Source organism: Barbus barbus (genome assembly GCF_936440315.1).
Source record: "Barbus barbus genome assembly, chromosome: 11".
NCBI lineage: Eukaryota > Metazoa > Chordata > Actinopteri > Cypriniformes > Cyprinidae > Barbus > Barbus barbus.
The window spans coordinates 8,472,301-8,544,389 of NC_136739.1; the positions used below are offsets into that span (position 1 = coordinate 8,472,301).

General features: G+C 36.8%; 6 protein-coding genes and 1 pseudogene across 7 annotated transcripts; all 7 read right to left on the minus strand.

The window, feature by feature from the left end:
• Positions 1-4,979: 4,979 nt before the first annotated feature.
• Positions 4,980-6,331, minus strand: LOC306876717 (homeobox protein Hox-D3a-like; the record flags this gene model as incomplete). Its single annotated transcript, XM_079428080.1, has 2 exons — positions 4,980-5,728; positions 5,890-6,331. The coding sequence occupies 2 exons, from the start codon at positions 6,329-6,331 to the stop codon at positions 4,980-4,982; spliced, it is 1,191 nt and encodes a 396-aa protein (XP_079284206.1).
• Positions 6,332-16,488: 10,157 nt separating this feature from the next.
• LOC306877105 (homeobox protein Hox-D4a) lies at positions 16,489-17,678 on the minus strand (the record flags this gene model as incomplete). Its single annotated transcript, XM_079428642.1, has 2 exons — positions 16,489-16,790; positions 17,210-17,678. The coding sequence occupies 2 exons, from the start codon at positions 17,676-17,678 to the stop codon at positions 16,489-16,491; spliced, it is 771 nt and encodes a 256-aa protein (XP_079284768.1).
• Positions 17,679-28,069: 10,391 nt separating this feature from the next.
• Positions 28,070-29,834, minus strand: LOC306876724 (homeobox protein Hox-D9a-like). Its single transcript, XM_079428090.1, has 2 exons — positions 29,244-29,834; positions 28,070-28,956 (listed from the first exon to the last, which is right to left on the minus strand). The coding sequence occupies exons 1-2, from the start codon at positions 29,782-29,784 to the stop codon at positions 28,715-28,717; spliced, it is 783 nt and encodes a 260-aa protein (XP_079284216.1). The 5' UTR covers positions 29,785-29,834; the 3' UTR covers positions 28,070-28,714.
• A 1,878-nt stretch (positions 29,835-31,712) lies between these two features.
• LOC306876721 (homeobox protein Hox-D10a) lies at positions 31,713-33,990 on the minus strand. The gene is made up of 2 exons (XM_079428088.1): positions 33,194-33,990; positions 31,713-32,466 (listed from the first exon to the last, which is right to left on the minus strand). The coding sequence occupies exons 1-2, from the start codon at positions 33,912-33,914 to the stop codon at positions 32,192-32,194; spliced, it is 996 nt and encodes a 331-aa protein (XP_079284214.1). The 5' UTR covers positions 33,915-33,990; the 3' UTR covers positions 31,713-32,191.
• Positions 33,991-37,897: 3,907 nt separating this feature from the next.
• LOC306876729 (homeobox protein Hox-D11a) lies at positions 37,898-40,110 on the minus strand. The gene is made up of 2 exons (XM_079428097.1): positions 39,333-40,110; positions 37,898-38,601 (listed from the first exon to the last, which is right to left on the minus strand). Exons 1-2 carry the CDS (start codon positions 39,925-39,927, stop codon positions 38,369-38,371), a joined length of 828 nt encoding a protein of 275 aa, XP_079284223.1. The 5' UTR covers positions 39,928-40,110; the 3' UTR covers positions 37,898-38,368.
• A 3,945-nt stretch (positions 40,111-44,055) lies between these two features.
• Positions 44,056-45,282, minus strand: LOC306876723 (homeobox protein Hox-D12a-like; annotated as a pseudogene). The gene is made up of 2 exons: positions 44,668-45,282; positions 44,056-44,294 (listed from the first exon to the last, which is right to left on the minus strand). The product of its transcript is annotated as a homeobox protein Hox-D12a-like (transcript).
• Positions 45,283-48,607: 3,325 nt separating this feature from the next.
• Positions 48,608-49,397, minus strand: LOC306877106 (homeobox protein Hox-D13a-like; the record flags this gene model as incomplete). The annotated part of the gene is made up of 2 exons (XM_079428643.1): positions 48,608-48,846; positions 49,259-49,397. 2 exons carry the CDS (start codon positions 49,395-49,397, stop codon positions 48,608-48,610), a joined length of 378 nt encoding a protein of 125 aa, XP_079284769.1.
• Positions 49,398-72,089: the final 22,692 nt, after the last annotated feature.

The following is a 72,089-nucleotide window of genomic DNA, read 5'->3' on the forward strand; positions in this document are numbered from 1 at the left end:
CTTGAACTTGCACGCAACTGAATGGTTTCAGCTCTCTGCCTTGTAAACGACTCATAATTGATGTCATTATTAACATATAAAAGATCACCAATCATCATAATTTAGAACAGTGAGCTGCAAGAACAGCTTACATTTTCAAAAACCTGCAGTAGCTACTCCGACAAGAAAAAGTGCGTACGTCTGCTCAGACACTGACGTGACGCTAAGCACTTTTCCACGTCAAAGACGGTTTTTACAAATAAATGGACGTGGATTTAAGCGTACGTACACTCTACGATCAAATATGTGCGTACGCACGCTTTATGAATGAGGCCCCAGGGTCCTGCTCAGGTGCACATCGCGATCTGTTTAGGTTCTTCTTGATTTGCACAGGTACTTGTTCGGTTCTTCGTAATTTGTTTATGCTTGTTGAAGTGAAACTCCTTCTCCAGTTCAGTGAGTTGTTTGGTGAAATTAGTGCAGGCAGCAGTGTTGGTCGATCAGTTTGCACGTTGCCTGCAAAAAGTATAGACAATGTTATAAAAACACATATCAGAACATTGTTTGTTGTAGGTAGGCAATGCCACATTTTAAAACGAACAAACGTCATCACAACATACTGTTTTGGCATATTCATCCAATTGAACCGGGTCTCCTGTTTGCTCTGTCGACTAAACTGCTATTATATCGCAGCCTACCTCAGAAAAACTTTGGGAGCTTCCACCCTACAAAGCATGCGTTGTTAGATCTCATTGCCTAAACTTGTATTTCTCCAGAGTTACTGTTGGAGCAATGCTCGTTGAGATGAGCATTGCTCGTTGAGATGTGTATAGGTTTCCGTGCAGCATGCATAAACTACATTTGAACCAAGTTCGGGACCCGTGTGAGCCAACTCACTAGCGTTTCTATCATAATGCACTTCAAAAGAACCTTGAAGCATGTCCGAGGTTAATCGGGTGTTGACATGATGATCCAGAATGCCTCTCGTCAGTCTCTCTCGGGTGCCTCCGGCCCCGGGGTAAGACGGGGGCGCAGTCTTCCTCTGATCCTGACAGTACTTTGCCGTGAAAGTCATAAAGTTCCCACCTGGGTAACAGCTGAAGAACGAGGTCATTATGTCTCTTAAAGCACCACTTTAAACGGTGAATGATAGCTCGCGTTTCTTGTCTTCATTACTTAGGCTACTGTACTTTCTGGCTCAACATGTAAATATTGCCTGCAACTACGAGGGGAGGGGCCTCACCTTACTCTGACCAATCGAGAGCGACCCATGTGTCGGCTGGCCTGGGGGCTTGAGTAGTGCTCTGTCTATATCTTTGTTTCTCAGAGCGCTTCAGCCCGTAGTAATAATAACTGGATCTGATTTATTTTATGAATTTATATAGACATACCAACCACAGAACCCCCCCACCCCCCCCACCCCCCACCCAATAAAAAAAAGGTTTTGCTTTGCTCGCAAAATGAAATTCTATTGCAGGATTGTCATGGGCCTCAATGTCAAATTCACAGGCCATTAACAGTAAGGCACATTATTCAGTCGAAACGCATGAAGTACTCTCCACACAAGGGTTAATGCCATATTTTCTACCTATTAGTTAATCTAAATTCAACTAATATGAAGTGAAGTGAAGTGACATACTGCCAAGTATGGTGATATGTGTTTGTCTCTGGCTATACTGTGTACTTTGTTAGAGAATCAAAGATAAGAATAATATAAAATATTCTAAATGAGAGCGTGTGATGAATTGAGTGCTTGGTTCTGCGGTTTTTGTTCCTTTTGAGCTGAAGATAGACGCAGCGCATCTGGCTTCTCCCCTCGGAAGACTCGGAACTGCTGTCGAGGAAAATTGTGCACAATCAGTGATTGATGACTTCAAGCTACCAAATACCCATGACAACTGCAGCACTCAAACTAAGACTTGCACTATTTTTCTTTAACGTGTTATCGAGCGCTTTTATTTTCAGCCGATACAACATAGTGCGATAAAGCGTAATGGCTCACATTACGCGACGTAAAAAAGTGAATTGGTTGCTTCTTTCAAAGCTCTTTAAAAATATGAGCAACCCGCACTGTTCAGCTTGCTCAAAAACAGACCCGTGAGAAATTGAGGGAAAGCATAGTTTTCTGAATCCATAAAACAAATGCAAATCGGATTAAATCCCGATTTTCACATACGCAAACGATGGCTGGTGTGTTGGTGTTTTAGAGCTCAATAGACAATGATTTGACTGCTAGTCAAATCTAACCGGGCTTTTTTGGGGTTTGATTGTTGTTGTGATGAGACAAGATGACCTATACATCTGGATCACTTTGATATTTTAAATATATATATATATAGGTATATATTAAATTAGAATATGCTCATTAGCAGCATCAAAACAATCTGGCTTCAAACTGATGTGGCCCAATTCATCGTAAAAATAAAATCGTTTTTGGACTGTTTTTGTCATATGGCTATTTTTTTTTTTTGGTTTTTATCGGGATGTACATGTTATTATGGATTATTGTCCCTTATTGCAGAAGCAGAAGGATGCGTGTAATGGGACTCGCTTTTTGATTCGCCTAACTTATTTTTTTGTCAAATAATTTATTTCCTGAGTGGCAGTGCAATAAAACCTTACCAGAATTTTTTACATTCTCATTGATACCTGCCTATGTAAACGCACATTTTAAAATATAATTAAAACCTAAAAATATAAATAAAATGATGATGATCAAAGAAAACGCTTGCTGAAGGATGTATCATTTCACTAGTCAACCAAAATAAATTTTCAAGATGGAAGAAAATTGCTTCCTTTACGATGAACAAAACAGCATATAAATGTTACATTTGATAACAAGAGGTCTTTATTTTCCGTTTTAACATACTTTTCTCCAGTGCACTAATCTTAAGAAACTTTGTGTTTAGTCCCCCCACCCCCACCCCAGTCAATGTTTTGTTTTTGCTTATCTAATCATTATTAAATAGACCGATATTTTATTCACAACCGAGACTATGAAAAAAAACAATTTTTTTTACAGTAATTTTTGTATTTTTTTTTAAATGTTTGTTACTATTAATAATTTTTGTCACTATGTCATTCCAGCTTTGAGTTCTCTCTCATCCATGCCATGATTGCAGGCAGAGTGTGTTCTCTCTCTCTCTCTCTCTCTCTCTCTCTCAGGACAAAGTTTGGCCTCTTGCAGTTTGAAATGTGTTTCCACAGTTGAGAAAGCAAAAAGCTTTGTTCATAAGGAGCTGGAATCAGTAGCGAGACTGAAAGCGACGAGTTTTTGATTAATGAGCTTTGAAACGCCTCGCTAGGGGGAAGCCGGGAAAGAGCCTATTCTGTTAGAGACGGCTTGCCAGTGCTTACAAAGGCAGTGACGCTTTAGGGTATTCATTACTACATTATAAGGTGCATTTTAAAATACATAGACCTATATGTATTAATGCTTGCGCAATGGTGCAGGTTAATGTTATATCAAAACACTTGCTCTGGGCCTTATGATGTATCACAATTTCTACTGCGCTCCCAGTCTATAAAAACATTAAAAAGTATTAGCAATACTTCAATCTTGGGATGCAGGTTACAACACTTGGGCACACCAACGAGAAAAGACTATAACTTTATCTAGATTTGCCCATTGCACCAGTTTAACATAGAAAGGCATCAAATTTACATTAAGTTGTGTAATAAGTACCCTAATCAGCGGGAAATTTGAAATCTATATTTGAAATCTCAATTTCCTAAACCCTCCGCTAATCTCTCTCATGTAATATGGTTATGCAGTTCTCTTCAATTATAAATGACCAAATTTAAAATAAATGCAATGGTGAGGTTTGCTATTGTGTTTTGTGAACAGCCGTGATACGGGTGCGCGCAAATTCACGCGCATCTGGATGGGGGTGAGAGCGAAGGTGCCTCCTTTGTTTACTATCCTTATGTTTCCAAAATGGCGTCTCTGCCTTGTGAATTGAGCAAAATCCAAGTTTGAAATCTATTATAGCCTATCCACACACAATATGAAAATGTTAAAATATAAGTATGAAAATGAAAATACATTATTGATGTAGAATTTGCAATTTCGTTTATCTTAAGCACTTTATTTACAAAATGTTTAACACAATAAAATATAACATTTCCGTATTGTTACCATTTCATCATTTTATGCATGGACAGTGCAACTTACAAAATAACATTTTATAATGAACGTGAGGATGTGTCGTTACGTGCTGGTGTTTTAAACAGCATGATGATATTAACCATGGCGATAATCAGAGATTGCCAAATTTCCAATTATTGGGTGTAATAGCCTAATAATAATTACAATTTTGAGATTCTTGTTAATTCTTCACTTCATAATATTTTATTAACGAATGAAGAAATAAATACACCAGTCCTACATCATCACCTTGTTTGCACCAGTTCAACGAAATGTCAATGGCTTCTGCTCAATATAAATTCTACAATTGTTATATAAATAAAATACATGAGAAGATAAATAATGTGCATTAAAAACGATAAATAATAAATACAATACTCAGTCAAGATAAATGTTTGTCGTACAATCTTGGATGAAAATAATAAATAATGGTATTTTAATGGATAAAATATGAAGAACCCATGAGGAACAGACGATTTAACAAAGACGCAATGGTTTTTTTTCTTCTCGCTACAAATCCCATCTCTATAAAGACGGATGCCTATACTGTCAAATCTACATTACTTACCTTCAAGTAATAGTACGTTATGGAAAATGCCTTCATTTTGCCAATACAGTCCTTCCGAGAACAAAACAACTGACAACAAACAACCGCGTATCTTCAACAGTCAAGAGAAATGGACCACAGCTATTTTTTAAAAAACATAATTACAATCGTAGCAGTAATAGTAATATCAATCATAATAATACAGGATAATACGTTATGTTTCTCTCGGAGTGTAATTTTATAAATTAGTTTAACTAGTGAGGTAATAAAAAAGCGACGTTTCGCTTAAGCACACTGATGAGATCCTTACAGATGCGTGAGTTTGGGTGCATCCTGCAGCCTTCCCTGAGACGCGTGGTGAGAGCTGAGGTCTGTGTATGTGGGATGGGGGTCACACGGTCCGTGGTGGTGGTTACCCGGAATCTGAGCGGCACAGCTGTAGTCCACACTAGCGGATGAGGGATGGGGAAGATGACCGAGGTTGAACATTGGGCCCGAAGCTGGCATTGAATCAACGAAGTTTCCCCCGACGTAAACAGGGCTACTTTGTAAATTGGCATTCGCAAAGCTCCCGTTGCCCTGCATGCTGTGGTGGTCGTACTCTGTTCCTGGGTATCTTTTCTGTTGCGGTAGGCAGCCGCCCAGTGGCGCCGTGTAGGCTGCCAAGCCGTACATATTCTGTTGCGGTTTGACGAATGACGGAGGAGATGGCGCATCGTAGTTTAGGCTGTTTACGTTTGGAAGCTGACCAGAATATCCAATGTGATTCGAGCCACTTAACGGCGGGCTTCTGTCCGGAGAGTGTCCTAAGGGAGAGTGCATTATGCCTTTAGATTTCTGATCTTTTTTGTACTTCATCCTCCTGTTTTGAAACCAGATCTTTATTTGGCGCTCGGTGAGGTTGAGCAGATTAGCCATTTCCACTCGTCTGGGGCGACACAGGTAGCGATTAAAATGAAACTCCTTCTCCAGTTCAACTAGCTGGGCGCTGGTGTAGGCAGTGCGCACTCGTTTCGAGGCAGGGCCAGGTGGACTCTTGTCATCGCAGGTTTCTCCTGAACACAGAGCAGCGCAATGGATTAATTGTTATACAGCCTATTACATCACTTTAAGGCCAAAGAGAGACGGCCTACTGTAAACAAAAGAAACTGGGTCATAATCATATAGGAGCTCTCTCCAGTCTTAGAAAAAAGCATTGCACACACACTATCCATACCTGCAGCTGGGCAGTTGGTGCTTTTCTGCTTTGCGTTTTGGCGGGTCTCTTTCATCCAAGGGAATATTTGCTTGGTGATGACTGGGGTGGCAGTACTGGAGCCAGTGGTGCTGGGAGATTTCTTTTTTTGTGTGGAGTTGCTGTTAGGGCTGGGTGAGCTGGCCGCTAAAGGAGCAGCCTGCTGCTGCTCACTGATACTCTCTGTTTGGCTGTTGCCCTGGCTGGCACTTGTTCGCATACAACTGCCATTGATGTCTCCATTTTTATGTGCTGGTGGCCGGACTGACGTGGTTTGGATGGGGCAGATTGGATTTTGATAGTCGTTCTCTATGCTGGAGGATGAGAAGCCCTGGTGTGTAGGACCGTATGTATAAGAGTCAGATTTAGGGTACGAATATCCTCCGAAAAGTCCAGCATTGTCATAATAAGTGGCTTTCTGCATTGCGAAGGTTCAAACTAAGAGAGCCTGTGAACCCCTGTCCAATTGCATGGACTTGTCAATCACGTGATTGGAGCTTCCCACAGATTTTCTGTCCTTCGACCTGTTAAGAAAGAAAATGAATCAGTTGTAGCAAAGATTTTAGGATTAAACTTTAAACAATCATAGATGTGAGGTACTACAGTGTATATGCTGTGGTACTCACTAAAAACCTCCATATTTGCATATACAGAACCAGAGCTCATCATTCTAAACATTTAACACTGCAATTGAGAAAAGCCCATAGCATTTTCAATATTTAAATATGAGATGGAAATAGATTTTTACCCAACTCTATAATTTCTGGTGTCAGCTGAATTCCCTTTCTCCTCTTAACTTTGTGGATTTCATTAATTTTCCTTTACCTGTTGTTGTTTTCTTAATGCACTATGGTATAGATGGCAAAGTTGTGTTGTGAAAAATAGTGTTAAAAAATAGTTTTCAGTGTATGTTGCTCCCTTAACTGAACTATTCAACTGTAGTTTTCTTTTGTCATCTTGTTTAAGTGCCTTCAGTCAAAATGTCTTTTTGGTCTACAGAACATATGGTCTCCTGCCTCTCAAATCAGGTTGGAAAGGGCAGATTGTACAGTTTTGCACCATGTTTTAAATGAAATGTTTTAGAATATTTAAAACACTTAAAACATCACCATTCACCATATCCTAACAATAATAGTTCTTATGTTGTGAACTACCATTTTTCACCTATGGCCTTTCTCTCTCTTTTTTTCAGCTTCAGCTTTTCACTTTCAGAACTTTGGCATGAATGCAACAAGGCGGTTAAAGTTTAACTTGTGCTAAAAGTACCCCATTGAGTGAAACTATAAGGCAGCAGAAGGAGAATCAGCATTTATCTGCAAACAATATCCCATTCTTTCCTGACTCTTTGAGGCTTTAAGCGTAATTGAAAAAAATCCATATATTTATATACGCGTGTGTGTGAATAAATCTCCTAGTTGTAACACAACTAAAAATATATAAGATCAGCGGTTGTTTGTCTAAAACATGAAATTGTGCATCTTTCACGTAGTTTGAGATTATGTAAAGATTTGGCGTCATAGCATAGTTTGATCGGTTTACATTGAATCAATTCATCGAGTGAATTTTGATATAACTGGTGGCAGGACCCCGAGCACTCTGTTAATTGGATTTGTGAACACTGTACGAAAATGCATTCTTTAGCCTATATGAAAATAAATCAAAGTCCGAGATATAAATTATAGGGACGCAAATTAGTGTCAGTATTGTCATTCTATCGCACCTAATACATATAAACAGTGTATAATTTGTATTAGCTTGTTATGTAGCTTTTGGAACCCTCTGTAATACCGGGACTCAATCGATTCCTAAATTTCTAGTCGCTATTTAATCTGTATTATACGGCATGGTGGGTTCGGAATTTGGCTTGTTTCCCACCAAAGGCCGATGTGAGTTGTAAGAGGTGGATCACCCAAGTATGAGAATAAGTCTAGCAACAAACTGAGATCCAAATCTGCAATACACCACAAAGACACAACAGACTTCTTTCTTTCTTTCTTTCTTTCTCTTTCTTTCTTTCTTTCTTTCTTTCTTTCTTTCTTTCTTTCTTTCTTTCTTTCTTTCTTTCTTTCTTTCTTTCTTTCTGTCTGTCTGTCTGTCTGTCTGTCTGTGTAACTTGGTCGTCTTCTTCCTAGTTTTATTCTAAAGACAGGCTTTCACCCAAGTAACTGTAGCTCGTGCCCAATACAGTAGTTATTAGACGGCCTGAAGCTCTGCACGATACATATCAATGCACCTGTCATTGTGGAGCGCGACAAAATTTATGACTGGCCATACTACAGCCGTAAATGCCTCACAGAGGGGTGAGAAGAAAAGCACTCCTCAAGACTTGGTACCGTCAGAGGGGTAAAACTCTAAGCGTAGGAGGATGGCTGGGGGCAAGAATGTCTGGCTAAAGCCAGAGCCTGCAGCCCGCCAGTATAAATACGGCTACTGCAGTAATTCACACACTCTTGTCTTGAACGTTCTTTAACTGCTTGTAATGGAACACACTTTTGCCCAACTGCGCGGATAGCTGTGGATTTTAGTAAAGGTTATACTCTAAATTAAGAAGAAAGTACGGATGGGAATATTTGTTCTTTTTTTCCTTACTTGTTTGTTTTATTTCTTAAATGTATTGTATATATGTACGAGATAACAATGCTTTTGCATTTTATGCTTTGCTTTAAGTGTAAATGTTTTGTTTATTGTGTACAATACATTGTGTACCTCAAAATGCATTGGTAAAAGCACGTAAATAATTGTTGTTCTAGTTAAATTGTTAAATTGATGTCTAAGCCGAGAGCATCAAACTAAATTAGTATTTAAACAAAAAACATGTATTCCATGTATTCTGGCTTATTATTGTCTATGTTGTAAGCTGTGAAATAAGAGTCACAGAGCAAAACACCGCAGGTTATAAAGCTACTATTATTTAATTTCAGTGCAAACTAAAATATTAAGATATATCTTACCGCAGTCTGTGGCTCTCTGTCCTCTGTTTCTCCTCAAGCAATCTTCATAATTTAGACGGCGACCTGAATAAAAAAAATATATATATATTATCTCAGTTGTTGATCAGATTTTTCTTCCAGCTCCCCGTTATATTTAGGACTCTGACTACGTATATGGTCAACATCTTACGTTTTCGATTGCAAAATGACTGAATGTGAATTCACGGCCATCTGCGTTGCCAGTTCTTAAAACCACAAATGTATTACATTTTTGCATGATGTCCCATTTTTTAATGAACGAATTTATTTCGCACCTATAGAAGATTGGACTGGTTTTAGGAGCAGTCAAAGCTGTAGCTGAGAGAGGGAAAAAACTGACATAAGCGATTTTACACAAAGAGATGCTGGCCAAAATATTTAGCACTCATAAGCCTTTTGGGTGACCTTTGGCTTCCTCTCCAATAACTCACTGATTAATGAACAACGGACGGAAGGGACTCAAGTCACAATGCAATCCACACCGCACAACTTTTTCACCGGTGATTTTAAAACCGAGCAAGAGCAAGATGAGATGATCCTCATCCTACAAGACACGATGACCTGTTCTGTGCCTCTCTGAAAATCCTTTCGAAATCACGAGACGAGGACAACACCATTGAAAAAGGCTATGGGATTAATAATAGTATTAATATTATTGTTGCTGGTGATGGACCGCTAAGTTGGCAAAAGTACAGATAACGAGAATGTACGTAGCCAGTTTTTCAACTTGTGTGTCATGTTCAAAGTCTTAATAGGATAAATGTAGCGAACAGTTCAGCCGAACATGGTCTGCCTTTATTAGTCAACAGTGTTTTCGCCCACTCACTCCCACGGTAAGTTTGGTACTCATAATAGAACAATGGGCTGTAAAAAATAATGGACTCTGGAAGTCGATCTCTAAATATATACATGTATATCTGTTTCTGTTTTGCATGCTCAAGTCTTTCTCTTTTGTAGAAAAATATTTGTATATGGCTATCACATTAGGCCCTAGTATTTTAAATCCTATGCTGGAAATAATGTATACAAAATGATAGGTTCGTGAAAAAAAATCCCTTATCGTCTCAAAATCATGTAATCTGAGGAACTGAAAACAAATACGTTTGAGTTTGAGCTTCAACTTATTTACCAGATATCGCACAATGCAGAAGAATGCAATTACAGAGCTTAATGTTTTGTGAAATATTTAAGAATTCATAATTGTTTATAAATAATCAAGATACGTATAACCAAAAACCTGTTATTAATCTTAATACTATTCAGTAAACGGGTCAATTGCAAAACGGGCTTAGAACATCAAATAAAAAAAGAAAATTCCATTCTTTACGGGAATAGTTTAGAAATCATATTAGGTCTTAAAACCTAATTATAAACCACCATGTTAGTTTAGATTCCAAACATCTAGATTTTCGTTTCATAGTATGCTTTTGCTTCGTATCTAAATTTATTTTTACATATGAAATTAATTTAGACTCTTTCATTGCATGCGAAATCAGGTTTCCATTCAGAATTTGACTTTATGTAATGTTAATTTTTTTGAGTGGTTGAATCTCAGTAATTTGGACTAAATCGAAATCAGAGAGATTGAAATTATATGAATTTATGGAAACATGTATGTTTAAAAGAATAGCCTACCCTAACCCACAAATGTCATGTCCAACATCGCATTGACTATAACACAAATTAAAGTGATTAACGATCTCACAATGCATGACAGATGTTTTATACTGTGTATGGCCAACTCCAGAAAGCTATCAGAATGTGTCAAATAAAACAGCTAAAATAAGCTCTAATATTCTATGACTGAAATCACCTTACATGCTAACCATCTAAAATAGTCAAGGTTGCGCAAATCTGTAAAACTCTAAGTTTTTGTCTTCAAATCGTACTTGCTTAGTTGGTAGGCGACGACATTAATAAAGATCAGCTGCTTTGAATGGAATAAATCATATTTTTACGCCGGCCTCATGTAAACCCACGCTTAAAGGTTACGTTTTGCAATGCAATTGCTTACCTGTGATGTCAATTTATTATATAGCCGTGCTTCTTAGTCTCAATATCTCTCAGTTCGGCTGCTCGGATATATCCTTCACCCTTTGTCTATAGACAGTACTGTCTTAAAACTGATCTCGCTCTTTTCCAGGCATTTCCATATACCAATGCAGACAGTATTCCCGAAAGAATGGGAGCCACTCACTCAGCTACCAATAAAAAGCCAAGAAGGTCTTCTTATTCCAAAACGAAATATTACTAGCAATCAACTTCCCATTTGAAAAAAGTGAACGTTTTACAGAGACAGGCTCGCCGAATGAGTCGACATTAGTTTATTTCGGGAACCTTATCATGACAAATGAAGGCGCTGCCTTAAAATACAAGCATATTTGTTCACGTGATCCGGATCGCAGATTGTCCTGATTGAGACTGCTACTCCGACCAGCTTCACCTCACAAATATATTTTAAAAGCAAGAGCACTAACATTCCCTCCAACCTCACATCATTGTACAATCATTTTGCACAAGAACTCGCTCCTTTCTCAGCCACTGTATCGGAGTGTATCATTAAGACAAAAGCTGCATTGCTATTTATTATGGATTTGAAACCCAGGCATAATAAAATAATAACAAAAACAAACGTTCAAATGAAGCAAAAAAAAAAAAGTTTTAGCACTGCCTTGTCTTTATTTGAAAGACAAATAACTGGATAATCTGTGAAACATTTGATTTTGTTTTCTTCACACACCAATGTCTGGCTGACTATTCACCTTTTATTCTTTTTTTTTTTTTGTACATTTAACGCAGTGTAATGGGATTAGTCCGTTGTTGAAAGCAACATCATTATGAATTTTTAGTTTTATTTAAAATGAAGATGATCAGATATATATGTGTTCCTTTTTGCTGGCTGTTTAGAACAGAAATCATTTTATTATAGGCTACAAGAAACCACTGAAATATTGTTTGACTATAATGGTTTAGGTAATGACAGCAATGTATGACCTCCTCAACCAAAGAGATTCATCAAAATCATTCCAAATTCTATATTGTTCTTCTCAAAAAGCAAGAGTGTGCATTGATCCATATGCAAGCATGAAATGTAAAAATAGGTATTCATGCTGTTTTTACTAGTTGTGCATTAAAATACTTTGTTTTCAAATTGCTTCTAAAATACATGCAATTCTGTGACCCTACCCTTTTCTCTTTTTTTACCCATAAAACAGAATTTGAGAGGTTAAATGCAAGTCGGTTATGTTATATGTAATCTGAGTTAGAATGCTTGTTGTGCTATGGTTGTGCTGCATGGATATGTAACTGGATGGTAAGATGGAGATGAAACGGTTGGGAACGCGGCCGAGCGAAGGATTGTCCTGAGGAGAGGATGCGAGTCGTCTCCCCTTGCAGCATATGTTCACGGGCTAATAAAAGTGAAAGATTTACAGTCCACGCCCGGCCCCCAACAGCCTCTCGCCCTTTCAGGAATTACTGAGCATGATTTACAACGATGCAGATCACCGTCATCCTTCTCCAACAGTTCGCAACACGTTATGGATAGATCTACGATCATAACGCTCCATTACTAAACGAGTGGGTATTGTAGGGTTTTTGACATCAATGAAATGTATTGTTTTTGGATCGATGCCATTTTTTCTCTGTCTGTGTGTGTGTGGGAAGGCTACTTATGCTGTTGTTGTTTTTTTTGGTGTTGTTGTTTTTGTTTTAATTGTTGTAGAATTGTCAGGATCCAACATGAATTTATTCAGCCAATACTTCACGTCAATAACTATGGGATGGTTTTCCAGATAGACCTCTACAATGAATTCTAGCATGTGTCATTTTTATCTAACCAAACAAATACGTCTCCGCAAATAGTCGCCGCTAATCGGGAAAGAAAAGCATCTCTGACGGATTATAAATCACAAAGAGGCCTTCGTTAAAGCCCTGGCGGCTAAGTAATAAACACTATCGTACTGGGCTTCACATCTTTCATACACAAATGCATCAGTATAACATTATATTACATAAGAAAACAATTACCGTAAAGTCTGCCTTCAATGCTTTAAAACTAAAAGTAGTGCTACTCCACAGCTTTTATTATTATTGATACAGGTTTAGATTTGGAGAGCTTAATGTTGAGGCTCTTTAAGCAAAAACTCACAATGAACCTGAAGTTGTTTTAATCTGTCCTCGAAGAAGACCGAATCAAAGGACGCTATTTATCAAAATTCTGACAGATATGTTTATTCGCTGTCTCAGTGCAAATATTAAATGTTTACCTACCGATGCTCCATTGGCTGAAAAGCTGTACGAATGTGCAGGATGCGATGGGGTGAGATACAGGACCGTTTGGATATTATTTTCTTGGACCTCTTCAGTTTTCAAGTCTGATAGAGTCCTCGCGATTAATGACGACGCCGTGGTTCTAGGGGACGTGCTGCATTAATTATTTAGACAATCACGTGGTCAAACAAAAAAGATATAGACCGGAACCATATTCTGAATTCTATCTTGGGATGTCGACCGCGCAGTTTGATTTATCTTAACGGGTTGTCCCGATGGGCGAAGACATTTTCAACGAACAGCTGGAAATCAAAAATGGCCGTTTGAGAAGCATTGTGAGAGCGGCGGTAGTAGTCGGTGCAGTGTCATTGCAAATGGAACTGCGTATGGCTCTCATTTATTCTGTTCAGACATCCAGGTCAATACTCAGAAAGCCTTACTGAAAGCAAAGACGAGCGATCCCCTGCGTGGCGTGTTTTCACTATAGGCACAAGGCTTATTTAACAAAAATAGATATTGGAATGTTTTATTGCTGTTTGACTCTCTCTCTCTCTCTCTCTCTCTCTCTCTCTCTCTCTCTCACACACACACAAACACACACACAAACATATAAACATATAAATCAGAATATACATACACACACACATACACACACGCACACACATATTTGTATAGTCGGTACACTATTGACCATGCATATGCAATATATAAATCCCTTTTTCAGCAAAATAATTGCTGTAAAAAATGCTATCAGAGAACTACTCCACATGCATGTTTGTAAGGTAGATTTTAGATGTTTCGCCTGAAATAAACTTTACATTTTGTCCTCCCTGAAGGTGTGTATTGATTTTCTTATACTCTCTCTCTCTCTCTCTTTGATTGTGATAGAAGTGGCTTTTATTGACATAAAAAGTCTTTACATTGCCACAGCATTGGTAACATTAAATTACAGACACACATTTACAAACATTTACTTTTAATAATAATTGTATCAACTTTTTAAATTATTTATTAGTATTTTGTCTCTCACACACGTTTACTCAGCCATCTAAATGACATGTTTTTATATACAGCTAGTTATAAATACTATAACCTAACCCTAACAGAAAACTTTAGGCATTTGTACAGTTTAAAAAGCCTCTATTTACTATTTTCATCTACTACAAAGGAGAACGCCTCCAAACAGAGGTTTTGAGAGATTTTGTCATATTAACCTCACTTCAGGGTACATATTTGTCACCCCGAAATATGGTACATACACACACACATACCGCAAGCACAAATGTTTTGGAAAACGATTTTAGGCATTGAGAACAAAAGCAAGAAAAGAATCAAAACAAAGATACATTTTTGTGTAATATTTAAATGATATAAACTCTATTGCTATTTAGATAGTAACGATCGCTTACAACAATTTAAATAATACACGGATACCAAAATGGATATCTTCCGGTTTGTCAATAATGCTTTGACTTGATATTTTTCATGATGAAACAAAACACCTAGAGGTTTATTTATGGATTGTAGTTTCACAATTATCTTAATCAGTGTGCAGCTGCAGTTTTAATGTACAGGACTCGGGCAGAAACTGATAAAGTAGGGTACAAATTCTCTACAAAGTCACACGCTGTGGCAAATAATCACCGTGTAAGGCAAGCAAATATTAATAAAGACCAACATTTTGTGCAATTTTTTTTCCCCATTCTTTCTTTTAAAAAAGCACCCCCTTCTCCACACGAACATATTTTTGGTGCATTTGTGCGCAAAAACGTCTGAGAGAACCGGCTGAAGGTCCATCAGGTCAGGAGTGTAGAGGTCAGTGCTCACGGCTCAAAAGCGTCTAATGCAACAGAAACTGTGTCCTCTGGATGAACCTGCCCGCAAGGCTTTTTTTGAACTTCTGTAAAAATACCTTTTCATGCTCTCAACGTGAAGGCTTCAGTGTGAAGACTCCTTCGCAATGCATGCCTTGTGTTTTTGTTTAAGGAGACAAAGACACCACAATGATAGCAGAGCGTCTGCTGTTGGAAAACCATTTCAGATTTAACACCAATTCCTTTTTCAAAAATAACATAATGTGTATGAAAGTGCTTGATAAAACGTGTTTTCCTATCTCAAGAGTTTCTAGTTTCAACACAATATGACGCAGTTTGAGTGAAACCTCTCTGCATATTATTTAATTACTGCAAAATATGCCAGTAGAAAATATGCACAATATACAGAAATATATACATATGTTTAAGAACTTAAAAACTCAAAACTGAATTTGAAAATCATTGAACGGACACTTACGTTCACGTAGAACATAAAGATTTTAACATTTTTAATAAATAGAAGGTTCAAACATCTTGAGGGCTAAACGTGTATCTAAAATGCAAATAAAAAGCTGCTTTTCAAGAATTTCCGGCACCATCTGGAAGACTGAAAAACTGCTTCTGCAAATGTAGCTATATTGTTTACAAATATGTCGGGTGGGATAGTGGAGTATGGTATAAGGCATGGAATATTCGTGTCAAAAAGAGATATTTATTCTCGATTAAATAGGACATTTTTAAAAGCTGCAATAAACAAATGTAAAACGTCCATTACGAAATTCTTAAAAATTACATGAACATGATAAAATTATCTGACCGTAATATAGTCTTTTAGAACGTAAACCATTAATGAGGCGGGCACAATAAACGAGGTTGAAAAGGACATTTCTACAGTTTTTCAGTCTACAAATAAATAATTTCCCAGGCAACTATTTTTTTCCCCCTTATTATTAACTAATTTTTATTTAGTTTTTATTACTTGCATCCAGTCGACTTTAGTACAAAAAACACCTAAGACATTCGTAATTTATGATATGCTGGACACTTACTTAAGATCTCTTTAATGATTAAATTAGGATAAATTGACTCGGCATAGGCGTAATCTTGCCATAATGCTTTTAAAAAGAGAAAACGGCTGATATACAGATATTAAAAAAAAAGAAAAATGGTGTAAATAGGGTCACTGAAACGATCCATGCTCTGAAACAAATTTGGCAAGTTTGTGTAAAATAGCGTGAGCTTTATAACGTTTTACTGTACCTCGTGGTGGCATGTGAATCATCATTCGATGCCTCATATCCTCTTTGCCTCAGTTACAAAGGGTTACAATACTGGAAATATCGAAATTTGGGATTTTAATGCATAGCAGCTTTTACGCTGCATTTAGTCATGGTGTGTGCTTCTGGTTCTCAGTTTTTGGCACTTGTACCCAACATGTCATGATTTGCTACCATGCAATGTCAAATTAAGCATTGTCTATTACATACAGTTCATCTGTACATCTGGCGGGAGGGAGAGATATCCACTTAGAAAGTTGTAATCTCTGTCTGGCTGTCCTTCTGAGCGTGTTGTGCATTCTGATTTCCAGCTGACGCCGATCTTCCTTTCGTGTTAGGAAGTTTGTGATCCTTTTTCCATTTCATTCTCCTGTTCTGAAACCAGATTTTAATCTGTCGCTCGGAGAGACAGAGGGTATGCGCGATTTCAATGCGACGCCGTCTTGTTAGATACCTGTTAAAATGAAACTCCTTTTCTAGTTCGAGAACTTGCTGTCTTGTGTAAGCTGTCCGAGAACGTTTGGGTTCCGCTCCTGTGTAATCCGGATTCACTGAGAGAGACAAAAACACAGTTATGTTTAAAAAACAAAGAACCCAACCATTCGCTTCCTAATGCCTGAACTTTTACAAAAAAAAATAATAAATAATAATAATAAAAAATACCCAGTTGCTCGAATTTTATCCAACGCATATTATTTACTGGAATAATTTCAGTTTCAGTGAATTTATTTCAAAGTTTACCACTGCTAAATTATTCAGTTCAAAGCTTTGGGCCAAGTGGACTCTCAGTACTGCAATAGTGGCCAACACAGCTAGCGGCCTATTTCCTAAGCAATAAAAATTTATGGCTGGTGTAATTGGTGGCCCCTTCAGAGGAACCCATAAATATTTCACTGAATGGGTTTAACTGTGACTAAAACAGCAGAATAGGGCTGGCCCACAAGGAGACAGCGAGTAGAATTAATCTTACCCGTAGTAACGTGCACTTTCTTCATCCATGGATAAACTACAGCAGGCTGCTTGGCTGGTATCCCGTTCTGGCTCTTTGTGTTTTGTTGTTGTCCACAAGTCCTTGGTCCGGATATTTGGACCGCAGGACACTGCTCTGTCTGTGCGGGATAAGGGCTAGGGTGGCTGGCTTGATCCTGCACATGACCCCGCGGCTGCACCGACGAGCCCTGGACAGTGTTACAACTGTAAGGCTGTTCAGAGTAGTTTGGCCGTGAATAGATTCCGGGATGCTGGAAATCAGTGTCCTGCGACGGACTGTAGTAGCCTGGGCTCTGTTCAGGTATATAGCTGTTCTGAGAATATTCCTCACAAGGAGGAAATTTTGGATCCACATACTTGGAGTTCACCATGTACGAACTCATGGCCATTAATTTCTGAAGGTAGGAAATACTAATTTTTCTCGAGTTGTCTTTTTTTCCTCCCTCCATAAAGCCCTCCTACTTGCTGTCTACTGAATAAAGTTAGGCTACCATGTGACCAGCTCGGCCAATCGAGGTGGAGGGACTTCATCAACCGAGAAGAAGCTGTGCACACCTAGTAGTTGATTTCACAAACTTCACATTATCTCTCAATTAGGACGGTAACAATATACATATGAAAAAAAAAAAAAAAGAATTTAATTGGTTTAATTCCCGATCTGTGTTTAAAAAAAAAGACAAATTCTGATTGTGTATTGAGACCCAGTTGGCAATGCCCAGCATCATATGGGAGGATCCCTCCTTACTACACAATTAATGATATCATATAAAACATGTATGTGCATCACATGTATGTGTATGTGGCCCATTTGGTAAATTAATATTCAACCAAGCTAAATCAAACTAAACCCAGGGATTTTGACTGGTAAAAACAAAACAAGACAAAAGATAAAAAACGGCCCAAGGCACAAAAAGAGTAACATAAAGCCAGCAGACAATTGATGGAGACCGTCTTTGTCATGTAGAGGTCACGCAGAAGTTACTGGAGTCTCATCGTTCCAGCGCTTCTCATCCTTTCAGCTCGCTGTATAGAGCGCCCTGGTTCGCCATCAATGCGCCGCGCCAATCAATAATCAAACGCCACATAAAAGAGAATAGCCACTTGGCAGTTCATAAGGTACTATCAGGGAGCAATGTATATGCAAAGTTTGTTAACATTTTTACAAAATACCGTTCTCGTTAATTTGTGCTCTCTGTCCTGTCTCTCACTCAGATTTCAACGCTATAAAAAAAAAAAAATGTTAAGGTTTTAGTGAAAACAGGAAGAAACGCAATACAAAGCACCACCAAGTGACCAGAGGCAATGTTGACACAACTGATCAAAGCATTTCATGACAGTTCCCTAATCAGAATCATATAATCATATTATGCAATTATGCTTATAATTTCATATTCTCCAGAAAGTGGTTCTTCGTTGCCAGATGCCGTTTTCCAAAGCACTTATTAGAAATGTACATGTATTGCCCGTACATTAGATGGCAAGAAAACATTCAGAACACACAAAGTTTTATTCGAAGTTTTTGCATCGACCATATACTCCCTTAGGATCGAATCTGTGACTGTCATGTTTTTCACACAAATTCGGTTCTACAGGGTATATATAGACGACGGCATGTATTCGCTCAACAGACAAAACGCCTTCGAAAAAACAAACAAATTTAAATTCTTTATACATTGAATTCGTTACTGCAACCGTTCTAACTCAAAAGTGTCTCATTAAGTATAATTCATTTTCAAAATTGCACTATAGTTTGATTTTAAAAAAGAAGGTTCATGGCTTTTTAATATTCCTTTGATAAAACAGTTGTTTAAAAGGGGGGAAAATCTCCAAATAGAAGCTAGCTCAATTTCTCAGACCTTGCGCACAGCGCTCAAATTTATGTAATACATGGTGACTAATCACACTAATAAAAACGATCTCATTCTATAGGCCTATCTTTATACAACACATTATTATATTCATCCAGGTATAGGATTGAAGGCTTGTGTGCTAAATTCTACTCGCTGTGAGATGCTGTCATGGCAGTCAACTTGATCAGGTGGCCTCGAAACCGTGTGCTGTTATATGAAGAAGCATATAAAGGAAGGCTAAAGGTCGAGAGGTCAAGCCGAATCATTTACAACACACATCACAAAGTTTCATTATTTTTTTGCAAGGCGACAGCGGTAGCGGAAAAGGAGGAAAGTTCATGGATAATACATGACCTCCTCTGATAACCAGCTTCTGTGGTCCTTTGCTCCCGGTCACCAGAGCAAAGCTGCCCCAAAACCTTGGATCTATTAAAAATGCAAGAATCAAGAACTCTCAGTATTTAATAATATTTTTTTCTTGTGAATTTCCATTCAAATACCAAATACATAGTTTGATTAATTTGACCAGCTGTATCTTAACTGTTTAACTGTGTTAGAGCATGATGCTTTTACGGGTGATGCTTTTTAGATTTAAGATAAATGAGAATAGGTTCGAAATTCTGCATGCCATCTATTCTTCATATTAGATTTTTTAATATATTAATTAATTTTCGTATGTTTTATACTTACCAAGAGTAGCTAGACAATGTACCTTTTTAGTACGTGTATTTGTTTATTTATTTTAATTTTTAGACAGCGTGACCCGTGTTTCACCTTGCTTTGCGACTTGTTCAGGCGGGTCAAAGCCGAGTTACTGATGAACAAAAGAATGAAACCGCCAACAATTGTAGTGACCTCTGATTTTAAATCAAAATATATCCTGTTGCATTTAAAAAATAATAATAATTCGCATGCACATAGGGGTTTCTCTGGTATGAACCGTTTTTTTACTTTAACCCCCGACTTGAATCAAGTTGGAAATGAATTTTTGTATGCAGAATTGACGGTCATTCTTTAATAATCGGCATTTTTATGATTTAATTCTTTAAAAAATATATATGTTTGACTCACAAGAGAATTAGCCACAGTTTGGCTATCATCGAATGAAATATCTGATCTTTCTCATACGCTTTAGTAAATATCTGGATTGCTCTTTATAGAATGCACAGATATATTTTAACTGATTAATGTTTAATTTAAAATTTTAACTAAACAAAACTCTCAATCGTTATTTAACTGAAATTGTATAGTTGGATAAAACAGTGACTAAATGTTTTTTTTTTTTTTTTTTTTTTTTTTTATATACCTTTATAAGATGCATATAAAATTTGACATATTTGCTATTGTTAATTCAGACAATTTAATTCAGGCTTTAATGAAAATGACTTTTGTTATTTTGTATTTTTCTCAATAATTTAAACAGCCACTTGTTCAGGAAAAATAATTAACACAAAGGATAGATGGTTTAGGGCTAGAATGACCGTATCTTTTGCTTGGGGGCGCTAGAGAGCTGGTCAATAAAACCAGAAACCCTGCTTATGACAAAGCTCAGTAATGTCATGAAAGGGTGTGTATCCACTAAATGATGTTTTCGTTTAGCCATATTTCTCTCAGAAACAGTAGGCTACACTATTTGATCAAAATGAAGCACACTGCACAACAGGTGTAAATACGAAGCAATAATTTGTAGGTCAAGTGCAAAAGAACAACTCACATTAAATAAATTTGGGGGCATTGTTAAATATGTGGTAATCACAGACAGCTCTCAATATAGGCCTATGTGTATTTCGCACTTGGAATCCAACAAAAGAATGTTTAACAAATAATTAGAAATTAAGCAAAAGCAACATAATTTTGAACTCGTTGTATCGAAAATGTGCATTTTAACGTAGGCTATATAATAACAATAATAATAATTGAATTCGTGTATACAAGGTAAGTCCTGAAGAGCGACGGAAACAATATTTCATAGCGTGCCGCCACAACTGCACCAAAATCGGTCTACTGCATAACATTTACGTCACATCCATTACAACCTATTTTTTCTCTCCATAGTTATCCAACCACTCAAAACTCTGCACAACAACACAAGAGGAGTTCACAGAAACAAATCAGCGCTGGTTTGGAGGCTGACTATATGAAACCACCCTAAACATTATGGCACAATTTAACCACGCACAAGTTCAGTGACACGAACTGAGGACAAGCTTACCTCCAGAAGCAGGAGTATCGCGTAAAGCGCATCGACAAGTTTGTATATCCATGATCAAAACAAGCGTGGAGCCTCTTTCCTCTGCAGCCATACTGGGATCTTTTCTAAACCGTCTGAACGACCTTTCTAATACACAATGTGAATTATATTTTGGCTTGTCAACTCCCTGGCCATAAAACAAAGTTTAATGGTATCACGTGCTTCCCCACAGCCATTCATGACAGCGCGCGGGTGCCATAAATAATCCTGAAAGTTGCACTTATTCAATAATGGCGATTACTCTGATCTCAGGGGGAAATAAAGACACGGGGTTCAATTCGCATACTCAGACAAAATTAAAAAAATAAAAACACTACGCTGTAGAAAACCAGAGATTATTTATTGTATCAGCCTAATGTCTGCGATATATTTTGGCAAATACTTGTTGTAGAGTTCTTATCCAAGTAGTATTAGTCGGTGTAGTATTTCTTAAAAAAGGGGGAAAAAAGCATTGCTTAAGTTCGCACATTATTTTTCCACTGTACCCTACAGTTCACTGTAGGATAAATTAGGTGTTTTTTGAAAATCTCTGACGTGTGAAGTAACGGGACGTTTTTTTCCTGATTGTAAATTCAAGGTTAAAAATACTCATAATGCATCCCAGTGAAAGAGAGGAAAAAAACACGCATTAGCTCAATATATGGCGAGCTGTCGACTTTTGTAAAATGACCATTGGGAAAGTTCCTGTGCACTGAGTATTAGCCTAAAAGAAACGTTTAGCCTACCGGTAAGAACAATTTTCTCACCTCAGAGTTTTTATTTATTTATTTATGTATTTATTTTTTATCCAGCCATTTGAAAAATTCAACTGATTTGTCGATTGATAGCTAATTCTAAATATTTCACAGCTCATTCAAAGGGCATGAAATGCGTGCAAGGATATTTTTACAATATTTTTTGCTAATATTTTGGATAGTTATAGCCTATTATTGTTAAATGAGAACTATTAAAATGTAAACCAACTTTTGTTTGCAAACCGTGAAAGAATGATGAGACGTGAAATTGAATAGGCTAAACAGCAATCATTAATGAAATAAAATATGAAATAATTCCGACTGTTCTCGCTCAGAACCTGAAAGTATTGTTTTTGTTTCAAAAAAATTGCATTTCTATCAGTTAATAAGAGAACTGTGTGACTATTGTATCACATGACTGCAACAACCAATCACGGTTACAGGAAATGACCTCGAGGACAAAGATGCAGATAGAGGGCATGCAAGTCCCAGAGTGTTAGACAACAGCACCGCCTGCCGACCAAAGCAGACACTGCCTAGGTGTTCTATAGCCTGCATGGCAAACGTTCCTCGTTATGGAACAGATTGTTTTTTTTTTTTTTTTGCATAGCTGCTCATACAGATATAGTGCATTGAACCACTACAAGAAGTGCTTACATAACTATTTTACATGTATACTTTGAATATCATCACTATTCAAATAATGTATCAACAGCCTACACAATACAGCTTAGGCCTACATTATACACATTTGCACATGCAAAGTTGTGTTTTTTTAAAGAATATTTATTGTAATCTGATTTGGTTTTTGAAAAGGCGACACTGTAAATTGGTTATAAAACGACATCATCAACGCCAATGCGCATTGCATGAGTATCAACCGATGAAAATAATTAAACGTACAGATCCAGTAATATTATAATATTTTTTTGCTAGCATTTCAAGTTTGTATTGCAATTAAAATACTGATGTGAACTGTGTTCTAAAGGAGGATAATTGAATTTAATGTGTAGGCCTATGGTTTCGGTTATCTCGTTTGTAGGCTCCTCTTGCTTCTTCTGCCGCATTGCAGTGAGGTTGTAAATACCTCTGCAGCGGCCTGTCAGCTGACTGTGAAATACTGTCTTTGTTCCGCAGACCCTGTCTCCCTTCCCAAAAACTGCGCCATTCTCACCATTAAGGGAGGCATACATTAAAACACACAACAACTGCACCTCCACATTTTACAGACTTTCAGAATCTTTCTATAACTCCTCCTTTTTAATAAATGCTGTGAATGCTATTTTCATGCAGCAATTAAAGCTAGATAACGTCTGAATATTTGAAATTGATGTGAATAATTGTTTTTTATGCACAGTATTTATATATAAACTATATATATATATATATATACATATACATACATATATACATATATATAAATTGGCAAAATAAAATAACTGATAAGTGTCAACATTAAAAATATAAATTACAAGAAAAGTTCGAATCGGTCATAAAATAAACTGTAGAACAGTCATCATTTGAAAGTTTACATAACGTATTGTTTTTAATTTTAGAATTTTTGAAGATTTGCTTCTTGATTCTTTGAACGATATGAGTACTCGCACAACAAATAATGTTAATAATACTACTAGTATCAGTTATTTTGAATTAAGAATGATTTCATAAAGGTTCGTATTTTTCATATCCAAGGCTGTGATTCGATTCAAGCTTTTCTGTCAAATGAGTAAAATTAAGATCTAGTTGAGTTAGGTCAACATTAAAAAAAGCACATTACCCTAAAATATAACAAGCCGTTTTAAAGGAGCACTCTTCTAGCTTTTAGTAGAATCCAAATGGAAGCTTTCAACATTTACTTTTTGATTTCTCATTTAAATGCACAAACAGAGAATACTCTTTGAGTATAATTTAAAAAAGCTGCTGTCACAATCTGAAATTATTATCGCAAACCAAAAACCTGCTGGTAGTTTCTGACTATGCTATGACGATGGCATATATTGTCCCGCATATTCAGTCTAATAAAATATAAACTTACCAAACAAAGCCCTGTAATCCATGTTTTGCCTCCTGCGCTGCTGGTGGATATTATGAAGCTTCTTTCAAATCAGTCGTCCAGTACTGCATTGCTTGCTCTGTTTAGAAATGCAACTCTTGTAGCACCCATAGCATCTGACAACATACGTAATCGGTAACGCACGTTACCAAAGCCTTGAGTTTGTCTTCTCGATCTCTGACACAGATAGCAGAACACGCAAAATTATATATTTAAAAATATATGAGCACACTGTGTATTTTGGATTTGGAGCCTTTAGCCACATAATGTAGTGGAAAAATCGCTTGGGAAATCAGGAAAAGGGGTCATGAAGACGTTTGCGTCTTGCACATGACCAGTGGCATCCAATGACAGACGAAATAGGCTCATAAAAAGATCTATTACAAAGCTGTAAATTGTCTTCTAACAAAAAGGAATCTGGGCTGCCGCAAAGCCTCTAGTTTTTTTGTGCATAATGACTGAGCCAGCTGCACTTCCTCAGCAAAGAAAATACAGTCACAGACATCTGCTGAAAGAGAATGTGTTTGTGGGTGTGTGAGATATAGTAAAAGAGAGGGAGTGAGAGAGAGACAGAGAGAGAAATTGTAAAGACACGGTAAAATGTTCATAATCTGTGTTGTTTTGCAAGTATAAAATATGTAAAATAATTAAATTAGTTTGAGTTTAAGTAAAGCCTACCTAGAAATTTACATAATTTTAGATACTAGCCTAGAAAGTAAGCACCGACGATCAATAAAAAATTGTAGCTATGGCTAACTACTTAAATCTACCTTAATGCTCACAATGCATAATATTAGAAAACACGCTATGAATTGTGAGGAAGCTAAATGTGTATGAAATGTCTTTAAAACTTTGATTGAAACTGAATAATATAATTGATCATTTAACAAAGTATATGTTTTATAAACGATAATCGGAATTCACAGTTATAGTTTTCACAATTTGCTTTGATCAACAGAGCATCGATTCAAAAATGTGTTAGCTACTTTATTTAGAGCTGGGAGAATCTTGGAAAGTAATCATCTGTTGGCGTTTAAAATGTAAACACATTTGCCTGTGTTTCTTTTTGTGTGTCAAAAGCACTGGTACTAATGATCAGTTCTGCGGCTGAAGGTGCCAGAATAGTTGTAGATGCCAGATTTACATGTTGTTTAATATACCGAAATCACGATTTTATTTATTTTGACTGTGTAAAATTGTTACCACGAATAATATATAATGGAATTAAAATAAATAAAATTAATTATTCATGTTTACATGGCTAATTTAAAATCATTTAACGCTCATTATTTTCTGTTTAAATGTAGTTTTACAGTAAATTCATTATTATTTAAAGAAATCGAATTTAGTGTTTATTCTGGATATATCAGTTAAAAGCTGCAGTTTTTTAACGCGGGCTTATACAATATTGCTTGTAGTCACCGTGTTTTATTTAGCTTATTGCATATCACTTGAGGAAAAATAGCAAATTTGATTGCATTCGTGTTTCTGAAAATTCTAAATTAAAAACAAAACGAAATAAATAAGTGAATTAAAACTGAACATAAATAAATAAGTAAATAAAGAAAGAAAGAAAGAAAGAAAGAAAGAAAGAAAGAAAGAAAGAAAGAAAGAAAGAAAGAAAGAAAGAAAGAAAGAAAGAAAGAAAAAGAAAGAAAGAAAGAAATACCTTCACTCGGGGTGCATGGTATATTCCTTTTTTTCTGACATATCTCTTTCAGAAATATATAATTTAATTCAAGTTTAGAATAAAGGGGGGTATGGAGAGGTATAGGAGGGTCTTGAACAGTAATCTGAAAACAGATTTTATGCCCGACAACCTTGAAGTTTCATCCAAGGGAACATCTGAGACGGAGGCGAGCGCTGATTTAGGCACGCTGGTTCAGAGCCAGTATTACAACCGGACGATTTACAGGCTCGGTATTGTAGCCACCCGGCCTCTCGCAGTGTCGTAAAGACCCGCTGTCTTTGAAAGTTATCGTGTGCGTAAAATTTAGAGCTGTCGCAGTGACACTTAATTCAACCAGGATTCGACTGATAACTGGCGCGCTGTGTCGCAGATTTCCCAAGCAGATAAAATTATTGCATCAATGCTGGATCGTCGCCATACGCCTTCACATGCCTACCGTTCAGCATTTTGTGGAAATGTTGATCCGCAGGAGAGGACACTTCGTCCAGTGTGTTATGTGAAGGGTTGACAAAGTGAGAACTCGTCGATGGTGTCAGATCGTTTCTTATTAATGCCAGTGGAATCAGATATGATTGAGAGCTGCTGTATGAATGCTGTATTTGGTGAACAGGCCCACAGCCAAATTCTGCGGTCAGGGTGCTACAGCATGCCTCAAAACACGTTTGCTTTTAGTTATAGATCCAGATCACATGACAGACAGGGAGGGAGAGAAAGGAAAATTAGATTAAGTGTGTGTTTTGCTCTTTTCCATCTACGTTTGGAGTCAGCAAAATGTTGTACGTGTTCGGCATATAGCTACTGCGTTTACATTGGATTTACATGTATCCATTTACCACTACTAAACTATTCATACTAGGCTACTACTACTACTACCACCATCAATAGCCTAATAATAATAATAATAATCATAATTAGAAAGTGATGTTTTGTTGAAACATTCAATTACCAGCATTATATTCTATATAGGCTAGTTTTTATTTATTTTATTTATTTATTTATTATTTTTTATTTATTTATAAATATTTAAAACCAGCTTTAGTTTATAGGCTAGTTGTTGTGTAACATATGTATGAATAGTAGGCTACATAGGCTATTCCACGATACCACAAACAAAAACCTTCGATATATAATATCTGTTTTTCAGCCTACGTTACTGCTTAAAACAAATAAAACAAACGGCTCTGTAACATACTGATGCTGTTTTGAGTAAAGCCTTCATTTTTACTTTTCATTTCTAAATGGCTGTTCTCCTGATGATCCCATTTGTATTGTACTTGTAGTTGAAAGGAAAGAAACATTATGTCAAAGCGAAAGTAACGTGAAATAAACTGTAGGACCTCACTTAGTAGTCTACTTAAACTCCTTTAGCCCAATGAAAGACAATGAAAAGTGCAGATGCACATACATAAACTGGGAAAACTGAACGCATATGTTTGTCCCGAAATATGAACTTTTTAGATTTATCCTGTTTTGATATCTGATTAAGCTCTTGTAAGTAAATGTGCACAGCCACGGGCAGCCCATTATTTTCACAGATCAGCTATGTCCTCTAGTGGCAATAATGTGCACTCCTGTTTAATCTTGCATTCTTTGAAAATTGCTGGATGCATTCATGTTTCTTTTTTGCAGGCACGTTCCCAGCCATTTAAATATATTTTGAAGTCTATTTGTTCAGAATCGAAAATGGGTGATGCAATGACATTATTTCTGACATTAGCTAACCAGCTTGTGTGAGTATTTAATTGGCTGTTATGGCGACCTTTTTTTTTTTTTTTTTAAAGATGAAAACATTCCTGTTGCATTTTGTTGAATAGTAACACCCCAAAAGACTGTCAGTTTTAAGGCTTGTAGAGTGGAGCATTTCGTGAATAAACGTGACTTTCAGTTTACTGGGGGGTCGATGTTGCTTTAGTCTCACCATCAATACATCGACCAGACGCCCCATTGAAAAGTGTCTACGTTTTTGTGTGCAAGTAACAGACACAAAGAACCAGTGAGGTTAGTTTCAAAGAGAAGAGCAATTACGTTCCTATTCCATAAACTCATTTAGACCAGACGTCTAGCTCTTTCTATAGCTTTATTGGACCCAGTTTCTTCCTGCTCTAAAGCAATTCTTGGTACAGGTTTGACGATAAATTGGGGTTCTTTGCAACACCTTTTTATTTTTATTTTTTTATAGTAATATTGCCTAACAATGAATCTGTATTTTGTGTTCAGCATGAAACAAAATTGTCTCAGGTCATAGCAACATAAAGTCGTATTGCTGTTATTTAGACGTCTGTACATACAGTGTGCAGTCGAAATTGCCATTTATTTGTAAAACATTTTCACAGTAGGTGCACGAGTAGAGTATTTAACAAAGCTTGTCTACACCTAAATTCACTATACAGCACTGAAGACAAGCTTCACTGTGAAAAATAAAACAGACTAAAAAGTTAGATTTTCTTATATAATTTAAACCATATTGATGCATCTACCACACCAGCAAGAGCTCAAACTAGAAATACTACTCTTTTTTTAGAAAAGAGATATTAGAAATATGAAATTGTACATAATGTCCAATTAAAAAAAAAAAAGACAGAAATGAAAGGCACAGTAAATTATTACATGTGGCTGCATGAAGGTGAAGAGTGGGTTTTGCATGCATTTTGGACAGATTTAAAGATCAGCACATTAAGAACTGCTCAGATCACGAAACATCACGAAGTTCCTATAAAGACATTTTTGTGGTAGGATTTTTTATGAGTAAGGATATGTAACTTCAGAATTTAACTAAACAGAAGATATGGCATTTGAATAAGTAAATTTAAAAAACAAATAAAAAACAAAAACAAAAAAACAATTGTATCCTAAACCAAGCATATTACAGGAACAAGCATTAGCTTTTGAGCTGAAGCACACTGTTCACTAATAATCTTTGCTGCTCCTCTCTCGGTTCATCTTCTTCATTTTCATTCTTCTGTTCTGAAACCAGATTTTAACCTGCCGCTCTGTTAAATTCAGGATTCGTGCAACTTCATAACGACGATCCCTCGTTAAATACATGTTATAAAGGAACTCCTTCTCTAATTCCAGAGTCTGATATTTTGTGTAAGGGCAACGTTTCTTTCTTGTTGATCTCGCATGGATCCAGTTTGCTGCCGGGTTGCCTGAAAGAAAAAGCACGTAAATGAGCTTTATGTCCACAACTGCACCACTCATGGCAACATCAAAGGGAGCTTTACATTATGCATCCATTAATTTATTGTGTAGTGGGTGTGAATGCAACTGTTTTTGATTTGATTTGATATATATATATATATATAAAATAGCATTCTCACGGACGAAGGCAATGTCTCGGCCGTGGTAAGAGCTCGGAAACTTTTATAGGTTTGTAAAAGCTCCAGTTTAGGACAGTTGGAAGGTTGTAAATCAAGGGGCAATTCATTTTACTTACTTGGGTCAAGTTGTTGTTGTTGTTTTTCGTCTTTAGGTTCACTGTGACTCGAAATATCATTTGCACCCGTTTCTTCAGTAGCTTTGTCTACGCTCTCGGACACAGCGCTGCAGCTAAACTCGGGAACCACCGGTGTCTCCGTTTCAAACGCCGCGCTTTCAGTCCTTTTCGAGGGTAAACTTTCAGTCTTTGTACCGCTGGGCCGACTGCTGGAGTGGAACCCCGATAGAGAGATATGGTTTGAAGCTGGTTCTAACCAGGAGCGCACGTATCTGTTGTCTGAAAGATGGGTCTGTTGGACGTATGGATGGTAAATTCCGGACACAGCGGCAGTAGATGGTTGATGGACCGAGGTCCAGGACGCAGGGAACACGGCTGACTTGGGAGCGAAGCTGCACGACGAGAAGTCCGCATTTCCCCCCACACCTGACGGCCTCGCCGTGTGTGAGCCCTGGACATAACGCGCTCCGTACGCATCCTCCATGTCGTGCCCCATAATAGAGTCCACATAATAGCAACTGAGAGCTGAACTAGTCGACATTTTTGGATTCCTTCGAACTCATATAAAACGTTACTCTGTTTCGGAAACCTTGCCTCTGAACAATCATAGTATTTTTGCTGCCTTCATCTCCAGTGATTGGTTACATGAATCACGTGATCATATTTACTAATACAGAGAGTAAATCAGTCTGCTGATAACGGTATGTTTGATTTGTACTCTTAAAAAATATGATAAGAAATTATTTTCGTCTTTACTTAGCTGTAGTGGTATTTTGCATTCAACCTGTTTTAAGGACTGTTTTTTTTTTTTTTTTTTTTTTTGCTGTTTTTTTTAACAAGGTCATATTAATACATCCATTTATTTCAGTGCCAGCTCTCACCATTGATAGCTTAGCAAACGATTCCAGCAGCGTAAAATCTTGCAAAATTTCGTCAAAATGTATGTCCTACTCTAGCCTTGTAAAGGATTTTATAGAGTACCGAGTTGCAAGTCCTCGTAAAATAAATGTAATAACATGCTGTAAAACAACGAACCACCGCAGCCTCACAGATACTCATATTTTATAAACGGTCCTCGTTGCTTTAGTGTTAAGATCTGCAATTTAGTTGTTGTAAGTTTGATACTTTCTGTAAGGTGTTGTAAGATTGACACAGGAAGTAATATTTGTGTACATTTTTGGTACTTATTGAAAAGCGAGTCATAGTATTTTATGTGTATCAATAAAAATGTTATGATGTGCATTTGATTATGTATTAATGTTCCCTTAATAAAAAGACTCTTGGCATTTCAAAATGTCTTGACCCACGTGTGTCATTAAATAATAATAATAATAATAATAATATGGGAATTCTCGTTTTTTTAGGTTATAATACACGTCGAGCACTGAATAAGGTGGCGACGACTATGTGGAATGACTGATGGTAATAAAGCGGATGTTGCTACGTCACATTACAATAAAATAACAAAAAGGTTCAAGACCGAGGAGATCATTTGTGTAAAGAGATGTTAAACGCAATTCATTGCATATATCTTCCTTAAAAAATAATCCGAGAGAGAAAACAATGTGGTAAAACGTTATTTGTCGACAAGTTGTCACGAAGAGGTCAGTTGTTACAGTTTTGGTCAAAATTATAATCTGCGTTCCCATCTGTGGCCACACACTTGAACGCATCTGAGCATGTGCCTATAGAGACGTGTGAAATTGTGTTTGTTTGTATGCACATTAGAGAGTGAGTGGTCAATGCTAGCAAGAAAAATCAGAACTTTAATATCATTTTTATACTTGTGGAAAGATAAGATACGAAAATAAGTATCCGGTCCCTTTTGAACACAAATTTGACCAAATCAAGTTGAAGTTTAATCCATGTATAGTTAGAGGTACGTTTTCGTAAATTTTCTGATTTCTTTTCTGGGCATACAGGAATTAAGAAAACGTTTATTTTGTTAGTCACTGACGTCAGTAAGTCACTTTTTATTTTATTTATTTATTTATTTATTTATTAATTTAAAGAATGAACAAATGCAAAGCAAGTTAGTATTCCATAGCTTTTTGTCGATCAAAACATTTAAATAGTTTTGGGCCTTTTCAGAACAATGGACAAATAAAAAAATAAATCAGTAAAAGACATAGGATATGGACATAATTTTTCGAATAAATATCAGTTGACATGTAGGCCTATTTGTAAATTAGTTTGCATTTGCTAATTTGTCTTTGAATATAAATAAAGTACAAAAACAATTGAAATTTGCATACATTCAGGCTTAAACACGGACTGTATTTTAACATAAGATCATATTTTTAAATGACTGTTTTGTCCACATATTTTACAAAATGGTTTTAATTAGCGAAGTGTACAATGTTCTCTTGTGCGTGTGTGTTTGAGGGTAGTATTGGGGGATTTAATATGGTCCTGATTTAACTGTTGTTTAGAAACGTTTTTATACAAATTTTACAACAAACATTATTATGACATAATGAATTTATTAGTCCACTGACTACATGCCACAAACATGCACTGATACAGACATATTTAAACATCTATTATACAGAAACCTTTATACGTAATTATCTCAGGTAAATGTACGTTTTCACTGGAGAAAGAATGAGTACCCTTTACTTTCAAATGTGCTTTAATGTCCTTTTTAGCGCAAATGTTTCTGCGACATTTTTGCTCTGTCCCCGCTGAAATGAAACCGCTCTTATTATATAAGTTAAGACCTAACACCAGATTTATACCCTGTGAAACATACTGAAATACACAAGGCTTCACATTTCAAATGCAATCAAAGATGTAGAAACAAATGACAAAGATTTAGCAACGATCACAACATTGGAACGTGAAAGTAGCCAAAACAATGCACACTGCCCTCATGTCAACATTATATAGGAGAACACAGATGGACCGAAACGGGGAGGTAAGTTTTTTAAATGCTCTTGTTTTCATGCTCACGAAAAAGTGAGATTGGATGTGAGTTCACGAATACGATTTTCTCTACTCATCTTCTTAAGCTTCATCCTGCGGTTTTGGAACCAGATTTTCACTTGTCTGTCAGTGAGGTTGACGCTTTTGCTTATCTCTAGACGGCGCTCCCGAGTCAGGTACATGTTGAATAAAAACTCTTTTTCTAATTCCAAGGTCTGGTGTTTTGTGTACGGACATCTTTTTTTCCTTCCACTCTTCGCGGTTAACCAGTTGCTCGTCGGTGTGTCCTTTTTAGATTCTGCAAAACAAAAACAAAAAACAGTGAACCAACAGCAAAACAAAAAGGGAAATTAAGACACGTTTTCTTTCTACAAGAGAAATAGAAAGCATATGCTTATTAAAACAGTTATCATAACTAAACCTATTCCTACAGTTCATTAGAATTAAAGTAGCCTACGGAGTCAAAATAATAGTCCATGTGCCCTCGTTTGGTCTTTCAGCACACAATAACAAGTGTTGACTAGATTGTCTCGACAACGTACTTTTACTGAATTATTATTATTGTTTTTCTTTTTTCAGTTAACACAGATATTTTTAATAAGCTAAATGACTCCTTATAACCAATGTACTTTTTATACACGCAATTTTTATATTTGACTACCAGAATATGATTTTGCCAAGCTATAGTAACCATGTCAAATTAGTAACACATAAATGCCAATGAAGGGTTCGTACATTCAAAGTAAATTCATTTTCGTGCTGAATGGATAAAGCTGCAAATACATTTCAACGAGACTCTGCTGCTTATATTGAGCAAAGAAGAATGTTAAGTCACTTGCAACAAAAGGTATTTGATGTTAATGCGCCCTTGCAGCGCTGTTTCCTGTTAAGGCTTTTACTGCAACCTGAGTAAGACTCCCATTAAACATTACGACTTTCGGGTTGTTTGTGTTTTATATTGGGTTTTATGATGCCGGAGCGTTCGCATTACACCAAGACGCGATTAATCCGTTTATTGTACCCACCTTTGCCTTCTCTGTGTGGCAATTCAGGGCTGGAGACAGAAGCCTCAGTTGAGCAAGTCTTCTCCTCCAGCGTGCTGACTTTGGGCTCTGGACTCTGCGCCGGGGAAGAGCTCCTTGTGTCCCGATCGTGCGTAAGCTTCCTTTCCACCTCGACAAAGGGCGTTGACTGCGCCTTTGGAGTCACCCTGTTCAGCTGCATTAACGTAGTGTTCGGGCTCATCGTCTCGCTGTCATAGTCCGGGTTTTTCGCCGTCGCATAAATTTGACTTAGCCTAAAATAGCCAGGGACCGGAATCTCGGGACTATTAACGGAACATGTTTCGGGAATCAGGTTGGAGTACGCGGGTATCTCGGACGAACTGACCTTTTCTCTCTTGTCCGAGTACATACAACAGTTAGTTTCTTCTTTTATGCTTTGTGAAAATGTGCAGGTGGACATCTGGTTGAGCGGTTGCTCTAATCGGCAGGACCTGCTTGGATCTGCCCAGTTATCAGTTTGAGGTATGTACGAGTGGACATTCATGCCCATGTTTTGGTGGTTTACTTCCCCACGTTTGCCAAGAGACGGCAGGAGTCCACAGGTTTGCATTCCATAGGTTCCCATTTCTGCAGTGGCTGGCATGTACATGCTACTGCTGGAATAAAAATCTGTTCTGCACGCGCCAATCAAGGAATCTACCAAAAACGTGTTTGCAGCAGGAGAGCTGTTGGGAAAGGACATTTTGGAGAGTATTTTTTTTTTTTTTAAGAAGCAGAGAAGTGTCCTCTGTAAGCTGACATATCTAGCAAAACAATCCCTGTATAACCCAAAGAGTCTCTCTGCAACCACATGACACTCGCACCAATGAAATTTGAAAATGGCCTTGAGACTCAGGCTCTTCCCCATCACGTGGGCGCACTGACAAGGTTTGAAGTTTTAGACGTGGTCAACAGCGACACCTAGAACAAGGACTTGAAATTGGTTCAAGACGGTCAAAATAACATTGAATCCATTTTCAGAATACCATATACAATTGAGACCAAATGTGACGAAACTGGACTAATATATACTGCTGATTAAAGTGCAAAGACCAGGAAAATAAATGACAGCATTCAACACAGTCTACATTGTATTCTTTTTTAACTCCAATTCAAGGTCAAGACAAGAAATGTCGGCAGACACAGCAGAGGGGATTTCTCGTAGTTCACATTTTCATCAGGCAAAATGCAGAGAACAATGCAGAACAAAATGAGGCGGCGGACGTGGGCCTAAACACCACTAACTGGATTAAGGGTGAAAAGCAACATTGTGTTTTCATCTTTTCTATATTTGATTTTATCATGTATATTCTAATCTACACAACTGATGTTTCCTGTTTGCAGTCAGGCCGTTTTATCGGACGCAAAGGAAATTCAAATGTGATTACTATATAATAATTCATGTAATACCATGTTTGTTGTTTGCTGTTATTTTCTAAATTAAAAAAAGAAACATTGAACTTGTTAAATCAGAATTATATGTTAGCCAGACAGTGTATTTTATCACGTTATCATTCGCATTATCATTATAAAGATGTAAGGAAGGCTATTTGTTTCTATAGCCTGTATCAAAATATATAGCGGAAGTCAAAGGTTTAAATGAATTTTCATCTTTGCGTAATTAATGCAGTTCTTTTAAATGTACAGATTGAAGAGGGATTCTATAAATCAATTTAAATGATTGTGTGCCTTGTAAAAATAAATAAACAAATATATATATATATATAGAGAGAGAGAGAGAGAGAGAGAGAGAGAGAGCTTTAAACGCATCTAAACTTTGTGTTTTTTAAATAATTAGCCTACAGCTTCACTCACTCACAATAAAATGTTATGCAACAATCAAATTATTGCCAAAAGATGTACACTAATATTATGACTGATTATGTACATATGTCTGCAGAATTAAACAACATTTACAAAGGTTATCAAATAATCTCAGAACGTGTTACAATGAAAATGCGCACATAATTAAATGCTTTCTTTATATGACATTTAATTAATCATCGGCAGTGTTTATTGTCACAAAGAAGTAATATTGTCGTTGTATTCATAAAAATTAATAAATATAAAAATAGCTCTACGGAGTTATAAACTTGTTTATATAGAAATCTTAAAATGATTTTAGGTTTAGGAACCATCATGCCATATATATATATATATATATATATATATATATATGGCATGATGGTTTACATAATTTTAATAAAGCTTAAAAAAGCACGCAGGCACGCGCTAAATAGGTGTCTCCTATAAGTAAATCGTAAACACTGTCAGTTTCCCCAGATAAATACATACAAAAAATACAGAATCACTGCAGAGGACTGACGTGTGAAAACTGACATAAACACCAAGCAGGTACATAATTTTCATATTTGGAGTATAACGTTTTGGTGATCACATATGTTAAAAAAGGGCCTACTATACGAAATGCATAATTGATCTCGGTTATGAATTTAAAGGTAAATATATGTATGCTCATTTACACTCTAGTAGATTCTTCGACAAAGGTTTTGTCTAGGATATTTAATTTGCTGGTGTGCAATAAATAGATGAAATGAATAAAAATAGACCTACGATTAATAAGAGGATGCCGTAGGGATGAGTACAGTTGAATAATTACCTAAATAAGTAGTGGACTCCAGCAACTTTATGCTAAAATCCACGTATCATTAGAAGTATTTCATTTAAAAAAAAAAAAAAAAAAAATCCCAGTGTACACTCAAATCTGCCGTCTCCCAAAGGAACTGTTTACAAAATATATTATAAAACTAAAAGCTGGTGAAGACGTTAAAAATTTGCTACGTTGTAATGGGCTATGCTTGCAATATTAAGGATGATATAACAACGACGACATATATTATTATTATTATTATTATTATTAACAAAACAACAACAATAACAATCATAGTTATAATAATAATAATAATAATGGTATAGCGGTTCTGTTTATATATGATCTCTTTATTGAACGGGACGTTTCCCAGTCACTGTACAACCAAATGTTAAAGTGTGTAAAAGGCACTGAGACAAATGTATACTGAAATATTTCTTCCCAAGAAAGAAATCCTCCGTACGCAACTAAAATATATTTTATGGGTTTTCAGGTTATTTTTTCTGGCTATTTTGAAATGTAATACAGCAGCATAAATCTAATTAAGGATAAGAGGGAATAGCAATAATAATGTATTGCCATTAACAGTACGCGGGCGTAAAAAACTTTATAAAAGATCACATAACTCCACTCAAGATCATATTCATTGTTTTTGAGAACTGCTACACTTGGATTAGACACAGCACCAGGTCAAATCATTGCTGTAAGTTCGCCCTCTCGTGGCTTCAAGCAGTATCAACAAAATGTAAATAAACAATGGGATGTCTAAGATTCCTTAATATGACAGGAAATAAATGATAAAACACACGACAGTATTGGAGTAAATTGGGTATATTGTACACACGGCTAAAACATTTAGAAAACTCTCATCTAGGAAACAAAACTAGCTAGTAGGATTCTGCGTTTGCGTAAAACTACAGAACTCAGATTGTTTTTTTCCAGCAGGCTATATTCTTCCTTCACAGAGGTAGTCGCTTCTTAAATATATGTCTACTTATGAAATAATAATCAACAAATAATTTATGCACCAAGAGTCTTTTGTAAGCTTTTTGGTTCTATAAGCATAGTCTTAAAAAAAAAAAAACACCACCGAAACAATATCAGTAGCCTTAAATTACTGCATTGTTGCCCTTGACTAAATCCTCGTTATGAAAGAAAGAAACCCCTTATGGAGGAAGTGATATGATTGTATTTATATGTATCACCTAAACGGCGTCTATGTGTAGTATTTAACCTAGCCATGTAAGAGGTAACTGTATGTAGGCCTTTAAAGGCAGGTCAGTGTGTTCCCAGTGGGAGCTAGTGGATGCAGCGGCCATGTTGGGCGTGCTGCACTGCGGCGCCACTGAGAGGGCGTAGTTTTTCAAAGAGAACCTCAAAAAGGCGCCTTTACTTATTCAAAAAGGTTAAGGGTGACGACCTTGACATTACAGAAGTTCAAATGCAATATTTCATTTTAAGTTTTACATTGGTTGACGACATCTAACTTTGTAAACCACTGTGGAAAAGTTAGCTAGTTTAAGTATTAACGTGCTACATTTGTCATAAACCGGCCCGGTAAAGCTTGTAGAAATGCGGTGAGATGTAATGAGCAGGATTTTAATTCGAGGATTTCAAAACATAGCACTTTTTTATTATATTTTCACATTTATTTTACATCGTTCACATCTTTGTAGACAGAAAAACAAAACATCTGCACCCTTTGTGTTTTAGGGCAAAGTCGCAGTTGAAGTGGACAGTGGGTCCAATAGCCCCAATTTAATTTACTGCCCAGAGTTTATTGTACTGTCTAGACCGTTCAAGGTTTAGTAAATAGCCTTAGTGTAAAACAACATACAAGGAAAATAATTAGTGAAAGACATAAAGTTACCATTGAAAATATTTATCTCTCTATCTCACGTTCCTTCCTCTGTAACATTTCAGCATTCGTCTTAAAAATAAGTACTAACAGTTTGAAATGCAACTCTGTTAAATAACTTGAATGTTATTTAATAACAACAAATAACTGTTAAATCAATTTTGAGGCTGACTTACACGCGCACTATCACACACAAGAGGCGTCACAGCAACAGATAGAAATCTGGTGTAATTTTTATTTATTCAATACATAGATACATTACATGCTTCAGACGAATAAATGCATACACAGTTCTACCTCAATGTAATTACGCACTGATTTGATGTAACCAAACGCATTGCTGCTTTTGCAGTATTTGAAAGTATGGAACAATGCAAAACACAATAAATAAATACAAATACAAAGCTACTGCATTTCAGTGGCATTAACACAGAGTATGAAGAGATTGTCGAGGTACCTATATGTTCCTGATAACTCATAATTTCCCTCATCGCGAATACACTGTTGTAGATCATTTGTGCAGAATTCTAATCGCAGATCACATTCATTTTTAATGGCAAGTATTTTGCATAGTAAAATACAGAGTTGACGTGAAAGTAACCCAGGTGTCCAACGAATGGATGGTGTCCCACAATTATGACATAATAAAATAGCCATCGTTTAATCGTCTCGGCCAATATCATGGCTTTCAGAACAATGGATTTCCAGTGAAATACTGAAGACGATCTCGATTCAACTTTTTCTCTTTCATCCTTCGGTTCTGGAACCAAATCTTCACTTGTCGGTCTGTAAGACTGAGCATTCTTGACAAATGCAGACGTTTCTCTTTGTTTATGTACACGTTGAAAAAGAATTCTCTTTCAAGTTCTCGGATCTGGTATTTCGAATATGGGCATCTCTTTTTTCTGGACTTTGTTGCACCTACAAAAAGAAACGTAACTTGATTACATTACAATGCATTTGAAATCTAACTCGGTTGCAATACAACTGCAGATGCTTTAGGAGATTACATTAAATGTTCGAGTCAATCCAATACTTCAGATAGGCTACTAATGCAATGCCTAAATTGTTCTCACAATAACGGAACTGTTGTGTAATCCACATTGCAGCTACAAAAACAAAACATTAGGAGAAACGAGATTATGTATACACAAACTTTACAACAACACAAGCTCTGCCACATGAATGCATGCAAGCGGCCCACACGCTCAAGCACACACACACAAACACACACACACTTAAAGTCGAAAAGCACGCACGCGCACATGAGTAATCCGTAGGTGTGTTTTCAGTTCGATTAAAGCGTTTTTCTTCTAAGTTAAAATCTTTTGTGATAATATACGTAATTACCACTGAAACAAGCAATGGGCTGAAGGTTTTGATAACCTTGTGGTCTTTCTCGATTCGTATCGCGACGATCATTTCTGACTTTAAAACAAATCATCCGCGAATATATATATATATATATTTCATGTAGCCTGTTTATACATAGGAATGAACCGACGAAAGCGCCTCTACATCGTAAAGATTTTTACAACAGCAAAGAGAATCTTACTGGCTACATAAAAACTTTTGCATGCTTATAAAGCGGCACATAAAAGCTAACCGATAAAATAATGTGAATTGAAGCGACGTTAAATGCGTGGACCTACTTGAGTCGTTCTTTTCTTCATCGCAGGTTGATATTGAGGATTCCTCCTCCATGGTTTCCGTAGGGTCTCGTTTGGTCTGCTCCGCGCTATCTGTAGACACATTGCACGCAGGATCTCCGGGGACACTCGTATCTGGCTTTTGTTTGGACTGCTCAGGGTTGGGCTTCTCAGAGTTAACAGACTCAAAAAATTGATCAAATCCTTGTGGAAGTACCCCATTTCGGCCGACGTTGGTGAAGAAATTGCACGAGGAGTTAGTACCACCGTGATGGCTATACATGGAATCGTTTTTAAAAATCATTTCCGCTCTGTTTGATGACTGCAGGAGATCTCGGTGCATTATCTCCTCCGTTGAATAGTACGAAGCGTAATTGCCCCTGTAATGCCATTTGCTCGGATGATCCAGTCCATAGTCCCTGAAAGTCACTTCACGAACAGGTTGGACTTGCGCTAGGTTGGAAGAATAGGGAAAATTTACTTGACACGATGTAGTTTGGGGTAAAAACGACGAGACCGACGAAAAATCAGGAGCAGAAACATAGTAGGGTAAATACATATTAGATGCACAGTTGCTGCGATCATCGTAGTCTGTCATGGCTCGCGTTAGCCTTAGAGAGGAAAAATCGTCCGCTTGACTGTTAAACTTTGCCCATCTATTGCACCATATGCGTGTGGATAGGACTCGCAAGGAAGAAAAAATCAGAAACGTACGCTGACGTGCAATTCATCTTGATCGATTCTTGAGGTAATTGTGTCATGTGATCCGGTAAAAAAAATTACCATATATCAATATCAGTCATTAAGTGAGAGACTCATAGGTAACCGCATGAGGAAGGTCATTGGTTGCCTACATTTTTGAAACTCCCTTGTTGATTTCCCCGTGTGTATTACAAGGCATTAGTAAACAATCACATAAAAAACACATCAAATATTTCGTTTAAAATCATACAATAGTTAATTAAATAAAGCTCCTTTATCACACCGTTAAGCAATGAATTTCCAACGCACCACATTAAGTTTTACTATTCAGTTGCTTTATTTTAAGATGTTCCTAGGTTTCCCAACCTCCTACCCTCACGGCCGAAAGAAAACTTTGACGACTGAAGCAAAAAATTTTCGCCATACTCGGTAATTGAGACTAGCATTAGTTGTGATCAAAATGCACGGTACATTTTTAAAACATGGTTTATACGCATGTTTCTGAATTTATAGGCTAATAGGCTATTTTAATAAAATTCCTGGAAAGTCCATATTTTGTTATAGGCTACCTTAGGCTATACAGTACACATGGAAGACTGAAAAGGAGAGTGGGAAAAAAAGTGGGAGAGTGAAAAAAATGTTGGAGCTGATACAGAAACCAACAGAAAGGTAATGCAGTTCATCAAAATATAGTTTTCTGTCGTGATGTCAGCGAAAACACTTTCTGATTAGGCTATTCCACATACAGAAATTAGAAATTTAGTCACAGTGTAAACAGTGTATGCTTTTCCAAAAACGACAAAGGGCAATATATAGCTAGTAAAGCTTAATAACATCATCAACTGTACCTTTTTTTTTAGCTTGAAGTAAAATCACAATTTTAGTCCGATAATATATTCCAGTAGCCACGATTTAAAGAAAATTCCTCGACGCAATTATTGAAAGGGAGAACAGGAAGAGATTCACACTGCCAAGTACAAAACAACTGTTCTGGCTTTGAACGTCTGTGGTCTGAGACAATGCACACCCGGCAATCACCATCAACCGTCAGCCAAATCATTTTATTGCACAGGCAAAAGGATGTGCTTGTGTAGTGTTCTGGGTGGAGGTAAAATTTAACTTGTACATTCCTACCGAGAGACTACAGAAAACGTTAAAATTTACAGTTTTTTTTTTTTTTTCTCTCTATATGAGACACAGAGTTGGTGTTAAGCTTATAAAACAAATAAACAACCAGTTACATTGTTTTTGTACAGACTGTTGTATTTTAAATGTTTTTATTTTTTAAATGTATTATTATTATTATTTAATCTGCATACCTGCCTATAGTGGCTTATAAAGATACTATTTTTATAAGTAAATTTTAGCACAGCTTCTAGATTTACAATGAAAAACTAAATGTGTGCCATACCAGTCCACAAAATAAAATAAAAATAAATAAATAAAAAATCTGATTTAATTTTAATAGTTGTATAATTTCATATGTGCGTAAATAGAAAGTTAGCTGAATCGCGATGGGAAGTCTTAACGAAATCTTGTACGATCCATACTTAAGAGGTTTTTCACGTGTTGCTCCTTTGTTCTGGGTAGAAGTGAAAAAGCACAGCAAAAGATAGGTCTGTTTACCAGTCGATGTCCAAAGATTTTTCAACGCCAAATAAAACAATTTTCGCAATAAGTAAACCTGAATTGAGCGTTAGCGCATCGAATTAATTATAATGCTGTTTGGCTTTATTTGTGCAAAATCTTGTACACACACACACACACACACACACACACGCACAGACATATATATATTGAGTTTATGAAGAGTTTATTTGCAAAAACAGATAACTTTGAAAATAAATTTTCAAAAATCACGTTTTTTTATTATGTTATCATGTTTGTATTGTGTTAGTTAGCTGTTTGTTTTTTTTAACCCTGTCAAAATAACCCAACTGCAGTTTGATTGAGATTAATTGGAATGCACAAGGAAAAAACATGAGTTCTGAGAATTGTCAAAAACGGAGTTAACCATTTTTGCAAATTTTGCAAACTCTTCACGCACACACACACACACACAGAGATAGATAGATAGATAGATAGATAGATAGATAGATAGATAGATAGATAGATAGATAGATAGATAGATAGATAGATAGATAGATAGATAGATAGATAGATAGATAGATAGATAGATAGATAGATAGATTGATAGATAGATAGATAGATAGATAGATAGATAGATAGATAGATAGATAGATAGATAGGGATAATAATTTGTATTCATTTGTCAATTTCGGTCACTAACTTGACCTTAACTTTGTATTGGCGCCCCCAGTTTCTACAGCGGTCGAAAAACGTTTGGCAGTGATCTCAAGAAAATTCCATTCCATTTGTTTCTTGTCTGTTCAGTCTTTCAAAACAGTTCAGTCTTTATCGAATTTAAAAGGAATTGTCAAGGCAATTAACTTGGACCAAAATTAACTGTGTCTTATTTATTGTGTGTATTTAATTATTTATACATATTCAGAAAATATGTATTTTAAATTAAAATAGTGATAATACTGGATAATTTTAATGATAATAATACACTGGTAATAATATACTAATAATATATTTGGTGAAGATGTACAGTGGTATTGCTGTGCAATCATGATTTTAAGTTGCGGAGAGTAATAACTACTTTACAAACTACACAGGCCTACATTTTATACATATACATGCATATATATATATATTCTCTCTCTCTCACACACACCTATTGTTATACTTTAGCACTATAACTATACCAAATTGTTTACCTACCTTGCAGAAAACTAGTAAGTGCATTGCGTGTGCAGAAAGGTGGGATTGAAAAGCCTAAACAACAAACATTGTTTATATGTCTACATTAGTATAAACAATACTAGTTTGTCATGCTGATATTAAAATATAATATTTACATTTGGTATAGGACAGTTTTTTTCTTCGCACGCAACTGATGGTACCACTGATTTACCTGTTCCGTATATACTCTTTTCAAAATGAATTATACAATCATTATTCCAATGAATAATCAGCAGGTTTATTTATTGTCGCAATGTGAACAAATTATTTGAAGCAAACAAACAAATAACAACAAAAAAAGATAAATGAATACGTTTTTACTATATCTACAAAAGTAAATACTAAAATGTAGGGGTGACTAAATAATGAATTGTTTAGCCGTCCAGTCTTTTTTGACCTCTTAACGCAGTTACAGCACTTAGTTAGCTCGTTAAAGTTCAGTTTAATTTTTTTAGATACAATTTCAGAAAATATAAAATGATGGAGATTCATAGAATAAAGATATTCGCACATAGGAGTTTGTGTATTAACATAAACGAACTTGAGCTTGGACTAGAGGAACCACCGCTTTTTAGAGCATTTTAGAATCACACATCTAATTAAACCAGACAAACATCGCACAAGAACGCAGAAGTTTAATGTAATGCAGAATTTACAGAACACTTAATAAATATTACACACAACACTGTTGGTTAAATACAACAACACATACATTTTTAGATCGAAAGATACAAATGAGGTTTTATCAAAATTACTAAAGGTTGGAAAGTCAGACAGTTTTTTTTTACTCCATTCAGTTAGCTATGTTAGCTGCCCAGTGTAGGCTACTTTTAAATGACGCCAGAACGTATGTTATGAACCCATTATACACATGACGTTCCTACTCGAACTTTTGCTGCAGTGTTGAACTACAAAGCATTCTTTTTAGACTATATATAGCAAGCTAACATTACAACTTTGGAATTACCGTTTTTCCACCAAAAAACATACACCAGACACATACAAATGCAGCGACTTCATGGCTAATAAATATACATTTTAAATTGTTCAGCTAGCCTATTCAGCTTTATTATTAAATTACATTGCATAGGTGTTCGGGAGACGATAGTTTCTAGAAGAGTTTGGTGGACTTGCATCTCCATCATAAGTCACTTGAATGAATGATGTCACCATCTAAAAAGCAAATCCTAGACTATTATTAAAAAAATAAAATAAATTAGTAAACAGTGAAGGTATGCTCGCGCATCATAAGTCTTTTTTTCTTCATCCTACGGTTCTGAAACCAGATTTTCACTTGCTGATCACTCAGTTCCAATCTGTCCGAAAGTTCCTTTCGTTTCTGTCGGTTTATAAATTCATTCATCATAAATTCGTTCTCCAGTTCGGCTAACTGTGGCTTCGTGTAAGGTTTCCTCTTTTTTCTTGATCTCACCTGTGAGGGACACCACGGCAGTCCTGGGAAAGAGAGAGAAGAAGAAAAAAATGAATTAACCATTCATACTTGTCATCATTCTTGCAAATCACTGATTTAGTATATTCATCTAAAGATGTCAACCCTTAAAAACACAAGAAAACTCTGATTCCTCTGTCATTTACACTATATCGTGGAGCATACGTAATTATTATTATTTTTAATTATTATTATTTTTATATTATTATTTATTATTTTTCTCTCTGTCTGAAAAAAAAAAAAAAACTAGTGTTGAAAAGTCAAGCTTGGCAAACTCAGTGGCTGAAATAGCTTGCCCATAACTGAACAAAGCCAACGGTTTTATAACATCACACAATCAAAGACTACAGAGTAAAATCCACTTAAATTAAGAATGACATTTAGGCACAGCGTCGGTGTCTATGACGGAAGGGTTCAAGGAAGAAGTTGCGTACCATCAGAGAAGGCTGATCTAATAGTTGGAGTGTTCAGTGATGGTTGAAATGGAGCGATGGAGCTGACAGACTGCTTAGAAGCATCAGTCACTGACTGGTCAATGAAGTTAAGTTCATTCTGTGCAACCCCTTTCTGCTGTCGCATTTCCAAGTTTGAAACTTCATTGCTGGCGGAGTCAGTGAGTCTCTGTTCACTTGCGTAAGCTGCATTAGGTCGTCCAGGCTCCTCTGATTTGTGGCTGACATCTTGGAAGTAGTACCTCCCGGATTCCTCCAGTGAGCCCTTTTTGTGAGTGTTGAGGTTAGCGCTCAATGCGGCTGAATTGCTAAAAAACGGCTGAGAGTAGCCACTGTAGGCGCGGCTCTGGACCGGAGTAGTGCACGAATTTGGAGAAGTCCACGGGAGCGAGCACAACTCTCTTCTACTGTAGGACATCTGCGGAAGCCCAGATAGATGAACTCCATTGCCTCGCAGGTTTTGGAGGTACAGGGAGTCGGAAGAGTGGAAATTCAAAAGGGGAGCAACATACCCAGAACTAAGAAGATTGTGCTCGCACATTTCTGACGAGCTTGCCCGAACGCTTCTTAAAACCGTTTTTAGTTACCCCTAAAGAATACTAGCAAGGTAATTGTTGATTTGTTAATGCACCATCACGTGTTATGCAAAGTAAAATGTTTAGCCACGCCCATGTGACAGTAGTGCTGCAACGTTAGAAATATGCATTGCATAAAAAGCATATTAAACAATAAACAGCATTTGCAGACATACCAGTTCAATTCATAGTCTATTTATTTAAATCTATGAATTTATATATATAGCTACAGTAAAAGAGGTTTAGGTAACGCATTATTCACTATTATTGTAAAATATGTATTGTACAAGCAAATACGTAAAAAAATTATTTAAAAAAGAAGAAAAAAAAATCCTTACTTTCTTTAGAATATCTTATAATACAGTGCAAATGATAGTGTTTATCAATAATGAAGGCCAGGCTACAGAAAGTAAGATTACTGGTGTGCCTTTGGCTTGCTCATGGGGGCAGACATGCATTTGGAGGGTGTGTGTGTGTTTTATATATATATATATATATATATATATATATATATATATATATATATATATATATATATATATATATATATATATATATATATATATATATATATATATATATTAGTAATGCATTACAGCTGGTATGGCTACATTGTCAAAAGAGCGGTGTTCGTGTTTTATTAAGTAGCCTATAAACAGGGGTTTAAAAACGTTAATCTCACAAACACATGCTTAAAAATAGCCTATTTACACTTTTAATAATATATAATATATTGTATATAGTAATATACAATAAAAAAAATAAAAATAAATAAAAGATCCCAAATGTGAATTTTCCAGTGCCAGGAAAAAACAAAACAAAACAAAACAAAAAAGTCCATCTTTTTTTAAATTTCGTTACAGAGTGGCGGATATCGTAGTTTGATTCGTTCATTTCAATCTATGAATTTTTCTATTTACTGTAAAATAAGGTTTAGTTAACGCATGATTCACTATTTTTGTGAAATGTTTATTGTAAAAGCAAATACGTAAAGTAGGCCTAAATAAATAAATAAAATAAAAAATAGAAAAGATAGAAACGCCTAAAACTGTCAATTCTTTATAATAGGCTATCTTCCATAAACATTTAAGTCATTTAAGTCTTGAGATGCCGCGCTATCTGTGCAAGAAATTAAACATTACTTTAGATATCGGATTCTCTTTGTAATCTGTATCTCAAATTTGACACTTTAGGATATGCAAGTTATATTTTATCTTACCTTCAAAGATTTGTCCAGATGATCCAAACCACGGAAATGTTCACATACACGCACGTGCAGAAAAACCGACTATTTTAAACAGGAAATTTCCGGAAAGATTGGAGACAATACAACCTCCTAAACTTTACGGGTCCAGTAAATTCATGAAAACCTTTAAAATCGGATTGCTTTAGAAATTCACATTCTGTTGCGTACTGACAACACAGAAGCCCAGAATCGCTTGTTCAACCTTAAAAAACTAAAAATAGGCTATGTATAGCCTACATGAAAATGATATGGTACATCAGTATAGTTCAAGGTCAAAGTCCAGACGCGGATTTGCCAAAAACAAGTCCAAGTGCATTTAAAAGCCACAGTAAAACCGTTTGTCATCGTCTAAATTTCATTAACAAATTGTCCCAAACAACCAGGCAGATAATTTTATGAAAAGCTTCGCTTTTAAAAGCTGAAAACAGCGTGACAGAGAACTATAACCATCTTCTTTACAATACTACCGTTTAAGTACTGCCGTTGTTAATCTCTCGCATCAATTTACAAGCAATTCGGCAAAACGTAAACAGCTACGAGTAGCCATGAGATTCCCCAGCCTGGGGACTACATTACACGTTTTTGTATTATTATTTGCCACTGCATATTACATATTTATTCATAACTTGCAGCGCCATTTTCCCTATTAAATGACCATTGCTTCTGAGTTAATTCTCACAATGGTTTACTTCTTATGCAAAAATGAATTTGATCTTAATGCAGGGCAAACGCTAACCGGTAGGTGGCGATGCAGCTTCATGAATTGGTGGCAAGTTTTATTCATGAGACCTCTTTAAGTCAAGGTCTAGTCTGACAATACGTCTCAAGGTCAGTGAGAAGACCCAGTTTCAAAAGATGTTAATGTTTAAAATAATGAAATCCCATTTGAAAGGCAATAAAAAAAAAAAAAAAAACTTATGTGTAGATTTTTCTCCTGTCTTTAAAAAAATATATATTTTAAAAGATTTTCAGTGAAGCTTTAAATAATCAGTCAAACAATAAAAACTATTTGTGGGCTGATTAAGCAAAATAATAACTTTGTGTATGGATAGCGCACTTAAATATTGTAACTAATAGCCTACTTTACACTTTACATTTATCACGTTTACGCAATGATCTTGTGTTTACATTTTTGTAGGCTTACTAATTAATTCACATTTTGAAAAGAAAAAAGATTTCGCTTTTATCCAAAGCGACTTCGAGGACATTTGAGGCATAGCTTGCATGTAGAAAATACATTTACAGACCGTTGCGGTCCTAAACAGTTGTGGAATCCGTACTATTATGAATATCATCTATTGAAATTCATGTTTCTCAAAGTTGTAGAATAATTGTAGGTCTATTACTGTTAAACAATAAATTCAAACCTGTTGAATAGTGTACAGTAGCTTTGCAATGACAATAAATAAAATAAAACACTTTAATATCTCTATGATAAATGCAAAAGTAATCGGAAATACAGAATTATTGAAAGACAGCAATTTTCACGTCATTAACGTTTTACTTGGTGGTTCTTACGGTTTAAAACAAATTATTTTTAGTCGCTCGGATCTCTTAAATCAACATTACACTTGAAACTTTTTTTTTTTTTTTGAATGAGAGTCAATGTTACAGATCAGTCCATAAAACTCTGGTAGCTACTCTACACAATTAGGTGCTGAACTCACATGAAACGAAAAGTAAAACATAACACTTTGACTGAAAGGAAAGTCAGTGGCCTGGCTTATGGCGTAGAAATAACTAATGACAATTGTTTAACAATACTTAAATTATATATATATATATAAAAATAATAATAAAAAAAAAAAACTAGGGGGGGAAAACCCTTAAGCTACTGAAACAGTTTGAACATCTGAAAATTCTTTCAGCAAACCTGGACGCCAATATAAAATTATCTGAATAAACTACGACTGAGTATGGATGCGAGTACAACCAAATATTTGAACAAGATATACATAATAAAATAATATATCGCCCTTGTTAATAAAAAAGAACAAAGAGCTAAACTCTTCACTATATAAATCAGCATTTGCATGAATGAACCTTTAATAGGATTCAAATTCTTTGCAGATTTGAGGTCTTTTCTTATCCTTGACTCGACGATTTTGAAACCATATAGTTACTTGTCTCTCAGACAGGTTTGTAGAAAAAGCGACCCGACGTCTCTTTTCCTTTGTAATGAACTTAGTGTTGGTGTATTCCCGCTCCAGCTCTTTCAGTTGCAATTTTGTGTAAGGAACCCGCTTCTTTCTCCCGCGCTGCCAGAATGAAACCACTGTTCCCTCTGTGGAAATAAATCATTATGATCATAGGGCTGTCTTATATGTTACAAGATCTTTTCATTATTCCAAGATTAACAATGATGTAACATTTATTGCAATTTACCTTAACGCAGCCGTTTAAAAGAAACATCTTCCAATAATCTAAATGTATTAATTTAAAACCAAAATAATGGCGTCTTTTAAATTTCCACCCAAAGAAAGCCAGGTTCAAAATAACTCTATTAATTTAACAGGGAACATTTTTTATTTTTGTCCTAATTAATTTCGGCGTACTTATAGCCTGTGCTTCATATTTATTTTAAGAATTAATTCAACTTTAATACGGACATGATCATGACATTTAATAAGGCGGTGTCAAAAGCTAATGAAGAAAGGCGAGGAGTGAATTCACAGAGCAGATCTCACAAGTCTTACCTGTTAATGATGGCTTCCAGATATGCGGGCTCTGCGTCTGGTCTTTGGTGCAATAAAGTTGACCGCTGCGATTGTTTGACCAGTTCCATGGCTGGCGGCCTTCTGTCAAACAAGTCTCATGTCTGGAATCTCCAGTCATTGTTCCATGAACTACAGGTAAATCAATATAGGCAGGGTGGATTCTTGGGTAGGAACATGTGTAACTTTGGTAAAACGCGAACTCCTTAAGCCAGCCGGGGTTACTGGCAGTCTGTCCATTCGCATTTTGTTTTACAACATTAGACGGAAACACTGCGTTCGGTGGAACTTTGCAACCATAACAACTATTTCCGAAACGACATCCAAAAGTGACTGAGGAGCTAGTGCCAGTGTTGGCTGGAAAAAAAACGTAAGGAGTGAAAGACTCAGCGCTTGTCGAAGTCGGTCGTTCCGCCGCGGAGAACATCGCAGTTTCTGACGCAGACCGGCTTGAATGCGCCCCGAAGGCAGACGGGTAAACATTTCTGAACTCCTCATCTAACCCCCTTGCTTCCATATTTACTTGAACAGTGTGTATGCTTTGTAGGCCTAATTTAACGCATCGTATTTTATGAGCTCAAAACCAAGAAAACTGCACACAGAGAACAATATCCGTTTATAGTTAGCTTTTATGTTTATTTTCCAGACTAATTACATAGGTCAGCTAGCCTGGTACCTGATTGGATAGTTGTCACCATGTGACATGCAAATAGTTAAAATGAATTTGGACAACACCATGGTGTAGTTTTGAGTGAACATAGTTTAGGCAGTTTAATCCAGGAAATAAACACGGTTAGACAACTTTTTAACTTGGTTTTGTATTTATTTGATATGTTTTAAAACTATTAAATCAGAATCAAAGCTTGTAGCTTAGGCAGCACAGCAGTGGAAATGTCTCATATTAGACCTGCATAAGCATTACAGTAGAACTATCTTTATGACTTTGTCTAAATTGAACACGTGATTGATGCTCTGTCACTGGCTAAAACGGACAATCCTTCAGAAATCATTCTAATACGTCTTATCTGTATTATACTGATCCCACACTTTTGAACGGTAGTGACAGCAAACTTTGTCAGGTGTCTGACGTGTCTAACACTGGTTGGTATGGGCTATAATTAGATTTTAACTTGAATGTCAGGACCGACTGCTATAATATTTTTAAATCACTACGTGACTCTGAAATGTTATATATATATATATATATATATATATATATATAAATAAATATGCATGCAGTCACACACACAGTCATGGCCAAAAATATCGGCACCCTTGGTAAATATGATCAAAGAAGGCTGTGAGAATTAATCTGTATTGTTAATTGTTAATCCTTTTGATCTTTTAAAAAATTCACAAAAATCTAACCTTTCATTGGATAATAATTTAAAATGGGGGAAAACATCATTATGAAATAAATGTTTTTCTCTAATAAACATTGGCCACAATTAACAGCACCGTTTTATTCAATACTTTTGAAACCCCCAGTTTAACAGCTCTAAATATTCTCCTATAATGCCTGATGAGGTTAGAGAACACCTGCCAAGAGATCAGAGACCATTTCTTCATCCAGAATCTCTCCAGATCCTTCAGATTTCCAGCTCCATGATGGTGCTTCTTCTCTTCAGTTCACCTCACTCATTTTCTACAGGGTTCAGGTCAGAGGACTGGAATGGCCATAGCAGAAGCTTGGTTTTGAGCTCAATGATCCATTTTTGAGGCTTGTGTTTGGATTATTGTACGGTTGGAAAATCCAAACATGGCCCATTATAAGATTTCTAACGGAGTCAGTCACTTTGATTTTTTATCTGTTGGTATTTGATAGAATCCATGATGCCATGTGTAACGGAACCGACGAGACGTGAGGATCCATTTACAAGCTTTTATTAATAAACAGTCAAATAACAGACAGGGTCAAAACACCAGCAAACGGGTATGGCACGGGCAAGACACAAGAGTAATCCTAGGGCATGTGTGGGTCCTCGATCGGTGAACAATATCCAGAGGGCTTGAGAAGAGGGGTAGTCCAATAACCCGAGCAATAATCCGAACGAGGTAAACACAGAGTCCGAAACGGTGAGACAAGAGTTAATCCACAATACAAGGGCAGGAAACAGTAAACGAGACTATAAACAAAATAAACTAAACTTAGAGAACACAGAATGGCTGGTAAGGCAGCTAACATTTGGGGAGTGCTATACGCAGAACAATGCTAGGCAGAGTGGAAGTCCATGGTTTAAGTAGGGTGTGTGATTGTGTGATAATTCTCAGGTGTGAGCGTGTGATTGAGACAGCTGTGTGTACTTAGTGCAATGAATGATGGGAAATGTAGTCCAGGGTAATATGTAACAGTCTGTGTGGTGTGAAAGTCAATGTGATGGAGGAGTGACCTCTGGTGGCGAGCGAATGGAAGTTCATAGACCAGATTCGTGACACCATGTATCTAAACAAGATGCCCAAGACCTCCAGCCGAAATATAGGCCCACAACATCAAAAATACAGAAGAATATTTCATTGTACACATGGGGTACTTTTTATCCATGTGTTCACCAAACCCATCTTGAGTGTTTGCTGCTAAAAAGCTCAGGGTTTAGTTTCATCTGACCATAGAAGCCAGTCCCATTTGAAGTTCCAGTCGTGTCTGATAACTGAATATGCTGGAGTTTGTTTTTGGATGAGCTAGGATAATTTTTCTTGAAACCCTCCCAAACAACATGTGGTGATGTAGGTGCTGTTTTACAATTTTTTTTAAAGGTTTTCTGACCCCGAGACTCAACTATTTTCTACAATTCTCCAGCTGTGATCCTTGAAGAGACTTTAGCCACTCAAACTCTCCTTCTCACTGTGCATTGGGATGATATAAACACGGTACGCTTTCAACTCGCTTTTTTAGTCTTGAGCAAGACAGTCTTGGAGACTGTACAACATTCACGTTACTTTTGACAGATTTTTACGTAGAGGGTGACAGCGCACCGCATTAAAAGAAATGATCATTCATGTTTTCATAACCGCTAGCCAAACTCAAAAACGAAACTAAAATTAAAATGGGGGGGGGGGGGGGCACAGTCTGTGCAATAAGCACAGTCAAGACAGACAGTTCTGCCCTCTCGAAGTGGAACAGATACCTACGATATCAAAGGCAGATCGCGTTATTCCCACTCATATGCTGTGCTGCTGATAAACATGATGAATTTCAGTTCTGTTGCTTTGATATGAATAGGCTGATGAACAAGACACTCAAAGTGCTTGCTATATAATCCCATACGAAAGGCGTATTTATTATTAATTTCTACTTTAATACATGTATTTTAGATTTTTACAGAAATATGACAATCACATCTCACATAGTGTTTGGGAATATTCAAGATTAATTTAAATACATAATCACATGAAATCAGACATAAATCAAATCAGATGAAATAAAAAAATAAATAAAACATTTTATCAGACAACGCAGCATCACAGTTGTCTGAACCAATGAGCATTAAGCTGTGTCGTCAGTCTGTCGTTTCCCATCATGCTTTTGATCAGTGGAGAGCAACTGCGCTGGACTGTATGGCGAGTGGAATGTGCCATGGATTACCTACCAAAGGAGACAGTCGTGTACTTTTTTGTGAGAAGGGTGCGTGACACCAATGCATATATGTATGTTGCCACCACAATAAAATGTATATCTTACCCTCATGCGCCCCCCCCCCCCCCCCCCAGGTTTTCATATTTTCTTTGTTATCTTTACATCAGTAATTAACTTTTTTCTTTTACGTTCCTGTTTTCTGATGAAATTGAATATATCCTTGATACAAATTGTTTATTGCATACAAAGTTGTATGCCATTAATGTCATCTCTGTACTGTTTACAAACATAATAATAATAATAATAATAATAATAATACAAATAATTAATTCACTTTCTCTTGGATATTAATGATTTTGCAAATTATATACCATCAAAGTCGCAATTTTATGTTATGTTCACGATTATTTACAACAACTTCTAAAAAAAGTTGACATTTTTTTTATTAGATGTTACCAATTGAAGTATTTTTTTTAAGTTGATCCAACTGTTCACTTTTTACAGTGTAATTTTCTAAATAATAAGGTACATTTTCAAAAGTATTAGAACACATCTCCTAACCTCCTAATCCACAATGTAATATATTTAAAAAATAGTTTAAATAACCTTTTTTTATTTAATACTAATAATAATCAATAATCAATTTTGTGTACATTAATGGTGAATAAACTAGCATTTTATCTAGTGGTTTTTAAAAGGAATACTTCATATAAAAATCGTAATAAAGTCTAATTTACTTGGCCTAATGTCGTCACTTAAAATTTCTGGACACCATTAACTTGCATAGCATTGACCTACAGAGCTGACAAATTATTCTTGAAATGTTTGTACATGTTCAACAAGAGAATAAAGTCATGCATATCTTGGATGGCATGGGGACAATGTTTTAAATTCGGTTTAACCCTAATGCTCATTGTGCTTCTTGTGTACCCGCCAGGTTATGTTGGGAAGGACAAGCGAGGCGAGCTCCGTGGAATTTACTCAGAAGCAATGCATCTGGGATTGTGCAGTGTCCACTGCATGCAAGTCTATTGTGCTGAATGAATAATTGTACATAATTTCATCAGAAATAAAATCATTTACCCACCCTGAGATTTCAGATTAATACAATGATTTGTGTAACATATTCTGAAGAACATTAGTCTGTCATGTGTTGTAATTTGATTTAAAAAAAAATATGAAAAATAAAAATGTGCAGTACAGGCAAATGGTAACTACATTTTCTTAACAGTACTCAACATTTTCTTTATGTATCACACATTTACCTCCAAAGTGCAACTGCATCTCACTTTAATGTTCCTTAAAAGGCTACTGTAGAAGAATTGAAGTAAAATGTAATAACCAGAAATATGCTTAAATTACTACAGTTAAATGACTTAAAATGACACCATCACGAAGCATGGTAAAAGGTGTAAAGACATGATTTCAATTTTGACAGTGAATGGTATTGAATACAAATAATAATGACAAAACTAAGAATAAGACATAATTTCATTGTTAACAGTGAAATTGGACAAACACAATGACAAAACTATGAATTTCAGTTTAAACTACTATGAAAATGTGTTATATTTATGTCATTCTAAACTACCATGAAATCCTGTCTACTTGCAGCATAAGCTCCTCCCACTTGCTGTTCTCAAACTCCTCCCACTGGCTGTTCTCAAACTCCTCCTACTTGCTGTTCTTGGCGTAACCTCCTCCCACTTGCAGTTCTCCGGGCTGCAGCTATCACTACATGAATGTGTCCGCTGCAGCTCGGTATACGCAACAATTGTAGATATTATAAGACATGTTTGTCGTAAGAGTTTTATAGTAACATAGCATATCAACACGAAGATGATGAATTTGTAAGTAAATGTAATTAATATCTAAATAAATTCACAAGAGCAATATTGTTTGCACATGTTAATTTAGATTAAAGGCAAAATAACTGAAATAATAAAGAGCACAATATAGATCTGGAACTTCTTTAAGTCTGTCTAAATATCATGTAGAAATCACAATGTTTTCTGGTCCATATCCTTTCCTTAGGAAGGTGTGCTAGACACTGATTAACGTAACATAAATATACATATTTATATATTTTGCTATTGTATTGTGGGAGTGACACTTTCATAAACTCCTCATTATATAATGGTAAATATTACAATATCATAGCACAACAACAGTGATCAGCAATAATGATAAGCCTAATACTCACAATAAAAATAATAAGGTCATAAAGATCATAACACAGTCTCGGAGGTAAGAAGTGGATTATCCTTCACCTGAAATGCGAGGCAAATGTTGGATCACAATAATTAGGAACCACAGTTTCCACAAATCCCTTCATTCAATTGGGATGTTCTCTATTATTCTGAATGGCAAGGGCAGTGACTGTTACATCGAGCGAGTTTTGCATTATTAAACACGTATTTATACCGATTTCATCAGGCTCTAAAAATTCTTCAAAAAGAACACAGAGAGATCTTCTCAGCTGCCATAGTTGCAACACTTGAGTCATAAGAACAGGGTGTTCTTCACCGTTTCCGTTTAATAAACGTTTTGCACCGTTTTCTCGGGGCTGAACGCAGCCCACTTATTACCTATATACTTATTATACTGACTTATTATATTATATTGTTATATCCGAGCTGTCTGGAATGCAGCATTAGGTTAACATCTCAATAAACGAGCGTATACCTACAAATATACAAGCCATTCTATAAACTGACATTTCAGCACTTGACCACCAACGGATAGAGACTCCTAAGTAGCACTTAAAGCAACTGCTATGTGTGATTATGTTAAGTGCATTTTTGGGAAACGCACATGAAACAATAACGATCATTCGTAAAATGACTCGTAGAAAACGCTCTTAAGCGCTAAGATCAATCGTTATCGGGAAACCCGGCCCATGAACAGTACCAGAGGGATAGAGATGTTTATGTTGTCCCAAACACGTATTTCTTTTTCTTTCTTCTTTGGAAAATAAAAATTAAAAGGAAACATATGGAAGACTTTTCCATGTCCCTCAAAATGATTATTGAGATTTCTTAAAATAAACACAATGGTTCATTGCAGAGAAATTGTGAAAACTCTTGAAACCATTAATATTTACTGTAGAGCTCAGCTGTACATGTTCTGATCTCGTAAGTAAGTTACATTAAATAAAACAGCTTCACAATTGAAAGGCAACGTTGGTGGTTTATTAGCGGTTACAACTGTGGCGTGCTGCCACCACGCACACTCTCAGGTCATCTCCCCATACTGCACATGCGCAGACATATATTACTCAAACCACACCGGTTTGCCATTACTATAATCATTACAGTACATATTTATCTGTTTTCTTGTTTTTTTTCCAAGTTTTTTTTTTTTTTTTTTTTTATTGTTTGCTCAGTATTTTGCTGTTTTTAATCATTAACTGAATACACTGTTTGTACTCTGCTTGCTCAAAAAGGCATAATAGGGGCACTTTAAGTTCATCATAATTACTAATTGAATCGTTAGAAGTTTTGGGTTGTCAGAATAGTAGCTGCATAAAAAATATTAAGAATACAATTCAGAGTATGTTCATATTTCATCCAATATGTAGCACCTGTGTACTTAAATGCAATACATAAGCTATTGGAGATTTAAGTTCTCACGGAGTGGGAAATATAAAATTATAAATATATAAAATTACTGTATACTGGAGACCAGGTCTTAGATTCAGTTATTCAAGTGAAGGAGATTCTTGCAAATGACAAAATCTAAAAGTCTTCTTTCCTAATTATAAATTAGTTTAGAAATAAGTTAGTGTGGTGTAGTGGATCAAGTTGTTTGATAGTCTTTTATGAATAGTATTAAATATAATCTTTCTTATCTTGCAGGATCTTAAAATCAACTAATTAATTACTTATTTTAGTCAGTAATCTCTTTAATAATAATAATATTAATAATATAAAGATAATAATATACTAATCTTAATGAAAATGAACTATTATTAAAGACTGTCACGAATCCGGTCTGTGGCCTTCCGCCCGATAGCCACCAGAGGTCACCTCTCCATCATATTGACTCTCACACAACACAGCACACTGGACTGCATTTCCCATCATCCATTGCACGGACAACACACACAGCTGATTACACTAATCACGCTCACATCTGAGAACTATCTCACAATCACTATCACCCAATCACACACTCTTTATAAGCCTTGGACTTTCTCTCTGTGATAGCCGAGTATTGTTTGGCGTATATCATAGCGATAGCTACTCTACAGAGCCCTCTCAGTTATCATATCATAGCCTTGCCTTGCCTTGCCTTGTGTGTTCTCCTTGTTTTTTTATATCTGCCCGTGTTTCCTGGATTAACCCTTTGGTCAACGGTTAGAACTCTGTTTGCACCTCGTTTGGATTATTGCTTGTGTACCTGGATTATCTCTCTGCCTTGCCCTATTGGATATTGTTCGCCGATCGTCGACTCACGCTTGCCATAGGATCTCTCTTGTGTTTTGCCCGTGCCATATCTGTTTGCCTGTGTATTGACTATGTTTATAAATAAAGGTTTGCACATGGATCCGCACGTCTCACGTCTTGTTCGTCCCGTTACAAAGACATTATTTACAACACCATTAGGGTCCTTTATAGCACTTTCAAAGGATAAAAAAAATAGACAAAGTTTATTTCTTTATGTAACCTTATAAAAATGGTTCTATTTAGCACCAAAATGGGTTCTTCTATTGCTACAAGCTGAAGAACCCTAATTTAGTACTGTTTAGAACCATTTTTCTTTAGCGTGAAGAGAGGAATCCATTTTATGGATCTGATGCTCAGGAGGAGAACAGCAAATTCTAAACCAGGAGTTCTCAAGTGATTAGGGTTGGAGCTAAACTCTGTAGGAAAGAGGACCTTGAAGACCATAGCTGACAACCCCTGGTTTAGAATGTGCTGTTCTCCTCCTGAGCATCAGAAATTCATACATCTATTATCCTCTTTTTGGTCAGAAGTTACCATGTTAGTATTCCTTTGTTGTAACAAGTTTAATAATAATAATAAATCCTTTCTACCATCACCTTTTTACTGTTTATACTTTTTGTATCTCTTATTTTCCAAAACTGATAAACATACATGAAACCAAGAGTGTTTTCACAGATTAGCTTTTTCTCCACCTCATTTAATGTTGAAGAAAATGTTAAATGACTTAAAGAAAAAGGTAAGATCACAAAAAAAACAAAAAAGAAAGAAAAATTGAGCATAGGATCTTAGGGCTATAGCATCCAAGTTAAAATAATATAATGCCATTAACATTCATTGTTTAATTTGTTCACTTCAACACTAACGTAATAGCCAATACACACACACACACACACACACACACACACACACATAATACATTGAATAAATTTAGCATTCTCATGCACTATTGCCACTTGTTAGTTAACTATTTACTGTAAAATCAATAGCCTATAACAAATGCATCTACTAATGCAAACTTTTAAATGCTATTAAAGGCGGCAGAAACAATGTATGTATCAGGCGTCTTGTAAAGGGATGTACGCATATAGGCAATGCACCTAGTTCAGACATACCTATCACAAGTAATTTTTTTATGTACATTTCTCACGTGCACCGCCGTAACTTCGCCGCGGTCTATTGTCTGCCCTCCCTGTCAATCCCATTCAAAATTTGACACGGACTGACGGCGATGGAAGGGAAGACTGCTCCTTCTCCTTCTCCTGCTAAGGCTTAGGAAAGGCACGAATAACACCTCATAGGACTGCACAATCTTACACAGCCGCCTCGCCGTCTCGAGAGTTTTTTGCGGCATTCACTTTTTTTTGTTTTTTTATTGAATGCCATAAAGAACATACAAAAAAAAATAAAAAATTCAATGCCAGGGGTGAGTGCAATTAGAAATACGGTTATTAGTTACAAATCGTGAAAATATTATGAAAATGACACAATGAGACAGTTTTAAGAGCTTTAGAATTGTTGGAAGTGTCCAGGTAAGATTTAAGGTCCTTACAGAAAATAAGGTTTAGCACCTTGAAACTTACATTTGTGTAAAAAGAATTTTGCAAGAAAAATGAATAAGTTTATCAGGTAAAATCTGTCCTTGTCTTCTTTAGTAAAGTTATGACAACCAAATAAGACATCCTTATATAACAAAAAGAAACTCTGTGAAGAAAAAGCATGTACAAAAATCCTTCCAAAATAAAGTAGTATATGTACATTCCCAAAAGAGATAGGACATAGATTCATCTTCAGCCGCACAAAAGGAGCATAAAGAGTCAAAATCAGGGAAACATTTTTTTTATATAAAGCTTAACAGGGTAAAAAAGATGAAGTAATTTGTAAGAAACCTCCTTCACCTTATTAGTTATTAAATATTTAGATGACAAAGTCCACACTTTCTTCCATGGAATACTATCGTATAGGCCATTTGTAACCCTGGTTAAATAATGGTTCATATTGTTCATAAGATTGCTTGACTAGAATATTAATACCCATCTATATGTCGTAAATTCTTCGCAAATAAATAAATATATGTATATCTGAAATTAGTTTAAGAAATGAGCAACAACCAATCGGAGCAGTGCATTTTTAGCTCCACCCCTCTTGCTTACGTATAGCGTCGGGCAGTTAGGAGACAGACGCAGAGCGACAGAGAAACATGTTCTTGTGTGAGAGTGTTAAAATGAGAAAAAATAACCCATAAACTGTTCAAAATGCACATAAATTAAATGAATCAGATTATTACTTCAAGATCTTGGATCATCAGGTGCTAATCGGCAATCCAAAGCTTGTGTTGCCTCGGTGAGTTTACCACTGATATAACCATCCCTAAAAATGAATGACAAAACATCGGATTATTAGTATTTTATTTGTTGTATGTGTAAGAAAAAAAATTATGCAATATTGTGACCTTGTATGGGATGGTTTGTTTATTACACAGTGAATAGGCCGGACCACATGGTGTATTGCATGTTCGCAGTTGCTGACGCCATTTTGGTTGTATGTGCCTGAAAAAAAAAAAAGAGAGAGGAAAGGACTTGAATGGACAGGTAATTGAACAGAATATCACTTGTTATGGCAATGATGTACATGTATGTGTTTTATTTGTTCCATGTGTTGTATATCTTGAAGTAAATCATTTATTGTTACATTATATTGAAAATATATTCTGGTCTGTGGGCAGGCCAGGTTTTTTTTCTGTGTGGATATTCTTCTGAATTGGATTCCTTTTAATTGATAGCGAGCCTCCCACCTTGATGCAGAAAGTATAACGGACCTGGAGTAAAGGACACTCCTTCTCACTTTATCATTTCTCTTCAGACAAGTAAGAGAGTTCGTTCACAAAGACTGATTCTTCAGGAACACAACTAAAGAAGTTAAGACTGACCCATTTCTCATTGAAAAGGATTTTTGAATTTGAAAACTGAATTCAGTGTGGGTAATTCAGTTACATTACTGATTTAAATGTTTTTTTTGCTCACTTGATTACAGTGATTGTGATTGTAATTACCACTAAATGAATGAAGATTTAGAGGGTGCACCCAGGGTATATTTAAATATATAGTTATTGTGTTTTCTGTGGTCATTGTTGTTATGGTTATGTAACAAAATAAGGGGGAAAAAACTACTAAAGGTTTAAAGTAAAGAAACGTTTATGGTTAAACCTACCTTCTGTCTCTGTCTATTACTCAGCACCACTGCCACCTCTTTTTGCGTACTTTGTAGTCTTCTGATAATATTGTCTGTTCCAATAGTAAATGAGTTAAGACCCGCTACAATTTTGGCGAGCCAGCCAGGAGGTGGCGCTGTTGCTGAGAATTAACTACTGTGCATGTGAGTTTATTTCTTTGACTCTTAACACTCAACAATGGATATTGTTGACGCAGAGGGCATTAAAATCCCAAACTCTGTGATCGTGAGTGGCATGCCTAAAACAGAGCATGACGATGAATTAATTGACACCCTAAAAAGGTATGGCTCTTTTGCCAGAACCCTCACCATTAGTGACAAACGTCAGAGTTATATCAGAGCACAATAATTGAATATAACAGTGGTCAAGCCTTACAATCTCTAGAACCCCAGCTGCCTTATACCCACCAATTGTCCAGCGATCCAGGTATCACTTACCACGTGAGGGCGTTGTCCAGCGTCTTTACGCAACAATTGGGAGGTAGCGTCACTAAATCCTACCTGGAAGGATTAAAAGAAATGGCCAAAGTGAGTGGAACAAACTTTGAAGCAGTATTGACTAAAATGTTGTCGCAAATGACTGTAGAACTCACACCAATGTCCACTGATCTTGAACCTGGAGATGGAAACCCAAGTGAACAGCCATCCCAAGTGCTTCCTAGTGAGAGCTGTCGCATTACAATTGCTAAGCCAAGTCAGGTAGATGAACCACTGTCACAGCACATGCCTATCAAATCAAATGCTCCACCTCTCTATACTTCTCAGCAGGTGTACAATCCACCTGAAGTCCAGAAACTTATCGTTGAACATGTTGTGAGGAGTGGTGAAGTGGCTGCTCAAGGACCTGTGCAATCACGGCTCAGGATGTTCTCCGGTAAATGTCCTAGACCTGGAAATGAAGTTGATTATGATACTTGGCGCTCCAGGGTTGAGCTTATATTGAAGGACCCTGGCTAATCTGATTTGCATGTGTCCAGGAAGATAGTGGACGGCCTTTTGCCACCTGCAGCAGATGTTATAAAGCATCTAAGCCCTAAAGCTCCATCCTCAGGTCTTTCAGTTCCATATGAGGGGTACATAGAAGTAGACATTACCTTTCCTGAGGAATTCCTGGGGGTGAGTTCTCAGGTGCCTACCATAGCATTAGTAGTCCCTAATGTGAAACCCCACAATCAGTCTATGGTTTTAATAGGCACAAACACCTTGGATGTTCTCTATGAGCAGACTTTGAAATCAAATTCCCCAACTTACCAACCATCTTCGTTCGGTTACCGAGTGGTTCTGAGCAGTGTTAATTTCGTCGACGAAGACGACGACGAAAATTATTCGTCAACGAACCTTTTTTCTGTGACTAAGACGAGACGTTGACGAGCTAAAACTAATATCTGATGATAAAAACTATAACGAAATGTATGCGCGTCTTCATTAACAAGACGAGACGGGACTAAAATGTTATTTGAGGACTACCTGACATTCAAAATACATCCTATAGGCTAAGTTAACTGTCTTGTCTTTCAAAATGTGAGTCTCTGTCATTGGATAAGGTGCGTTTGCATGGATAGGCTACCAAAACGCGAACTAGTGATCTGAAACAATGGCCTCAGCACCTGAAGGGTTAGGGAGTGGGTGACCAGACGTCCCGTTTTTCCCGGGAGTCACAATTCATTGTCGATTAACTTAAAGTCAGTGAAGGTGCGATAGGTGGAAACGCGCTGATAGAAGTGCTCTCTCTCGCGCACGCTCCACTTCTTCAGTTCTCATACAGCGCGCGATCAGTTCTCAGTGCTCAAATACACACACAGCAGTCCAAATGTCTATCATGTAGAGTATCTCACGGAAATACAGTCCGTTATGGTTTAAGTGAGCTTAAACAGGTGGGTGAAAATTGAATGTATGTCAGTAGGCTATTATATGCATACCATCCATCTTAAATGGACAGCATTCCTAATTATCTGTCATAAATGTTAACCAACAAAAGATGTTAAATAAATGTATACTTGTTAAGTAAACCTACTGTATCTGAAAAATTAGTTTAATTTATATCTCTACCAAAAAATGAAAATTTATTCCAGTTATTCCAAATTCAATCCTTGATTCAAATTTCTCATAAGCTTAATTGATTTGGTCTAAAGAGAGAAGAATTAATGACTATTTTTGTTTGAATACTACATATAAAATAGCTACCAAAATAAATGTTGGTAACTGCAGTTTGACTAAAAGTAATGGCTAAAAGTTGACAAAAATGCAATGACTTTTCGTCGACTAAGGCTACGTCCACACGAAGATGGGTTTCTCCGTATCCAATCTTTTTTTTTGCCTCAAATTCCGTAAACATGGAGTCGTCTCAGGAAATATCTGCGTCCACACGGAATCACTGAAACCGACTGAAAACGATGTAGTACACATGCCAGACCAATATGTGGCGCTGTAATTCTGCCACAGAGATAAACAAAAAAACAGAGAAGAAGACTTGGACCATGTGCGTAAAGCTTGCGCGCTGAATATAAACTAACACACAAAGCAGAAGATTTTGCTTTAATAAAACGAATGAGCTCAGTAGGTTCTGCAGCACGATCACAGGCATGTAGTCTGACATTGTTGTTGTTGTTGTCGCTGTTATGTGACGTAGCGGTGTCTGATTAGGGGCGAGACGTGGGCTGATGACGTCATCGTTTCAGAAAATATACGGATTCGCCGTCCACACGAAAACATGAAACCGGCGTTTTCAAATTTATCCACCCTGGGACCCGGTTTCAAAAATGATCGGTTTCACTCTTCGAAAACGCCGGTTTCATGTGGACGAAACGCCTATACGGTAAAAAATGTATGCGTATACAGAGAAACCCGTCTTCGTGTGGACGGGGCCTAAAACTAGACTAAAACTATGAAAGACTCAAATGACTAAAACTAGACTAAAACTATGAAAGACTCAAATGACTAAAATGTGACTAAGACTATTAAGCATTTTGGTTTCAAGATAAAGACTAAGACTAAATCAAAAATTCCTGCCAAAATTAACACTGGTTCTGAGCACACTGGAGACAAGGCGGAGACAAAACACAAGTGGTGTTCTTGGCTATGTACGATTGAAAGGCAAAGTACCTGAGGTCATGGCTGCAGGACAGACCGTAGTTGTGGAAGGTTCCGTCACAGTGCCCCCTGGGGCTGACAAGTGTGTGGTGGTGGAGCATCCATCTAACTCGTCTTTGCCTGGTGGGGTGTTTGTTAAACGATGCCTACTTACACTTCCAAAAAAATCGCCTTACCATTTACCAGTTGTGCTTACAAACGAAACTGAACACAATATAGCTCTCCCTCCAAGGTGTACAGTAGCGGAGCTCCATGTGGTGGAGTCTTTGATCCCTCCACCAAACTCCCCTTCAGACGATGAGCCTTTACCTGTAAAGGAACTTGATTTTACCCTAAATTTTGGCGAGTCCCAATTATCTCAAGAGTGGAAGGACCGTATCACTAAAAAACTCAGAGAAATGCCAGAGGTTTTCAGCAGTGGTGGACGAAGTACACAGATCAAGTACTTGAGTAAAAGTACAGATACGTATTATAAAATATTACTCCAGTAAAGGTAAAAGTACTGCTTTTTCAATTTTACTCAAGTGAAAGTACAAAAGTACTCAATTTTTTATGTACTTAAGTAAAAAAATACTGATAGATTTATTTTGCAATTTTATATAGACTACTTGATTTAATTTTATATTAACGCATATTTTTATAATCCTACTGCTCAAAATACCTGGGATTTTCCCAAAATGTCCACTATATGGAGTCAAGATATATATTTTGTTGTTGATATGGCCTATGTTGACGAGAGTGATGTAGTAATGTTCACTGTGAAGCTTACATTGTAATGAACCTGAGAGAAAACTGATCTGATAATCTAATTTTCACCAGTAAGAAAAAAATGTTTTAAAGCTTGTTGTTTTGCAGAATGTCACATATGACACGAGAATAAGGCCTGAAGTTAGGAAGAACATTTAAAGGTAAATATAATTATATTTTCATAATGATTTTGTTTTCTTCTCAAACCTTGTCTGTGGTGTAAAAACACCCCTGGCTAAATGCCCACAGAGGGCATCACTTCCCACTTTGATAATTACTGTAGTTACTGTGTTCTGAACATCACATCCTTTCTTTTTACATCAGATGGAATCTGTCTAGGTGGTTGAATAAACATATTTGGACTTTATATCTAAACATTTCCTCAACTTAGCACCAGCAAGCTTGTTAGCTTCAGCTAACAATATTTACTTATTTTCAGTATGGTTATGGATAAACATTCATATCTGTCTGCTCGGCTAGTTGATCTAAACAATATAAAAATGTATACTGTTGATAAACAATATAAAACATAGGGCTAGATGCGTAGCATTTTAATAAAACTGCTAACGTTACAGCAGCGGGGAATATGAAAGTGCATTAGTTATTTTATTTAATCTGTGTTATGTTTCGTTTTTTGATCTAAAACAAAGAGACACTGTCATCGATATGTGGGCTTAAATAGATCACCCTTTACAGCAGATTTGACCTAAATATGATTTTCAGTTACAATAATTAATCCTAAAATTCGACATTAGTAACTTACTTTTCGCAGCATCAGTTGCACTCACAAGATCTCCCGGTTCTTTCTTGTGAGTTCAGTTCACTGGAGACTCGCTCTAAACGGTTCATTTGAATCAGTGAGTTGTCGACTCGAGAACAGCTGCAATCGGATCATTACAATTCGTGAATGAATCGTTTGTTGTGATTTGCGAACCAATTTCACTGGTTCATTGAAAAGAATCAGTTTGTTCATGAATCAGACACCGCTTCCGCGTCTCGGAGCTCGTGATATATTATTAGGAGTAACAATATGTTTTATGAAATGTAGTGAAGTAAAAAGTACGATCTTATGCTTTGGAATGTAGTGAAGTAAAAGTAAAAGTTACTCAATATAAAACTACTCCAGTAAAGTACAGATACTTGAAAAATGTACTTAAGTACAGTAACGAAGTAAAGCTACTTCGTTACTGACCACCACTGGTTTTCAGCCAGCACGACTTAGACTTTGGTCACACTCAAAAAGGTGAAACATTGCATACAGTTGAATGATGGAACTTCTTTTAAGCACAGAGCACGGCCAATCCACCCACAAGATGTTGAGGCCGTCCGCAAGCATCTGCGTGATCTCCTTGCCAGTGGAGTCATTCGAGAGTCCCAGTCGCCCTTCTCCTCACCAATAGTGGTGGTGAGAAAGAAGAATGGAGATGTGCGGCTGTGTATAGATTATAGAAAGCTAAACCTCCAGACAGTGAAAGATGCGTATATGCTACCAAATCTTGAGGAGACCTTCTCAGCTCTTACGGGATCCAGATGGTTTTCTGTGCTTGATTTGAAATCTGGATACTACCAGATAGAAGTTGAGGAGTCAGACAAACCCAAAACCGCCTTTGTCTGTCCATTGGGGTTTTGGGAATTCAATCGTATGCCCCAAGGTGTGACCAATGCACCAAGTACTTTTCAAAGATTGATGGAGAAGTGTATGGGAGACATTAATCTGAAAAAAGTACTGGTCTTTTTGGATGACCTAATGATATTCTCGGACACTCTAGAGGAGCATGAGAGACGTCTGTTGAATGTTCTATCTCGCCTCAAAGAATACGGACTGAAACTGTCACTGGAGAAATGTAAATTCTGTCAAACCTCCGTTTGCTACCTAGGACATATTGTGTCAGAGCGGGGGGTGGAGACCGACCCAGAAAAGATACAAGCCTTAAAAACCTGGCCAAGTCCTAAGAACCTTAAAGAACTGAGATCATTTTTGGGCTTCTCCAGCTACTATCGCCAATTTATTAAGGGTTATTCAAGGGTCGTGAAACCACTCAATGACCTTACCTCAGGTTATCCACCATTAAGGAAAGGCGGTAAAAAGACAGACAAAAAGGGTCCATACTACCATCCTAAGGAGCCCTTTGGAGACCGTTGGACTCCTCTTTGTGAAGAAGCTTTTCAGTCCGTTATCGAAAAGTTAACTACCGCACCAGTCTTTGGCTTTGCTGACCCCAAACTCCCCTATTTCCTCCATACAGATGCTAGCACCAAGGGATTAGGAGCTGCATTGTATCAGAACCAAGGTGGACAGATGCGCGCTATTGCATTTGCGAGTAGAGAGCTCTCACACAGTGAGTCTAGATATCCTGCTCTCAAACTTGAGTTCCTTGCCCTTAAATGGGCAGTAACTGAAAAGTTTAGTGATTATCTTTATGGCAGCCAATTCACTGTCGTCACTAATAGCAACCCTCTTACTCATGTTCTTACCACTGCAAGATTGGATGCTACCAGCTATCTTTGGCTTGCAGCCCTTTCTACTTTTTCATTTAAGTTGCAGTACAGGGCAGGCAAGTTGAACATTGATGCTGATAGCCTTTCAAGGCGACCTCAAGAGCCGTTGCCAGAGAACCTCATGTCCCAAAAAGAACATGAAAGGATTGAACAGTTCATACAGCATCATCTTACCAAAGCAGAGGATTCTGTCAGTGCCACAGATGAAGTCATCCAAGCTATCTGTGAGAAGCACCTCGTTAGGGCAATCAGCTGATTTTGGGCCGGGCATTGCTCTTATAAGCTCCCTCTCGCTCTGTTCAGACTCTGTACCTGACTGTTATGAACAAGAAGGTAGTTCTGATGGGTCATCTGTTCTGTCTCACCTTTCAAAAGACCTTGTTGACAAACAAAGAGCCGATCCAGTTCTTCGAGAGGTGATGACACACTTGAAGTTGGGAGAAAAACCCCCACCAACAATAAGGAAGGAACTTGCTGGTCTTCCGTAATTCTTAAAGGAGTGGAAGCGCCTTGAGTTATAGGATGGAGTACTTTACAGGAGACTGAAAGATAAAGATTCCATTACTTACCAGCTAGTGCTCCCGGAAGACCTAAGATCCTCTGGGATGAGCAGTTTACATGATGGTATGGGTCACATGGGGATGGAGAGGACCTTGGATCTGATCAGAGCCCAATTCTATTGGCCAAAGATGGCTGCTGACATGGAACAGAAGATCAGGACATGTGGTCGTTGTGTGTGAAGGAAGTCCCCACCTCAAAAAGCAGCACCCTTGCTCAACATCCAGGCCACCAGACCATTACAATTAGTCTGCATGGACTTTCTCTGCTTGGAACCAGACAGAAGTAATACAAGAGACATATTAGTGATCACAGATTTTTTCACTAAGTATGCTGTGGCAGTCCCTACACCCAATCAAAAGGCAAGAACAGTAGCAAAGTGTCTTTGGGAGAACTTCATTGTGCACTATGGGTTTCCTGAACGCCTTCATAGTGACCAGGGCCCTGACTTCGAGTCATGCACCATCATAGAGCTTTGTGAAATATCAGGCATTCAGAAAATCCGAACAACGCCTTATCATCCAAGGGGGAATCCTGTTGAACGCTTCAACAGGACTCTGTTGGACATGCTTGGCACATTAGAAGAGAAAGACAAAAGTCGGTTTAGAGATTTCGTCAAGCCGTTAGTTCATGCATATAATTGGTACAAAGCATGAAGTCACAGGATTAACTCCCTATGAATTAATGTACGGGCGCCAGCCTCAGCTGCCTGTCGACCTTGCCTTTGGGTTGCCATATCAAGACACTCCGCAGATATCCCATTCCGAATATATCAAACAACTAAAGTCTCATCTGGAAGAAAGCTATTCGCTTGCCTCCCATAGTGCATTAAAGAGTGCAGAGAGAAACAAAATCAGGTTTGACAAGCTTGTTACAAACTCCTCCTTGGAAGTCAATGATCGTGTGACTTGCTGATGATGCGCTGATGTTCATGGTGGTATGTCTGCAGAAGGTGTTTGCCTATTTTCTGAGTGTGGTATCTAAAGGATAGGCAAAAATACTAAAGAAGAGGCTCACTGTCACAGCCAGGAGAGAGAGGAAGCCTATCCACACTGGTGAGATGAATTGAGGACCACGGTCAGACATATGTCTTCTGGGTAGTTCTAGAAGACTTGGGGAAATAGTGCTTTCATGGTCACAAGAGCAGTGAGAAAGTCCTTCAATGTAACCAGATGACACACTTATGAAAATCAATCTAACCCATCTTTGGTTGCTTTGGTTGATTCTTCTAGTGTTGAGAAATGACAGCTCCAATGACTTGAAGCGGCGCTGTGCACACCGATCGTTGTATGATATCAAAGTACAGAGAGAGCGATCCAAAAGCTGCTCTCTATAGCTCTCGCAAATGTCCTACAGTGATCGAGCTGCACAGTGCAAACAGCCAAAAACCTGGATATTTTAGGCAATATAGAAATCCTGGCAAGGACATGTCCCATAAAAATGGCCCATATGGTCACCCTAGTCATAGGCTTTCTTGGTCCAGGACACTTGGTACTTGGGATTGGAGCAGAAGAAAGAGGTTGAAAGTAGAGGTCTTCACGGGTCCAAAAATTTGTACCCGAACCCGAAGAGACCCTTAAATATGCTACGCGGAACCGACATGGACCCGTATTTTTTTTTTGAAAGTTGGACCCGAACCCAGCTGGGAAGACACAGACCCGACTGCACCCATCCAGATTGGCACATATTGCACAGCAAATGCTATTAAGTCAATAAACATGTTGCGGAAAAATTTTTTTTTTGCCTTAACTACTGTAGCCCTCTCCCTGACTGCGACGCATACAATCCTCCTTGCCAATAAATTTCCATCCATGTTAGGCTGTTCCTCTCTCTTGCCGTCTGAAAGAGCCTGCACTCATTATTCCAGCTTCAAAAGTGTAGACTGATGACTAATGCAACTTTGCAGTTTTTTTTCCATCTCGAGTCAACTTGGACTGTTAAGTTTACCCTTTTGAACTACAATAACGATACTTTTTGTTGTTTGTAATAAAGGCTCAGAGCAATTTTTTTTTTTTTTGCAAAAATTTGAAACGAGCTCATTTAGTGGATAAAAGTGTAAAAGTTCTCCGTTTAAATATTTGTTATGTTCTCTATGTCCTATTGTGAATAAAATATTGGCTCATGTGATTTGAAAGTCTTTTAGTTTTCATTTTATTCAAATTTAAAAAACGTCCTAACATTTCCGGAATTCGGGTTGTACAATACCAGGAAGGAAGATCAGGTTGTTGATGTTTGCCTGCCATTCTCGCTCTGCACAGTGTAAGTGAACGCGCTGATGACGTATCCTGTCTGTGGGAAATACATATGTTGACAAGCAGGTAGGAAAGTCAATCAAAATGCTTGGAACGTTATTGGGTACACCCTATTCTTGAGAAAAGAGAAGAGCCCGGGAGTTCCATAGACTGACGGTGAGTGTGTTATCTTTCTATTTGCCTTGTTAGTAAAAGAAAAAAAGTATACCATGTTTAAAGAACAAAATGTTGCATCTGAATGGTGTTTATAATATAATTAAATTATATAATACTTTTCTTCAGTGTTTAAATTGGTTTTCAAAAGCTTCCTGTGCTATTGCGCCACCAATCTCACCCTTTTGTGCTACAGTAGCACCATGATCAACAGCACGTGATCTAAAGCTCAATTTCGACAACTTGGCCGAAGAAGAGTTTTCCCTTGTCCAAATGCACACACTTGCGGTCTTTGCACTTGACCACTTGACTACTTATATGACGTATTTTCCTGTTTTTGTCCCAAGTGTTCAAGTGAGGATGAAGACCACAAGTGTGTGTAGAACTTTTCATTACCTTATGGGACACACTTATAGTGTTGTAAAAATGCAAGTGTTTGCATAGCTTTATTTTAATTAGAAAAACATTGCATTTTAAAATCAACTTCTAAATATCTGTTCAGTAGCCCCTATAACAGTTGACACTTTAATTTGCGGTGCATCTAATTAAGTAATGAAAAGGAGTTGCAAATGTTGTACAAAATAAATATCACCACTACTCATCTTTGCACCAATAAAATGTGCAACACTTTGTTTTTCTACCAAATTATATATATAGCCATATAATAGCCTATCTAAATATTATATTAATATTTAACTTGCATTGGAAAAGTTTTGTAACCTTTTGCAAGATCTCGGCAAAAATCTCACGATTTATTCCAAAACATGATGCATGATGGGATACACTAAGCCTCGAATAGCGCTCCGGAGCGGTATTCAAGATAGTGTGGATTTAGTGTGCGTTAGGGGCACTGCGCTTTGGTGTTTTGAAGACCTGGGAGGCGTTCGCTTTCTCAAGTGGCCAAGGCTGCAATTGTGGATATTTGGACAAGGCACAAGTGATATGGCAATGAAAACGATACTAAGAAGGCTACAGAGACATTTACAAGTCATGCGGTAGTGTGCTCTTTACGCCCCAAAATAAATGGCATCCATGCTGAGCATGGGTCTTAGTAGGCCTAGGTAGGATATTGTTGATCAGGATAAAGATGTCATGGGAGGACCGTTTTGGCGAGCCAAGATATGATTAATGAGCCAATTCAATATGTCAATAATTTGTATTATTATTATTGTTGCTTAGAGTGCTGATCTGCATGTAATAACTTAGTGTAATTTTTGTAATTTTCTTTGAGAGGCAATATTGATATTTCTGAGGATGTATTGATATGTTTTCTGATGTATAAATTCGGTTATGTTTCTTTAACGGCCACGCACGTGTTGTTACACAAGGTTGAATAGGAAGTTGTTTGCCAACCGCCATTAAATCCTAGAAGAAGAAGAAGAAGAAGAAGAGGTTGAATAGGTGCGGGCAGGGAAATAAGGGAGAAACAGTTTTCTTACCGTCTTGTTGTCTTTAGGGATAAAAACTTGTGTTTAAGAGTTTAAGGAAATACAAGTTAAAGGTTTAGCAAGTGTAATATCATAGGACGCAACTGAATTTTTTGTCATTTTTATGTTTTGATTAACTCGCATTTGTTTACAGACTTTTGACTGTCTTCTGTGATGAGTAAGAACCCATTTTCCCTGCCGCTGTATTACAAGTTAAGTGAATACAGGACTTTGCATCTACACAATTGTAAGAAAACTTCTCCTTTTCGTCCAAAACGAGCAATATTTTGGTTTTTACGAGAGGATTGTCAAGTGATTCACGCATCTTCAGACATGATACTTGGATTATAATGGACTGTCGCGGCTGAAATCCTTCGATGGTGTTTGGATTACACACACTACGGATTTATCTGATCGGACTTTGGTGAACTTTTACAGTTTTTTGGACATTTAGGGGATATTATTGGACTTTGGATATTATTGAACTTTGCTGCTCCACACAGTATTGCAAGAGGGCAATCCCATCTGTTTTCGTGATGAACGCAATGTGTGCTTTGAACACGAATATTGATTACTATGGAAACAGAGGAATTGAGCACGGCCTCTAAAAGAGTGCCGAAGATGACTGTTAAAGCACAAGAGGAACAGCTTAACCAGTTGATGGAGACTAGAAAAGCCAAGCTGGGACATTTAACAAGGCAAATGAGAGAAATTTAAACTTTGCTTGAGGACTTTGGTAATGTTGACACTGTGTTTCAATGCATAAATGGTGAGTTTGCACAGTCTTTTCTTGCATTCCAAGACATTAATAATGCAACCAGAGAACTTATGTCAGAA

Excerpts from the sequence above, each read along its gene's own strand:
- LOC306876724 (XM_079428090.1), bottom strand. The coding sequence starts at position 29,784 with ATGTCGACTAGTTCAGCTCTCAGTTGCTATTATGTGGACTCTATTATG. Across the intron at positions 28,957-29,243 it reads ACAACAACAACTTGACCCAA|GCAACCCGGCAGCAAACTGG; the intron begins GTAAGTAAAATG and ends TTTTTCTTTCAG.
- LOC306876721 (XM_079428088.1), bottom strand. The coding sequence starts at position 33,914 with ATGTCCTTTCCCAACAGCTCTCCTGCTGCAAACACGTTTTTGGTAGAT. Across the intron at positions 32,467-33,193 it reads GCCACACAGAGAAGGCAAAG|AATCTAAAAAGGACACACCG; the intron begins GTGGGTACAATA and ends TTTGTTTTGCAG.
- LOC306876729 (XM_079428097.1), bottom strand. The coding sequence starts at position 39,927 with ATGACAGACTACGATGATCGCAGCAACTGTGCATCTAATATGTATTTA. Across the intron at positions 38,602-39,332 it reads TGAAGAAAAGAACGACTCAA|GTGCAACAAAGTCCAGAAAA; the intron begins GTAGGTCCACGC and ends TTCTTTTTGTAG.